This window comes from Silene latifolia, chromosome 2 (assembly GCF_048544455.1).
Source record: "Silene latifolia isolate original U9 population chromosome 2, ASM4854445v1, whole genome shotgun sequence".
Taxonomy (NCBI): domain Eukaryota; kingdom Viridiplantae; phylum Streptophyta; class Magnoliopsida; order Caryophyllales; family Caryophyllaceae; genus Silene; species Silene latifolia.
Window position 1 is genome coordinate 170,765,221 of NC_133527.1, and position 72,089 is coordinate 170,837,309.

Here is a 72,089-nt window from a genome sequence, read left to right on the forward strand (position 1 = left end):
TAACATGATTACTTGTAAGGTCCTGAAATACACAGTCATTAGAAGAGAAAACAACAGTCATGTGATGAGAATCAAGAAGCTTGCTAACTGAGAGTAAATTCTGCTTAAAATCGGGGATATAAAACACATGTATCAAATTGATTTTATCAGTTAATTTAACACTACCCATCTTATGAACATACTTTATGCTACAATCAGGGAGACCTACCCTAACAGGTTTAGTAAAAACATGTACATCAGTCAGAAGCTTTATATCATGTGTCATATGATCAGATGCCCCAGTGTCAACAATCCAATCAGACAAAAAACCAGAACTATTAGCAGTCAAAGCAGATGATAAAGGATACATCTTACTTGCGAAGTTGGCAGAAGATAAAGTAGCTGGTTGTTGCTCAGAAATTCTCTTAAGGACCTGATCAATGACAGAAGTAACTAGACTATCCAACATCTCAGAAGAAAGACCACTGACAGCACCAGAATTATTATTGACTGCAGCATTGCCAGTGTGCTCAACAGCATTAGAAAATGACTCTTCTAAAGGAGAATCAGGAAGAACATCTGCTGTGTTGGCCTCTCTTTTTGGTGCAGTTGGTTTGTTGTAAGAAACCTTCTCCTTGCCCTTATTTTTGTCACCAGGAAAACCTCTAATGAGAAAATAATTTGCGGGATTATGCCCTGTCTTATTGCAGTGGGGACATTTAGTTAACCCAAAACAGTGGCCCTTGTATGCCCATTTTTATTACAATAATGGTCACAATGCTTGACAGTGGATGGACCTACATCATTAGACCTCTTTGGATCAAACTGCTGGTAAGATGCATAAGCATTAGCATCAGTGAGAACAGACACAGTATCTGTGATTTGCTTCTGTCTCTCTATTTTCTGAAGCAATGCTAACACCTTATTAATAGAAGGCAGTGGATCAAGAGAAAGAATTTGGGTTCTAATCCCATCATAACTGTTATTTAAATTCTCAGAAACTGAATTATCTTGGCAGTATTGTCTCTATCAATCATCTTCTTGATGAGCGTGCAAGAACAAAGTGAAATCTTGCCACAGGTACAGGAAGGTAACGGATCAAGGGAATCAAGTGTCTCCCATAGATTTTTCATCTTGCTATAGTACTCAACAAGAGAAAGATTTTCCTGAGAGACTGCTCCGAAATCTTTAGTGAGTTGATACACCTCCAGTGCATTAGACTGCCCAAATCTCTTGGTCAATTCATCCCATGATTCCTTAGATGATGTAACAAACTTGAAATTTTCTTTGAGATTTTTATCTAAGGAATTAGAAATCCAGCGCATAACCATAAAATCACATCTCTTCCATTGTCTATGTCTTTTATCAGTAGATGGAGGACATGAACATGAACCATCAATCATGCCATCTTTGTTTTTAGCAACTAATGCCATAAGAACCTCCCGTTTCCACCCCAAAAAGTCATGTCCCTCAAAAAGAAAAGATGACAAAGTGGCTGATGGTTGATCAGAAGTGGAAAGATAAAGAGGGTCATCATAATAATCGAAAGGAGATGGAGTCTCAGAATTATCATGATCAGGCATGTTGATAACAGGAAGAAAGAAGAACAGAATCAAGAAATTTAGAACGAACGAAGAAAAAATGCGGAAGTGATTTCAATTATACCTCTCTCTCTTGTAAAAAGTAGGCAAGAAACAGAAGTAAATAACCCCAGAATAATGAACCTATAATACTGATACCATGAAGAAATCAAGCTAGAGGATGAAGATATACAAGTGAAGATGAAGAATTGAAGATCAAACATGAATGTTAATCGTATGATCAAGAAGTAACAATGTATATGAATGTAATATTATAGAAGAGAATTTGTAACTGTATTTTTGTATATTATTCAAGTTGTTTACAATGATCTGGTACATTGGTATTTATAGCAATTGAGCCAACTGATCTAACAACTTTTTAACCATGATTAGCATCAATTGACTATGATTAGTTGTTAGTTATCTTAACTAACTTTATATAACCAATAAACATAGTATTTAAAGACTAGAGAGTGTTATCTCATTTATCCACTACTCCACTAGGTGTTACTTTTCCTGTCTTAGTCAATAGTTTACCGTTACTTTATTTCTCCCTCATAGATAAAGTAAATGTATATTCATCCTAATAAATGCTTTTATTTTCTGAGCAGAGAGCTACTCAAAGGTGACACATTGGAATTGGTAAAACTTCCCGCTGATAATGCTCTTCTCGGGGATCATGCATTCCGTAAATATGTTCAACTCTATGCAAAGGTAAAGTAACTCGGCTATGAAATGTGTGTAAAACAATCGAAATTTTCTTAAGTTCATTATAAAAAAAAAAAAAACATCAACTATTGTTTTACTAGGTTAGGGTATACGATAACCTGATAAAACTCGGACATACTAAAGAACTTTCCAGTACAACACAAATCGAAAAAACAAAATGATCTTATTTTGGAATAGTAGTCTAGTGAGTTATGAATTGTTATTGACAATCATAAAAAACATAAATGGCAGGACAAAAAGAAATTAATCGAAGATTACGCAAAAGCGCATGAGAAGATGTCAGAGCTTGGGGTTAACGGACCCATGACGTTTGATCAAAATGGATCAAATTGGGGGGTCATTCTTACGGTGTGCTCCGTCTCCCTGATGGGCTGCTCTTAGGAGTGTTTTTTGTTGGTGTTGACTAGGAGTATCTCCTACCGACAGTTGGGACAATCTCTTTCGGGATACCCCTCTCAAGTTGGTTTTTTCATTCTGCTATTACGTTTGTTGTGAACGACTGGAAATTGTTGCAACGGTTGTTATTTATCCTTCTGCATCTCCTTACTCTTGTGTAATTATGCATCCTTTCATTTTCTTAAAAATAATGCCGAATTTTCGTGTGCATTTGATATTTCAATTTTGTAATAATTTGTATATTGTGAGTACGATAAGTTGTACAAATGTTGTTCGTAAAACGGGTCAAAACGTTTAATTATTATTGTGTCGTACAATTTGTCCTTGATTAAGGATTTTTCTAACTCGTTGCAGTTGCATATAATTTCGATTAAATGAAATTAGGTAGTGTTTGGATACCCGGAATCGATTTCATTTTCATGATTTCAATTGTAGAATTCAAAATGTTTGAATTCAATTTCAAATCCAATTCCAAAAATTCGTTTGGAGATCACCTGGAATTCGATTCCGGATTTCAATTTCTCATTGGCATTTGGGAACTCATGGAATTGGAATTGGGCGGGTCACGTATGGGTCGAAGTCACCAAATTTTTTTTTTTTTGAGTTTTTTATTAGAAAAAAATAATTCTTGTGACGGAAAGTATTTGCGATTAAAAAAAATCATAAATAAAAAAAATTGCGATGAAACTTGCATCACAAAAAAAAAAAGTAATCAATTGAAATGACTATTATGTGGTAGGAATTTGAGAGTGCCAAATTTTAACTAAGGTGGAATTGATAGGGAATTGAGTCCAATTCCAATTCCACATTTTAGAGGCTCCCAAACGCTTAAATTGTCTCAATTTCGGAATTCAAATTCAATTTTAGGTTCTCAAACACACCATTAAGTCAATTCAGCAGGTATTTAAAGAGGCTCATTATACTACTTATATTTAGCTTTAACCTTCATCTATCTCTATTCATTATGATCTCCCTTGTTTTAAATCACAAATTCTTACTTATGATCGTCACAAACTTAAGTTTGTGACAACTCACTCGATTTAAATAATGTCAAAAAGAAAAGGCGATTGTGAGACGTCTCAAGCAATACTTGCTGTTTTTAGATGAACATCAGCACACATTAAAGAAAATAAAAATAAAAAATATTAACAAACTTTATTCATTTATCATATGTATAAGCGTCTTAAGATGGATATACCTTAGTTGGTAAAGCTATTGAAAAACAGGTATTCATGATATATATTATTATTATATTATGGGTTAAAAAGCATTGACCTTTTTTTACTTTATTTATACGTGGGAAAGGGGGAGATCATAATGAATTGAGAGAAGGTTCAAACTAAAGATCGTTTCTAATTTAAGCAGCCAATGAGGCAAGAAACTGGTATAAATGTTTGAACGCAGATGAGGCGAAAACGAAAATGAATATTCACATATATGTTGAGTAGTTGAGGTAGCACATGTATCGAGCATTGTTTTTGCTTCCTACAATACCAACACATCACAATGGCAAGCAGTACAAGGAGTCCAACCTGATCGCAAATTCTGCATATGATGATTACATTTGTAACTCTCAGTCGATGTTCTGTGCTGCACGAAAGCTATCTGCCTTATCAAGTCTGGCTGTGCCTGAACTAGATGATTCTCCCATTGCATCTGGAGAAGCAGCAATGGGAACGGAGCCCCTCTTCAAAGTGGTAGGCATTCCAGAAATCTCCTGAACAGTTAACCAGAAATTACGAGTTTAGACAATCAAAAACAATGGCGGAACTGGAAGTTAGGATTCCCCTAATCCTCAATAGTTAACATATTCTAGTATCAGCAAGTTCTTTTGTATAGTCCTCATAAGAGTCATAACATGTACGTACGTTACTAATTATCTTGGCTATGTTTTTGATTTGCTTCTTATTTTGCTTCCATGCATCTCGGCTACAATCAAGCATAGGATTAGCTTAAGAATATTCTAATTGTAACTACTATATAGTACGAAGTAATAGTCTTGTACACACTGTCATCATTCAAGCCAATCAATATACAGAACTTCTTCCTTGTATGGTATCATCGAACACCCTGCTTTAATTGGCCATCAGTCTTTGTCTTCCGAACACCGACCCAGACCACCATGTCTACCTCTAGCCACAATATTCTCAACCCCCAACGATCCCACCAACCCTCTCATCATCGTCAGCTTCGCAAACTGCACAAAACTCACCACAAACTACTATCAATCTTTGTGTGGCCAATTGAAGCAAATTCTATTTGGTTACGATCTTCTCAAATTTGTTGATGTCCCTCACCCAAAATAGTTGAAATGGTTGAAACCCACTCCAAAAAATCTTCCCACCCGGACTATAATATTTGGCTATGCCAACCAACTAATCCATAGTGCCCTGATCGGCGGCACCTTGTCTCCCGCTATTGCTCCTCTCATATCCCAAAGCAGAACTTCACGTGATGCATGGACAACTCTTGCCAAAACATATGCCCATCCCTCTACGAGGCATCTCTTGCAAATTAAAGACCATCTCGAAACCATCACTAAGACAGACAAAACAATTACGAGGTATATGTAGTGTTGCCAGGTGTGATGGTCTACACATCTCGACACACATCTTAGACCCCTGGATTTACTTTATGCATATGTGTATTTTTACTTTCGTTCTTCGTGTCAAAAACTACTCCCAAGATTGATTACTTTCTTCCTGGCATATGATGTTTAGTTTAAGATACGTTTTTAGGCATTTAGAAAACGTATCGCTATTCTGCACTTTCAATATGTTTACTGCTACAAGTCTTGTATGATCAAATAAGCCTCTCTAGGAGGTGGTACTGTGCTAGTCAATCAATCCACATCATATCACAAGCTTTGTTAGTCCTTTTTGCTTGCATTTCAATTACTCTCATGTTTGTCCATTTGATAACTGATACTAGGATTCCAACAGATCGCTAATAAAGCACTAGTGGGCAATCCCCCACAAATGCTTGTTCCTTAAACTTGCATTCTTATCGCATGACTAGACAAGGGTGCGCTCCACGTTCCGGCTCAAAGCCTCAAAGTAGTACGACCTCAAAGTAGTATGACCGTGACACTAAGCAAGTCCATGGACCTAAAAGACATACCTTCCACAGTCTTATGTGGTCTTGATGAATCCTAAAAGCCTATCATCAATGTCGTTCGCGCTCGCGATAATCCTCTCTCATCTGAAGATCTTCAAAGGAAACTTATCAATCACAAACTCTTGCTCAAATAATCCCACTCGACACACATTTAGGCATTTACCCAGCCTCGTTTCACACTGTCACACGCCATTTCGACAGTAGTTCAAACAGGAAACCATCCCACCATTCTCACAACAATTTGTAGCCCCCCTCACTGCCCACTCCCTCCCATCCTATAATTCGTTTGCTGTCAAGGAACGGGAGACGAGGAGACAGGCAGAATTCTTCTTAAAGGCACAAAAAATCGGCACATCTGTTCCCTTTTCCCTTCAAGTTCATCTAGGAGTCAAGTCTGACTCATTGGCCTGGCATCATCGCCTAGGCCACCCTTGCACTAATATTGTGAAACTTCTTTAAAAAAAATTCATTAAGTTCTGCTATTGATTTCTTTATGCACTGTAACTCATGTTTAATTAATAAAAGCCACAGGTATCCATTCTCCGTCTTCCCCATGTCCTCATCAGCACCCCCGACTCCGATCTGTGGAGGGTGGAGTGCTCCTATTTTTCTCAAGACAACACATATATTACCTAACTTCCCTCGATCACTATACTAAGCAGTTATAGCTCTATCCACTTAGCTCCATCCATCCACAACTCACAAACTTGACCCACGTTCCACACCTTGCATTTTCATAATTTCATTAGCTACTCTGAACACAAAGTACTTATCATTGTCTCGATCCCGTCTCAAATGGCATCTACACTTCACGTCATGTTCGTTTTATTGGAAAAATCCTAGTCTAGTACCCATTCCAACTCAATCCTATCATACCGACATATGGTGCGACATTGAACTACTAATACTTGCCCACCACCCAACCAAAACATATCACTAATCCTACTGCCCAAAGTCACACCACCCAAAAATTCGGCCCTCACTGTCCAGACTCCACAAAACACCTCTGACCCCATTGACCAGACACCAATCGCCACCCCTATATCCCCTGTCCAGATCCCATCTGACATCCCTAGTACCACAGCCCAGAACCCATCCGCCATACCTGCAACCACAGCCTACACCTAATCTAACACCCCTGCCTCACAGCCCACTGCCACACGTTCGTCTTCCCCCCTCCTCCACAATGGACCATTGTTACGCAACTAATCAACAACATATTAACACCCAATCCAGAAGATGCTCATTTTGCCACCATAAACGATCCGCACACCCTCCTTCACATCACTTAAAAAAAATTGTCTATTCCCTAATGGAAGTCCACCATAATAGACGAATACTTTGCACTCACCAAAAACAAGGCATGGACCCTTGTACCTCACAAACAAAACCAAATTATTGTTGGGTGTCGATGGGTGGTTTGAGTCAAGTAGTGGACTACCGGCTACATTGTCTATGTTGGTCCTACTTAGGTTTCTTGGTCTTCTAAGAGGCAGTGGGACCTAGCACGGTCATCTAAGGACCCCGTGTTTAGAGCAGTAGCAGTTGCAGATACCAGGCTGAAGTAACTAGGGTGTGGTCCTAATCAACCGGTGCATAACTTTCCTTCTCCCCAGCTATTTATAGTGATAACCTAGCAAGCCATCAACAACACACCACTACTGAGTAGCACTATCATTTTACGATTTCTAGCAAGCAAGCAGCTCAATGTCCTCGCATCATACATAATACAGTAGAAAACAACAATTCACAACCCTACATACATGTTGCAAAGGATCTATCACACTGTCTGCGACATGGATAAGTTTGAGCACCAAATACTCTCAACCTATTCAAATTCTACCAATTTTTTTGTGAATCAAGTAAATTCAACAACAAATTTGACTAAATATCCTGAACTCGAAATAAAAGCGCATTTTTGCTCATTTTAATTAATCGCGCTTAGAGAAGCTAAGCTAATCGAGTAATAAACATTCAACAGTAAAAATCGATACTGTACATAATTAGCTATTTTATGAATAATGAAAAATTAGGGTTAATAGGAGAAAATATATGAAGCGATTACAGAAGGAATACCTTCATGAGATGAAGTCGTAAATCAGAAGGACGAACACGATTACCGATACAAGTAAGCGCAAATTTAGAGTAATTCGACATTACATCTGCTGCTGCTTGCTTCTTCTCTTCAACCTAATTATTATTCAATTAATCGAATTAATAATTCAACCAACAAATTTAATTGAAGAAAGAAAGAGTAGAAATTGTTCAAACCTCGTAATCTTCTTTCATGGCGTCTGTCGTTGATGTTGCAACTTGCAAGAGAATGTTGATTTCCCAGACTTGATTGATTAAACACAAACTAAACTAAGTACTCTTTATTTATTATTTAATTAATGAAGTGTATTTATTTAACAACCTGGCCTATTAGCTCAGTTGGTTAGAGCGTCGTGCTAATAACGCGAAGGTCGCAGGTTCGAGACCTGCATAGGCCAATTTTTTGTTTTTTGCTCGTAGTTTGATATATTGCTGCTACGAATGCCTGTCGCTCTGTATTTACAAGTTATAACTACGAAGAAACCTGATGTGAGTTACTGAGTCTTGTCAACTATACTGTGCACCTTGCAGCACTCTTGCAATCTTCTTCCAAAATACGGAGTTTGTTCGTTCTATCATGATCGATCGTCCTTCCTTTGGACTTGGGTTTGAGTTAGTATGTTGGATAAGCAGATGAACTAATAACACTAGCATCTTTTCTACTTCACCAGGCCTTCATTCATGTATAGTATAATGAAGAATTGAAGAGGACTCTCCAATTATTTTTAAATTTTGATTCATGTGTGTAATATTTTAATTCTCTCCTCTTTAGCCACAACTTGAGATCGGCAATAAATGTCGTAAAGACCCTCAAAGGTGAAGGTGATTGTGGTTATATATTTGCATGTAAAATAATATTAAAGATAATTTACATGTTAACTCAAAAAAAAAAAGGTGAGAAGTATACAATGCGAGCCGAGTAACCATGACTATACTAGCCAATGTTAGGCGTAAGGTAACAAAAACTATAAAGTATGTTATCCTAAGCTCACGTCATTTCCTCTGGTTAGTGAAAGAATGGTGGACACCATAAGTTTGTAGTCAATTGGCTTGGTTAGATATGCATCCATACCCACGTCTAAGCACTTGGCCTCATCAGATGACATAGCATGAGCTGTTAGCGCGACAATTGGAATGTGTACTCCTGTTCCAGCTTCTAGTCTCCTGATCTCTTTTGTAGCTTCATACCCATCCATATTTGGCATCTGCACAGCCCAACAACTGTCTATTTTAGAAGCCTTGTTCAATTAACGATAATTCTCATACAAGAACGTCTTAAACCTAAGGCTATAATCAGTTCACTTTTAAGTTTTAAGCTCAAAGGGTCTAATGTCTGCTTAGATTTTGAAACAAATGCACATTTAGATTAAAAAGCGACCCGTCATTATAGACCTAGCAAATGGCTCACTCGGTTTGGGTTCTGATCATTTTCGGTCCAAGTCAGAAGAGTGTTGTCAGGTCCGCCACTCTACCCATCAGTAGAGGTAACGTAAGACCGTTTTATATGCAAACTTTGTATAAGAAGTTAAGAACCGAAGGAAAACTAATGCGTTTAACAGAGTTGAGAAAGGAAGATACCTGACAATCCATTAAAATTAGGTCACATGGAGGGAAAGTAGGCCTTAATGTCTGAAATTGACCTGTATATCCCTCTTTAAAATGATGAGCACCACTAGAGCCTTCAGAACATAAGGTGGATTTAAGAGTGTTTACCGCCTGTAATCCATCTCCGACAGCCATGACTTTAGCCCCGACTTTTTCCAGCATAATAGTGGCTACCCTCTGTAAGACTGGTGTATCTTCTGCAAGAAGTATCTTGAGGCCTTCTAAGCATTTCTGTTCGTTCATGTTCTTCCCTACCTGCTCACTAGTCCTTTCTTCAGTACACCAGTTTCCCGAGTTTTCCCTTTTTCTCTGATTAAGGTCCGGAACGTCTTCATCATGTTCAAGAAGATAGTTGTTGTTTACTGCTGTCAATTGCGTAGATCCAGAGCTCGAGCATTGAAGATCCCCTTTATCAGAAGAATCTTCAGAACAAGATCCATCAAAATGAATGGGCTCAACCTCGAGGCAATCATGCACATCTCCTTTTGACGTACTTGCTGAAGACGAGGCACTTTTGTTTTCTCTGTTCAATCCAGGATTCCTTTCGTGTATGACAGCTTCCAATATTTGAGTCATTTTGGATTTATACAACGGTTTGTTAACCATTAACGAATGCCCTTTTTGTCTAAGCTCCATCTTGACCGATGTAGACGTGTCATGATTTAGTATCCATGCAAATTTAGCTTTATCAGCATATCTGGCAAGGTAATTGAGTTGATCCTTCCAAATGTCGGTACTCAAGTCGAGCAGGCCAATATCGACAACTATCACAAAACGTAAGCTCCCTATGTCTTTGAACCCGATATCATTGAAAAGTTCGACAGGGGGTTTCAAGTCTATGAAATTTCCATCGAGAGAACCTTTGTCTTCAAAAATTTTGCCAAGCAATTGTGTTAGTTCATTCCAGTCTGAGGCCTGCAAAGTACAAACACCCTTTCTGCCTAACCACTGAGACATGAGCATTCTTCCTTTACTGCCATTCAGTGCCATTAGTACCTGGATTAAACACTTTCTATGAATAACCTTAAATAAGTGTACGATTAGATTTGCCAAATGGGTCATTTGCAGGACAAGTCACGTCATTTCAGGTATAAGATGCAATTTAGGGTCAAATCGAGTCATTTTGGGTTCTATATTCGTCTGTCACCATCAGTCATTTCGAGTATGGGTCCAAGCAGGTTTGTCATATCAGATTGGGGTTATTTATGGAAAGATTCGTGTAAAACTGTAAGTTTTGCCAGGTGTAGGTGCCGTTGTGCCACCCTAACCACCTTACCAGCTACGCTAGTTAACATACTAGCACAAGGAACTACAATGTAAAACACGTACAAAGAGAAGGATTACTGACCAACAAGTTATGGCTAGCGAATTCTACTTCACATTGCTGTACTGTATTATCTGAGGAAGTACCAATACGCAAGCTTAGCCGCATTAGTGTCCCAGGACCATTTTTCTCAACTATCTTGATGTCTCCTCCCATCTTACGAACCTGCAAGAAGATTTCAGATTAGAGTCTTTAAAAGTATGCACCTGGGCTACCATAAGAAAATGTTAAGACCTAATTTACTCACCAAGGTCCGTACGATGCAAAGACCCAAACCAGTCCCTCCATGCCTGAAAGAAAACAGACAAGAAAAACATATTGGGCTTTGAAAAAGAATAGTTTAAGCGGTATGAACTGCAGATAATAAACTGTCAGAAATCAGTAGGAGAATCAAATCATCAATAGTTGAACCCCTCACATTCTTGTAGTTGAAGGGTCAGCTTGCTCAAAGCTTTCAAAAACCGAGTCCCATTTCCTTGGATCAATACCTAAGTTAAAGGTGGACTGTTGTCAGAGACATGAAATATGTGGAGAAGCAAGAACGGTATTAAAAGCGGATATTTGTTCTCACCACAGCCCGTATCCTCTACTTCAAACCAAAGTATCACTTTATTTTCAAATTTGGAAGCATTCTTCTTAAACAGTCCTTGTTGCTTTGACTTGTCCATAGAAACAAAGGTTGAATCCTGATTGAAAGGTAGCCTTCCTCTGTTGCTGCAAATATCAGGCCGTTCACACCATCCTCTTACCATTATATGACCAGCTGCAGGGCAAAAAAACTACACAGTTAGCCTGTTTTTTTTTTTTTCTCCGAGACTTGGCATGTCAAGTACTCCGTACATTTCTTTCCTTTTCCATCACAATATCAATGATAGTTTTCCTTTCTCTGTAGAAAACCAGCACCACTTACATGTTGTGAATTTGATAGAATTGCTAATGAGATTTGCAAATATCTGAATAACTCGAGCAGAATCTCCTCGCACCAAGCTAGGCATGTCATCTAATAATAAACCAGAGAAAGAATTTCATTAAGAAAACCAAAGAATTATGAGTCATGTAAAACGCAAATCATATAAACATTGCAGGTAAGTAGGTAACTATGATATTAAGAAAATGAGTTTTTAGAATTTGTACCCGGAAGATCTAAAAGAGTTTCTACATGACGATTAGCGCACTGAACTGAGAACATGTCAATGAGTCCCTCAAGCTCTCGACCCAAATTGAATTCCGTTTCTTCCAGCACTAATTTCCCAGCTTCAACCTGCAAATATTTGACAGCTTACTATATCAGAAACAATCTGTTTAGTAATAAAGAAAAATAAGATTAAGACAACCAGTTTGACAGTACATTAGTAACTGATTAGCAATTACTGAATAAACTGGAAATATTTATACCTTACTAAGGTCCAAAATGTTATTAAGAAGTCGGAGAAGGGCATTTGAGCATTTCCGAATCTGAGTTACAGTTGAATATTGTTCATTTGTCAGATAATCATCACAAATCAGAATATCCAGCAGCCCAATCACAGCAGCCATTGGTGTCCTTAGCTCATGACTGTTGACATATTTTCAAGATCAGTTTTTGAGAGGATACAAATGCAGCAAATCACATGCTCACTGTTTACCATACTTGCCTCATGTTTGCCAAAAACTGGCTTTTGTAATTGCTTGATGCCTCAGCACGTCTCCTCGCGTCAAGTTGGTCAATAAGTTCTGCTCTAAGTTTCATTTCCTTTGAAACTCCATTTGTCAGTATTAAAATGCAAACACATCCAATTATTAGGATACAGACCGAGGCAGATATAAGTATCACCAATGTTCTATAGGCTCTTCGATCAACTTTCCCCATTATATATTCTCTAGGGATAATGATCACACCAACCTGCACATCAAAGTTGTTTCGTAATTAGTAATTACACAGCATAGTTTACAACTATGTGAATATATATAATTAAATACCACGATCATTTAATTGCCAACAAATTTCATGAGAATTCAGTGTTCGCGGTTTGACATACAACTGTTTGGTTGATAAAGAAAAAAAAATCTTAGGAATTCCTACTTCCATGAAATGGAGGATTTCTCCTGTCAAACCGCACACACTTGAACAATTCTCAACAGTGAATCAGACAAACGCTGAGATCTTACCATTGGAAGTCGTTTCAGGTTCAAGAAAAACGAATCAATATAATATTTCTTGCCCCCGAGATTGGCATTCTCTACATGAACCCCAGAAATGGGAGGAAACTTGTCTGCATAAGTTTTCTGCAACCATTGAGCGCCCTGCTGAATGACATTGTCTTGAGAATCAACGGCCATAACAAGCTTTGGACCTGTTGTCGAATTTCTCAGAAGAGGGGCATCTGTAGAAGTAGCAAGAAGGTAGCCCTGTTGAGAGGTCAGGTATATATGGCCACTATGGAACTCCACAAGTTCTTTCATGAACTGTCCTACGCTGTACAGCGCTGTAGTAACCCCCACAACGGCCACTATACTCTCATTGGATGGGTCCCACACAGGCAAAGCGGCTGAAAGCAATGGCGAATTGGAGTGCTTGCTCACAGCTACATGCCATGAAGCTACACCATCAGGTACTTGTGATATGCCTGCAAATATTACGGATGGCAATTGAGTCCAATACTGAATCGACCGGAACGAAAAAAAATATAAAAAAAACTCCATTTAATAGACCCACACCCAAATTCTTCATTAAAGATTTCACTATTTCAGTCAAATCCATTACTGATCCATTACAAACCGAAACCTACCTAATCCGATAGATGGATAAACTATTTTGTATTTGTAAGCTTTGTTAGGCGGACCAAAAATAGAGGAAAAACAATTAGGTCAAATCCTGTTTTGGATTGAATTTGAAAATTTTGAATCCTATCCGAAACTGATCCATTACATACCTGCAATATTTATCAGTTCATCAGGAGGAATCCGGCTTTGCTTTCCCAACCTGAGCCCGGTTACAGGATCAATAGGCTCCCGGTACCAGATTGCTGATAGGTTACCATGTATTGTCTGATCATTCCATCGTTCATGAGACGAGAACTTACTCATTCCATATGAGTTACTGATTGAATAGTTTGCGATATCAGAGTATATGTATAATGTGTTATTGCTCCTATGATCTCTATGAAACGCCTGAACAAACCCATTTCTGTAGTTTATTGTCATTGAATTCAAAGCTTTATTGCTTGCGAATAATGCCCACATTACATCCTTCATCATTCCGTAAAGCTGCAAGTTATAAACAAAAGTTCTGTAAGACTATCTGATTTATTCTTATGACAGGGAAAAGATTAAAAAGAAGTTGGGAATCTACCTCAACTTGTTGTGCTTGAGTTACAGGTTGGGTGGTAAAACGCCGAATAACGATCTCAGAGAGCTTGACTTGGGCTGTTGTTACTTCAATGGTGGAGTTCAAAATATTCCACATTCGCAACAGGGGACGTTGCAGAAGCTCATAGCGAAGTCCATATGCTAGAGTATCCAAAGATTTCGTTGTGTAGACCCGAGTAAAATGCCATGTTAGTATAGTCAGCAAACCTATCAAAACTGCCAAAAGAACCTACAAAACACCACATAGACAACAAATGTCGGGTAAGACAGTCTTACGATGGTACCATGGCATTAAATATGGGTCGCGGCCTTGCATAATGATGACATTATTGTGATATTAAAGGTGCAATGACTGTATTTTGAGACTGTATTGATTGCATTTGCGGCTCAAATGATTTATTACGAGATCAAGCCCAAAACCGAGTTTTAATATCATAAATGGTGAGTTTCTAAAGCTTTGGGCGGTTTCAGCTTGAAACCTTAAACACCACACCTCAAAACCTTAAATCATATGACTGTCTTACCCGGTTTATATCGAGCAAGTTTTGGAATAATAGAGACTAGAGAGGTCGTCTCATACGTACCATTATAGCAAGACGAACTACAAAGACACTATAGTATGAAGATAAGCAATAAGAGCTTGGATACTGAAGTTCCTCATCAACATCACCATGAAGTTGCCTTCTAAATCTCAAAGTTGGGTTACTTCTGCAAGAACTACTGAAACAAAAGAACTTGTCTGACATAGTTTTTCGTCGTGGAGATTCTTGTGATGATGTTCTTGGTGATGAGGACTCAGATGAGACCCTTTTTGCATTCTCTGCCATTTTTATTCTTGTACCACACTACTACTAAGCTAACTAGAAGAAGATATTGCACAGAAAAAAGTTGAAAATTTTAGATGCTTAGAAAACTTGCTGTCATATTCTGCAGACTGTTTGTTGCTTCTCTTATTCCTCATCCACAAACACAACAACCTCCCTATAAAGTGTTTTGCTCCAATAAATAGTGTCTTAATTAAGTCTAAACTAAAAGGGTTTCTTTAATTTAACATTATAGGTGTGAAAAGTTCTTATCATATCATATAAAGATAAATATGTGGCTGCTAACTTTTTGTGGGTGGAGAGACCTAAACTCTACATAGTGACCATGATTGAGGAATCATTAAAAAGAGTTTGCAATTTTGCATATAACCCATAGGCTTGTTCTTTCTAACTTAATTTCAGCTAATTTCAGTTCAGTTGAGCTTAGCTCCTATTAGCCGACCAAAACAGGATAGAGCATCTACACTAGTCAAGATTAAATCATGAAGAATTTCATTAATTTACTGAAGTTAATAAATAAATAAATAAATAAAGGCATATTCATTATCGGCTGATAATTTAGTTACAGGGTAAGACTACGTACAACTCGACTCATAAATAGGCGGTTGACTAACTAACTTGATAGAATACCCACACTTTGTTGGAGACTTTAGGACTATTGCATGTGAAATTAAAGAGCTTAGAATTAGGTAGAATAACAAAGACAGTTTTTGAGAGTCCACTGAAGAGTGAAGACATCCCAAGAAACAACACAGGAGCAGGAAAGACGCTGACATAACATCCATGTCGTTACAATCAGGACAAGTGGGGCGGCTTCAAATATACAAATTATTTATATGGCCCAAACTTTACTTCATCCCAACATACTGTACATGAGTGTCACAACTATATGGTAACATTTTGTACAAGTTTTGATGGTTACCACGACCATTTTTAAACCTGTGATGGGTTTAATTAAGTCGGCAGTTGAACAATTTATCCACCGATTCCAAGATCAAAATTTGACAAAGGACGATAATTTGACAAACCAACGTAGGTCACGGTATATTGCTAAGACTGAGGATTTTCTTCATACCCGCCAATTCTCCCACTCAAATCCTTGAACACAGATAGCAACTGACTATGATTCAATGATGCTTAATCAGAGATGTGGAATTCGAATGTTAAAATCTAGAAGGTGAGCTTTGTTACCCTTGTAATTTTATTGAGCTTGAATCCGAAATTAAAAACCAAATTTTGCCACTAATAATATGGTTGTTGACGTCTAAAGCTTCCCAAATGGAATCCATCAGATCTCCACAATATTCTGAAAATCATATCCTGGTTATATTTTGCAGCATTAACAGTTGATGAGCCTTTTTCTAAGAAATCTGAGACTGGTTGAGAGCAAAAAGAATATTAATATAACTTGTAAAGCTATATGAAAATAATACATGGCTCTCCACTACGAATGGATCATGTTTTCTGTACAAAGTTTATGAAAAGTAAAAGGGGAGATAAATAGCGATCACATTTGCATGCATATTAAATTATAAACATACAAGATCAGTATAGGCATGCTATTAAATTTGGGTTGCAATAAGCATGCAACTACTTTATAAAGGTTGCCTAGTTCATACTACAATATTTGGAGGCGATATCAAGTTATATATCATTGATGATCGATTCTTCAAAGGTTCTTTGCTGATGAACGAAAATGAGAACTACGTCGAGACTTACATTGAATATTAAACACATTTCAATAAAAGAAGTGTGCACAATTTAAGGAGTATTTTCATTTTATCAGTTGAAAATTGAAATTACAGAAAAGGGTATTTCTTTGGTTTCATTAAAAACGGAAAAAATGTTACTATAGGATAATAATATTAGGATCACCGATTCTTGCTTAAGACCGTCTTAACTTAAGAGGGATCTCACACCTGATTAAAATAAAGGTGGAAAGAGGAAACAAAAGGAGGTTGCGAGAAAGTCTGAAATTAAGACCGTCTTAAACAGGACCAAATGTATTAGGATATGATAAGCTGTGTACGTAAGAAAAAACTAGGTGTCAATTTAAGAAGCAATACCTCAAAAGCGAAGCAGTGGTCAAGTGTCCACAAATGAGCAGGCATCAGAATTGTACACATCGCTTTCATCCTTGGAATTTTGCATCGTCCAATCAACTTAATAAACTATGCTTGGTATCCAAAAATGACGTTCTGCACCTTTATTTTCTTACCAATCAAATAAGCAATAGCTGCCCCATTATCTGCAAATGCCACCTTATCCAAAAGTACTCCTCTGTGTGTGTGTGTATAGTCATTCATCCACCACCAACCACTATACTGCCTCAAAACCCTGCACAAATTGGTAAATAACTAGTTATACATGTGGTAAATACAGTCATACAGATAACTATGATTAAAGTCGTAAAATGACCGGATAAAGTTAGATAATTACCTGATAACTCGTGTCGAAACTGCAGTATATCACTGCCACTTCTGGTTACTTGATTAGGTTGTTTTATGAGTTATGACTGTTTCCTTCATGTTGAAGGGTTTTGTTAAAGTTTGACTGTGAAAATATATACAGACAGCAGTACATTTCATACAAATCTGTTTCTGAAAGTCCCCAAACTGGGAATTCCAGAACATAGAACAGAAGAGAGTGTTTTGATTGCCACGGCATTGCGCTTGTAATAGGGGGAGAAGTATAGTTAGACAAAAATAGCACCAGTAATTGTTTCAAACATTCAAGATCGGTGATTTGTTTATATTACATACAAAGGATGGTACACAAGCAAATCAATTGAAAGATAATACAGAGAATCAAACTGAATACTAGATGTCAGATACAACATAGGTGATACTATGATACAATACAGCTCATACTCGGAGAAGAATGAGGGTTGTGGACTGAATAACAAGTCATTTCTTAGATTTCTGGGACTTGTATTCGGCAGCAGCTGCTTTCACAGCAGTCTTGGCGAAACTAGTAGGCTTGACGGCATTCTTAGGGTTCAACGCTTTCCTGATCTTAAAAACAGTCCAAGCTGTGCCGATGGCATGTCCTGCTGCACCTAGCCCTTCGTGGGTTGCCTGACCTGCCTCTTCTCCATATCTGCATCACATAAAAGGAAGCATACATCAATATCAACACAAAGGATGATCATAATCTAACAACACTGTGCTTTGCCGATTTAAGTTATGTACACCCTATTACACATTCTGGGAAAACAATACAAAAAGCCCAACATTAATCAGACAGTGAAATACATCTGCTAAAGATGTCATCCTGTTCAAGTTATGAACCTATCCTTCTGCACTTGAGATAGCCAGCCTAAGTCGAGGTAGGGGTATATAGACAGCCTTACACCTATAGTAAAACCCACAGACAGACTGTTTCCAAATGACTCCTAATGAAAATAATGTTGACTCGTCGAGTCTTGCATTGTTGTACTGCTGCACCTAGGTGCAATAAGCGCACTGCATGACCAGTTAATGGATCATTTTCCTTTACCCCATCATGTTCCAAAGCCAAAGAAGAGTGAGATTTGAACTCCATTGGAAACCAAGAAAAATTTTACGTAAATGTTGGAGAGCCTCATCAAACCAGGAATTGAGCATTTGACTTAAAAGAAGCAAGGAGATAATGTCGCTTATAATGAAAAACAAATAGAGTTACTTACTTGTGTGTCACTAATCTAGTTGTTACGGTGGAGGTTGTTGACATAACTTCTTTTCCGGCTATTTCAACAGCATCACAGATTCTATCTGTAACCAAAACAAGATTTTTGACACAATAAGTACACTAGTATAGGACTAATGTGATACTTGCAATTGCAAACTTACACAGCTAATGGTATTATATCTTACATCAGCTAACAGCCTAAAGAGATGCACAAAAATATCTTAAACCGAAAAGAGTTGAGAGGTGAAGGACATACTGAATCCATCGAAGGAAGCCAAGACCATTTCTCCAGGCAATAGACTGAAGAATTTCTTGCCCGCTTTAGAATTGGCAACTGAGCTCATGAAAAATCCCGACACTTTCACAACCCCAGTCAGCACTCCAGTCGCCACGCTTTTTGTCATTTTTGTCATGGCCTTCGCTCTGCATGAACAGTCAGCACAATAGTTAGCAGCTAACACTGGCACATGCTGAAGCAAGTGAACTTGTACTATCATAAAAGCAACTTATCACTCTTTGGCCACCATTGGCAAGTGAAGACACTTGGTATACCGTACTCCCAGTGTAGCATAGTCATCGAGATTAGTTAGCATGGTCATTGAGTCAAATGGAGTTTGCATATAATCAAACTAAATTGAGCTAACATGTTTATCAAATGTCTCCACAAAAGTTTTTGCATTTTTTTGTCAATTTGTTTGACAATATGTCAACTCATTCAACGTTTATATATTGACTCTTTGATGAATATGCTAAGAGTATTGTGATATATGCAGACTACCGTACTCTGAGTACAGCATAATTCCCAACTGAAGGCTAATGACACTCACATAAAATCTACTTGCATAGAACAATGCACAGCACATAGCAATAAACCCCGAACAAATGACACATTAAAACCTTAACCATAGACAACACAAAATCTTAAACATGATCACTGCCACACTATTTAACAAAGCAGGCTAAATGAAAAGAATTAAGTCACCAATCGACACAACATCAACATTGCACTAGTGCCTACAAAGAGGCGGTCCACCAAGGCAGTAAATAAAAGGGTTCAAACGAATGCAACATTAGAAAAAGCATGTTACCCAATCAGTAGACCATTAGTGTGTAAGCCAATCTACCAAATTCACATTCCCCCATTTACACAAGCACTCCCGCAAACAACAGAGTGAGGAAGGTCGGATGTACACAGCCATACCCAGGTACATGAATTAACATCAAAGAGAATATTTTTGAATTATTATCTTAAACACTTATGCCGAAACACAAATCTTTAACTCTTTTCAAGGTCTCCTTATAAACAAGACAATACCAAGTGCCTCAATGGCTCCAAGCAACGGAGTAGTAGGGGGTCGAACAGACACAACCTTATGCCTATGTTAACAGATGACCCATAATGAAAATTGCATCGAGAAATAGGCCTAATGACTGTTATTCACAAAACAAAACAAAAAACCGCAAACAGTTTAGTGAACCAAATACTCCAATCATAATCAAATAAGCCAAGGCACAAACCTTTTAAGCCTTTTCAAGGTGTTCTTATCAACCTCCCTCTTCTCGACGGGATCAATTCGCTTCCTCAACACCTCTTGCCCCCATTTCATCCGATCAGAGGTCACATCCCCACACCACAAAATCCCCTTAATCAACTGAGCTGACCCAGAAGCGATCAATTTCGCGGTAGAAGTACTATACTCTTCCACATTGGGCGCCAATGTAGTCCAATACGCGCCACAGTTACGCTCCATAGTCTCCCTCTTCACCTCATCAACTTTAATATCCTCCGGCGTCATCTGCCTCGCCACCGCCACTCCAACCACCTCATCCTTACTCTTCTTTGAAACACATTGCACCGTAAAATTCCCCAAACCCTCAAAAACCCTATCCAACTCCCTCAACAACCGTTCCTGCCCTTTCGAGGCGAAACTCAACCCGTAATTCAACGCATCATCCGGATCCACTTCCTTCCCCGCACAACTCGGGTCGGAAATCGAAAAGAAATAATGCGAATCATCGACCTTCACAATCGCTTCCTCCTTGACCAACGGCCACTGCAACTCATCCGAAACACGCGCCATAAACGCAACGATATTATCCCCATGACGAAGCTGAACAATCGAAAACTCCCCAATCGCAAGCTCAACACTGTACTTCTTATCAATCAAATGAACAACCGCACCGGGAATCGAAATTAGGGTTTCCTCAACGGGAGCAACATCCGGCGGTGCGGACGCCGTGTCTTTATAATTATCCGGAAATAGGTTATCGACAAGATCCGCCATGTTAATAGTAGGATACATGGATGAAGATTGGGGGTTAGGGTTAGGGTTTGAGATAAAAGGTGTTGAGGAATTAGGGTTAGAATTGTCGATATTAGGGTATAAAGAAGGGCGTTGTTTATCTTTGGAAGCCATTGATGTGGAATTGAAGGTGAAGAAATGGAGGAGATAGATTAATGGCGGAATTTATAGAGGTAAATTGATGAAGAAAACTTAATCGTGAAGATAGAATTGGGGGTAAATGTTGTACGCGGAGAGACCACGGAGAAGGAACAAAGGACGAGGAGCGATCAAGTGTGTGTGTGTATAACAGCTTTTCCTACTTTTTTTATTCCCGCGCTATTACCGGTCAAAAGTGTCCCTATGATTTTTTATTTTTTTTTGGATGACGAGGATATCGGCCGACTAAAACTCCGAATACGTGATATCCTACAAATTACGTATATTAGAGTAACAGGTAATCAAGGTGACAAATTTAAAATGTACATAAATTGTTATTTAGGCCGGACATATTCATGACCATCGAAAATAATAAAATAGACAAAATAGATGGATGAGTATTTGTCATTTTACAGTGAAGACGGATATAACTGTCTTAAAAAGAACCCAACTTTAAAATGTATGAAGTCCTCTTAGGTTACAAAAAAAACACAAAAAAATTACTTTTATAGAGCATAAATTTGAGAACTGTATGAATTTCACCTTCGCAAATTCCTTGTAATTTTCGTTTCTTATTTAAAATGCCATGATATCAATAAAAAATGAGGGTCAAATTTAGTCACAGTTTTTAAAATGACTCAAGTCAGTCCACTCGAAATTGTTGTGTGATTGAAGTTTTGATAATGGTTGTTACTTTTAGGAGTACTAAATTGATATTTTATCCGTCTAAGTTAATAGTTTAGATTGTTTTATTTTCTCTCACAAAATAAAATAAATGTAAATTAATTACTGAGACAAAATGAGTAGAACGAATCAACTTATAAGGGGGTGTTTGGTTGGAACTTTTGGAATGGATTGAAATGGATTCAATCCATTCTAGTGTTTGGTTGGAGGTTTTGGAATGAAGTTAGATATCAAATGGATTCTAACACCATTCCAACTCCTTGGACTGTCATAGTATCATACCTATGTACTCCATTCCATATTATTACTACATCTATATTCATTTCATGATCAAACCAAACACTCATGAGCAAGTATGTGATTCTAACTCCATACCACTATGATATCACAATCCATTCCATACCATTTCAATACTTCGAACCAAACGACCCTAAGAATAAGTGAGATTGAAACGTAAAATTAACTAATAAGACAACCACCGATCTTATTTTAGAATTTGCTTCAAGTAAAATTAGTAAATCTATTGATTGGTACTTGGTATGAATTTGATTCGAATATGGGACTCTAACTCTATAACACTATGATATCACAATTCATTTCATACCATTTTAGAATCACAAATTCTTATTTGTGACGGAAGGTATCCGTCACAAATAAGAGACGGATACCATATCCCCTCACAAATTACCCATTTGCCTTGAGTGGGGGAAGCACATGGGGGGACCCTCCTTTGTCCCCTCTACCCATTTCCTCTCACAAACTACCCGTCGCAACCCGCGACCCGTCGCAAGCAAGACTTACACTTTTAGAATTTGCTTCAAGTAAAATTACTAAATTTATTCACCGACATTGGTAAGCGGCATTTAGTGGGTAAGTAACTTGGTTGATATACTAAGAATCTGACAAACATGACAAGAAGCGCCCGTGGCCTAATGGATAAGGCGTTTGACTTCTAATCAAACGATTGTGGGTTCGAGTCCCACCGGGCGTGCTTTTTTTATTGCCTCCCCTCCCTTGTTTGAATGACGCTTTCGATCATATCGTTAACCAAATACGGAGTACTGTGTTCCTACGTGGAGATTTTTTTGCCATTAAATAGAAGATGGATTTTTCTAACCTATGCCCAGTAGGCATAGTAGACATAGGATAAGAAAATAAAAAAGGAAAGAAATAAATATATTTTTTGTAAAGAAAAGTAAAATTAATAAAATATTGTAAGTTACCATCCCCTATTTACTAAATGAATAGGCGAAACTCCAAATTTTCCCGCCTAAATATATTTCCTAAAATAAAGTTTAGTTATTTTTAGCATATTCTATAAGTATGGTGGGACATAATACGTATAATCTTTCAGATTTATATATTTATGTCATTTAGTATTTTACATTCTACACAAAATTATCTTCAATCTTTTTATGATATAAAAAGGAGTTTTTTTTGTTTAAAGAATCATACGAATTTTTTTTTTATAAAATAACACTATTAATCTCTCGGTAATAGGAAAAACTTTCATTGAAATACTCATTTCATGATTAATATGATATTGACTTTGATTTTTCAAATCAAAATATAACGATGAGAAATGTAAAAAAAAAAGATTAGTTAATTTACATTTCATAAATATAATACACTAAAAAAAAAAGTAAAACTTTATATATACCGTGCTTGCACGTGAGCTAAACTAGTAAAAACATCATTTAATTATTTCTTTTTTTGGTTTCTTGTCCTATGCCTAGTGCGCATAGGATAGAAAAACCGATAGAAAATTATCATCCTCTTTATTTTGAAATTTTTATGTATTAATATTTTTATTTCCGACATTTACATTATGGAGTAATTCGATTTTTACCTTACAATAACTTACTTCAACTATATATTTTGTGTCTAATTAATTGTTTGCATTAAAATACATCTCACAAAGAATGAAAAAGGTAAACAAATGATTCGAATGGAGTATTATTTATGCAATTGTATCTTGACTAATTGTTTACCTTTATTTTGTTCTTATAATGAAAATGACTTGCGAATTAGACAAAAATTTATAAAATATTGTTCGAAGCCAGTGAAACAACACAAGCCCATTTTACTACACTTTTTGTTCAACCACATTTCCCTGAACTTTTTATATTTTTAAACATTTTTGTTTAAAAAAGAGAGAGACAAAACAAATAATTATCTGCAAAAGGCAAGTGAAAATAGAGGCCGGAGCGAGGGAGAAATGTCAGATGGAAATGAACCCAAACTGTTGAATTGAGAATACATAGGAAGATAATGCAAATAAACATAGTCCAAATTCTTCCATCCTCTTACCCCATTAAGCTATTTGTCCAACAACACAAACCACAATGCAGTATAAATCATAAAAAGTCAATACAGCAAGACTAGCATGTAGTCTAGTTGGCATGAACTTCGGCAGAAAGACCTGTGATTTGAAAGACATACGCGTCACTTCTCCTCGCTTGGCTTATCATCATCTTTCTTCTGCACAACACCAAAGGCTGTTAGTACTAGTAGCAGAACACACTCCTTTTTCAATGAAGCCAAAAGACTTTGGAACACAAAGGAATAATACAGAATGACTCATTAAGCTGGTTGCGTTTCTGGTGCTATTGAGAAGCAACCGGGGGACAGAATGATAATTAAACATTGTTTTCGTGAAGCCAACAAGGTTGCTGACTTCATGGCTTCAGTTGGACATTCATGTCCAACTCTTTCGAGGTGGTTTGATAGCCGGTGGCTTCAACTTACCTCCCTCATTCGAAAGGATGAGATAGGTTGGTCCTACCCTAAAGGATCAACCTAGTTTTCTTACCTAATCAAACTCAAACCAGTACTTGGACTTGGAACTCTCTGTCTCAATAAATTGTTTGCTACAAAAACCATATAAAGGGACTAAAGTTCAATTCTATCCTTCACTCTTCCCAGTCTGCCTAAGACCCTCCACGGCTCAACCACTCATCTGACTGCAACACGCCCACTTGAGTAACCCTCTTCCTATTCAACCGAATGAAAAATAACCTCCTACCCTCATATCCCTCTCATACCGGCACCCACCTGTTCTTCATATGTAAGAGTAACAAAGTAATCCAGTTCAAACCTTTTTCGAAGTAGAAACACCGACAAATGACCAAGGAAGCTATAATAAAAATGGTAAAAAATAAAAAATTGACAGGACAAGAGGGAGAAATGGAGAATTATGGTGAGAAACACTTGCATGAAAAGTCAGCACGAAATATGGAAGTGAGTTCAAAGTTTTAGAGGCAGCTAATTTGATGTGCATGTAAGTGAAAGGTATACACCGGAAGAGCGCTGAAAGGTAAACTCTTAAAGTGTCACAATCCTTACCCAGATATCTACTTTAACTACATAGGGAGATTGGTAATTAAATGCAGGAAAATGGAAAATACATTAAGCAAGGCCAGAGAGGCAGATGCTTGGGGAAGGGAATCACACTACATAACGAGGATGGCTCACCTCAGACTGATTTTGCATAGAAGCCAGCAGATCTTTAACTGAGGGATCATTAGGGTCCACTCCTGGAAGCTGCCATACAGAACATGCAAGTTCATTTGTAAATCAACAATCATAATTTAAAGAGCCACATATAAGGGTAATGTTTCAAGGAGAAAAAATCCTCTGTAATAATAACTACACCGACTTGTAATGATACGAATTTTACTCGAGAGAATAAAACTCGTATGAGTGCAGCGGAAACAAAGAAAGAACAAACAAGATCCGAACGTACTAGGTACGACCCGATCTGATTTGTAAGGATATTTGTTTCGATTTATGTAAATAAATCGAACCAATGGGATATTTGCTATTGTTAGACCTATAACAATAACAATGGGGATAGACAATGTTAAACTACACCGATAGTCTAACAAAGAGATTAACGCTCTACACCGATAGAGTTAATCGGGTTTTTCACAAGACGACGCTTGAGATCAACCTTTCGAAATTGTAGACACAACTTCTATGTTTTACTTGAAAATACTCAAATAAAAACAATGGTTTTGTTTGAAATTCTTAACTTGTTTGATGATTAAATCCTTCGACAATACATGGCTTATATAGCCGTTTAGGATGCTAATACTAGCTTACATAGGATGCCAATTTAGCATTTAAAACTAGACTTAATAGCTAATTAAGACCATTAATCTTGGACAAATTAAGGCCCTCTTAAATGCAGAATTAAAACTACAAATGAATGGTAATAAACACCCAACTAAATGAGGCATTAATACCCTTTTATTGACTCAAAAGAAATTTGTATCTAGAAGGCCTTGGAATAACTACTCCTTTAGACGGATCCAATGCATGACAATAAGCAAACGAAACGAGCCTTCGACTTTAATCGCATCATCCCCTCCCCCTTGGAAAGGAATTGTCCTCAATTCATGTAATCGAACTTAATCGGGATCAAATATGAACACTTCATGCACACAAACAAAAAGAATACCAAACACCATTTTGTGCCTTCCACTCCTCCTCCCTCCATGCACAAGTCTTGATAGCTTACCATAGATCTCATCCTTGAACAAATGATGCAAACAAGAGGAATCCTTCATAGTTGCAGCATCCTTTTCTATTTCAAAATCAACGAAATAAGAATCGGATTGATCTTGAAATTTAATAGACTCAATTTTGCTCTTGTAGACCTTGGGATTTAGATCGAACTCATACCCACAACTAAACGAATCACACGGTGCTTTGAAACCAGAAATCACTCCTTCCCCATCACCATACTCGTCAAAGATAGGAGGTAATCTTGGATCAAACTTAACATTTTGTTCATAGATGCCTTCAAACGAGAATACACCTAACATTTTTTTTTTTTCGGATGAATAGTACCCCGTGAACAGTAATTTTTGTGGTTTTTTTTTTTTTTTTTTTTGTTCAATTCGTACCTTCAAGATCCAATCGATTAAACCTCAACTACCTCGCTGAGTTTAACCTTTGAATACCAATCGCGTTGGATATTCAACTACTAATTGATTGGGACCTCCTTAGGACCGTCTTGATTTTTCGGGGTGATCAAGAGCCGAAGCTCTGATACCACTAATGATACGAATTTTACTCGAGAGAATAAAACTCGTATGAGTGCAGCGGAAACAAAGAAAGAACAAACAAGATCCGAACGTACTAGGTACGACCCGATCTGATTTGTAAGGATATTTGTTTCGATTTATGTAAATAAATCGAACCAATGGGATATTTGCTATTGTTAGACCTATAACAATAACAATGGGGATAGACAAGGTTAAACTACACCGATAGTCTAACAAAGAGATTAACGCTCTACACCGATAGAGTTAATCGGGTTTTTCACAAGACGGCGCTTGAGATCAACCTTTCGAAATTGTAGACACAACTTCTATGTTTTACTTGAAAATACTCAAATAAAAACAATGGTTTTGTTTGAAATTCTTAACTTGTTTGATGATTAAATCCTTCGACAATACATGGCTTATATAGCCGTTTAGGATGCTAATACTAGCTTACATAGGATGCCAATTTAGCATTTAAAACTAGACTTAATAGCTAATTAAGACCATTAATCTTGGACAAATTAAGGCCCTCTTAAATGCAGAATTAAAACTACAAATGAATGGTAATAAACACCCAACTAAATGAGGCATTAATACCCTTTTATTGACTCAAAAGAAATTTGTATCTAGAAGGCCTTGGAATAACTACTCCTTTAGACGGATCCAATGCATGACAATAAGCAAACGAAACGAGCCTTCGACTTTAATCGCATCATGTAATGCCAGTATACCATTTTCTAAGTTATACTCAATTGCTTACAGGTTCTTTCTTCTCACTTGAAATAATTCAATTAGTTGTGAGCTCAGAGTAGCAGTGACATACCGACGCAAGAATTGATGACACAAAAGATTGGTCAGACAGCAATTTGTTCATATCTGTCTGACTTGACTGACTTGATGAGTCTTTCGCACTGTCCTCCACAGAGAGTTGAAGAGCTGCATGCAAAAACAAAAGTATAAAAATTCCACGAGATGAACTACTGTCAAAGCTAAAAGAACTTGATAAACGTTGAACGGTAAATCACCCAGCTGAAACTACCCTAAATATTTAGCAGGGAAAGCACTAGAAAACCTTCTCAGAAAGTAAACTGAGGAATTAAAGATTGTGCGTTATTAACGGCATATAATATGAGTTCTCAGATTAATCAGCGTTGTTCAATCACCTTTTACCTAGCCTGCAAAAGTATTGCTGAATAGTCTCAAGTCTTTCCTGACATTGCCAACTTGTTATGACCAGACTATAATCTTGGTCAAGTAACACACGTCTACTGCCAAAAGTCAAAAACATGAAGGAACCCTATACTGGATAAGTAGTGCCTTGTTACCTAAGACTGAAACTGTTCTGACTAAGAACTTGGTTGGTAAGCCAAGTAGAAACTGAATGCATGATACATCGACACTAAGGTGAACCGACCCCTTCTATTCTCCAACTTTTCCTAATGATTCAGGATTTAAGAGATACTAACCAAGCTGCAAGTCCTCGTCTACAGCTGCATCTGACATATCTATATCTCTCACAGTCGTTGTGGAGGCAGGTTCATCCATTGACATTGCTAATGCCTGCTGCAGTAGAGCATTCTCATCGTCCTGACAAGTTAAAAACAAAAATGCACCAATCAGGAAAATACAAATTCTCATCTGAGACGATCTCATAATAGGATTATCAGATACCCACTCATATAATGGGGTGGTCATTACTTTTATCTGACATTTTTTTATTCGGTGGGCAAATGGGTAGCTTTTTTTAGTTAAATGCGCTAAGTTCACCCTAAAACAGCACAAGCCGGTCTCTCAAGAGACTTAATGTTAGGAAAATAGTTGGAACGAAGGTTTGTTAAGTAGATACTTCCTTAGTCGAAATTTAACTGCAGTTCACAGCTATTACAGAAATAAGTATGATGACTTCAAAAATCTGTAATAAAAGACAAAGCGAGTAAAAGTAAATCCCAATAAAAGCAAACTCTTATAGAAATAATAATAGTAAGTACCATTATATCAATTTTCTTATCCGCTTCATCTTTTGAACCGCTACCTTCTCCCATAATCGCATCTTGAGAGCTCGATTCTCCTTTTTGCTGTCCAGAAGCTTCTTCTGCAGCCTTTTTTGCAGCTGCCTCCTGCCTTGCCCTCTCTTCCTCCATTGAAACTCTAAGAGCAAGTGCCAGCTCGGGATCGAGGTTTGGATCAACACCAAAATCAAATCCAGTCACCCCACCAGCAGCGGCAGCTGCTGCAGCTGCAGCGAAACCACTTCCTCCTTCCCCATCACCAGTAAATATTGGAGTACTGTCAACAAAGATTTGTTGATGAGATATATATGGTTGCATATCTGGAGTTGGTCAAAATTTATAAAGACAACCATGTCTCAACAAGTACCTTATAAGTACATCGGACAAAGCATTGGAACCTGGGGGCACATGGACATAGTGACTGGTTTCATTGTTGTTCACTGCAGCCACTAAGGCCTCGAGTTTCTCTGATTTGCCTTCTTCATCTTCACCAAAATCAACAACATCAAGAGCGACACTGTTCTTCTTTAACTTACGGCCAATCATCTCTAACGTCTTTTTCTCATATTCAACAGGACTACCAGAAGATAATACGATTCAGAAATGCAATAAACAAACTAACTATAGGAAAACAGAAAAAAAAATGCAGGTGAGAAAAAAGAATGCAGTAGTTTCACCTTCCAGCAAATACGATAATTCTCTGCTGTTGTTTTTTGTTTTGACGATGTTTTAGAGCCAATTGGGCCACTTGAATTCCAGCTGCTAAGTCCATTTCGCCACCAATTTCAAGGCCTTAATCCAAAAGATAATAGTCAGTAAAGAGTACTCTTGACTCTTGAGTCTTGTCAACCTTTTGTTTACCGGGAAGGGGGGGTTAAGTTGACTTTGGACAGCAAGTTGAGCTGGATGTAAATGGACTTATGGAGGGGAAGGAAGTAGAGGGTAGGAAAGATTTGAAAGAAAAAAAATATCATGCTCCTTTCTCCTGTTCTCCCACCCTTCCACTTTATACAAACAAACCCCAAGTCTCCGAATGACAATTTTGAGCATATAAAAGAACGATGAAATCCCATCTTTAGGAAATAACACCTCTTTTCCAGATCCAGCTATGATAATATGCTATGCAAATCAATCAACTTAAATAATACTACGTCCATCCAAAATTCATCATCCCCTTTAACATCGTTGGTTTACTGATGTTAACTTTAGCCATTAATTTCTCCAAACTCATGTAAATAATACAAACTCCATCTCAAGTTTGTTGTCCCTATCTGATTTTAGTGGCTTATTGATATTAACTTCAACCATTAATTTGTTCAAATATATGTAGAGATATGATGTAAAATTTGATGTGGTCGATTTACAAAAACTACCATTTTTATATAATTATTATTAACAATTGTTTTTTGTTTTCTGTGAGACAATCTCAGTCAAAGACAGCATAATTTGACCATCAACGTCAAACTGGGATAATAAAAAGGGGGAGGGGGGGGGGGGAGTGTATGACAGGTATGGAACTACGGAGTGGACAGATATTGTGCATCTTGCCTTGAAGCATTGCAGAAAGAAGAAAGTTAAAACAGGACCCCAAAGCGTAGACAACAATAAACAATATTACTCCTCTCATACGTTGTTATTAATAATTTTCACACAAGATACAAGAATTCACTTCTATGACAGTGATCATTCAATTTCTTCAATGACTACTCATCACCACCAGTGACATTGATAAGATACTCCAAGGTAGATCAGAATCCTTCGGGCCTTCCGCATGATCATGCAAACTGTCACCCTTAACCTTAAGTAGGTTGCCATTCACTGCTTTACTAACCATCCTACCACAAAACCCTAATCAGCTCATCCAATAGCCCCAACACTCTTTCAGGAAAGATGTAAGCTCCATTCGGAAAAAATTAGTCCACACATCAGTCACCAGACTAAGTTCTGCACTAAGTTGCCCCAGCCCGGCCCCCCAACAAAAAAAAGAACCCGACTTTACTAGATGACCACTATCCCCTAGAACCTCACCTAACATTCTAGCTACTTAAGAGATTCTGGTAATAACCAATCAGTTAGCTCGACCCATCAGCTATGATCATAAGATAAGACGGAAAATTTATCTTTTTAACTATATTCCGAATAAATAGTGACAACACAGCACACACAGCACAAGCAAACAAACAAACAATTGACAAAGCAAGCCAAGTAATTTGAGATCAGTGAACATGAACCATCACAAAAAGCCAGGATTAGAATTCGGCTTCGAAAAACTAACCGTGCATACAAGCCAAGATTTTGCCAAGGTCACTGGTGGGAGTAACCAAGACACGAACACCTTTACCAGCCATTGTCAATAATCCAACTGTATTTTCTGGATTAGACTGCCCAAAACATAGCAATTACACAATCAAATCAACAGAAACCCTAATTAAGTAACTATTCAAAATTAGGGTTTGCGAGAAATCGGAAGTACCTGAGTTTTGGCGCCGCAGATTAGATTAACGGCATCGGAAAGAGATTGAAATCTGTTGGGAGAGTAATCGCCGTTGCGCATCCACTCCGAATTGTCGATGCAGATCATCGTCGCCTGGAATTACAATTAATTGCAAGAAAAATTAGGAATTGATACAGAAAGAAGGATAACCAGAAACCCTAAATCGGAAAAAAGTTGAGATTGAGAACATACCTCGAGCACCATGGTTGTAAGTAGAGGAATAAGTAGATTGTTAGAAAAGTTTAGGGAATTGGGGAAGAAGAAGTAGAGAAAGCTGAAGAAGGAGCAAATGAACGATGCGATTTGATTAACACTTCCTGATTTTATAAGTTTGCTTGAACAAGAGGAAACGATAAGTATACAACGGACGGAGTATTCAACCCAAATTATATAACCCGGTTAAGATTTGGGAATAGAATAGACTCGTACTAGTTTGCGTGCCCGTCCCTCCCGGACTACCTAAACTTATTTTTTAAATTTTATTTTATAAAATAAAATAAAATTACGGTAACTTATTTTATACACTAACTAGTTTTGTGGCCCGTGAAATTCACGGGATGTTTTGTTTTGAGTGTGATGTTTCTAGTGTTTTTAGTAATTGAAATTTTATAAAATATCAAAACATATAGTAAACTCATCTTATGAATAAATCATTGATTGCGTACTAAGATTATGGGCATTTACATGTTAACATAAAGATCAAAGGCGATAAATTAAATAAGCCAAAGTAGGTGAATATTGCTATTTTTTCGAGGGTAAAATGATGGAAAAAAACAAACAAATACCAAAATAAAATATACATTTGAAAAAAAAAAACTATTAGTCATTCACGTTGATGTCGTCAATCTTGTAGTTAGTCTCCGATATATAGTTATTTAAGCTATCCTAGTATTTTACTTCTCCATATAGTCTTCTTTTTCCAACGAATCAACCCTATAATAAAAAAAATAACTCAGTAATTAGTCTGAATTAACCAACAAAATAGTGAAATTTGTTTTATGCAATATTATCGTTGTTAACTTAAGTTTCCTCTTAAATAGTGAAAGAAAAAGGGAATGGGAATGAAGTCGTAGAGATGTAAGTATATTACCTTTGAATAGCTCAACACCACAAATCTTGATAGCCCCTAAATGAGAACAAAACAAACACAAACGATGAAATTGAAAATGTGATGAAAATTTCATAACCCAATGGAACTTACATAAAAAGTAAATAAATTAGTTAATAATTTTAAAACCTTAATACACTTGGCTTGATGTTAATAGAATGATAGGAAGTTTAGTGATACAATTAGTTCTACTGACGATAGAGATAAGAAAAATTTTGGCTTATAAATGTTGTCTTCCATCAAAAATATATAAAGAATTGAGGATGCATTTTATGACTTTTGAGCATCCATTTTTCATTATTATCAAAATTAATATAGGTATAAATATGAATCAAGGTTCACGACTTTTGAGCATCATTTTTCATTATTATGAAATTTAATATAAACATTAATAAGGAATAAAGAGAAATGGAATGTATAAGTTTTCTTGATTATTATTATTATAATTTATTTTTTTACAAGATCCATTTTACAGGAGATTGATTTAAGATGTTGTCTTATTATGTAATTAAAATATGACATGTAAATGATAATAGTTAGTTTTGCTTGCCTTTTAATTAGATTTATATATTTTATATTTAGATTATTGAGTTATAAATTTTTCTCATTATTATGAAATTTAATATAGACATAAATATGGAGCAAAGTAGCAATGGAATGTAAAATATTTGCTTTATTATTATTCTTAATTTTTTTTTTTTACAAAATCCACTTTGCATAAGAGTGGTTTAGAAATTATCTGATGAAATTTAAAATATGACATTCAGTTAATGGTAGATAGTTTGACTTACTTTTTAATTATAGATTATAGTTTTATAAATTCAATTATTATTCCATGCATGTCATATTGTCAATATAATTAAATAATCAATAAAAATGAATAAGAATTAATGGGGTGTGAAAATGTCATGTGAAATGGAATTGAATGTTCTAAGCTATCCTTTTAGTTAGACAATATAGATTTCATGCAATGTTATTGATAATTGAGTATGTCATCTTCCTGCAATTTCAATACTAACACAAAAACAATAACTAAATAATATTCTTACTATTAATAAATTTAAAACATAATAAGGATAAAAAGCGAAAGAATTCATTTAATTATCTATGTATGTATACTTTACCGACCAACTTTTTGAATATAAATGAAAATTAGGATTGTTATAATAGTTATATAGGAAACTTTTTGTTATTAATTATTGATTAATTTCAACAATTTATACGAGGGAAGAGGAACGATTTTGTGAATTAAAAGGGAGATAAAAAAAATTATGATAACTACAAATTATAATAATGGTGAGAGAAAACCAAAAAACCATCCTATTAAATAAAAGAAATTAAAGGTTAAATAAATAAGTAGATTAATACCAAATTTATGAGAGGAAAGTAAAGAGTTTGTATTAATTTATTTTTTCTATTTGCAATTAATATTTTTTTTAATTTTTATGCACTTATAAGCATGTGACAGTTTTAAAGATAATTTTTTAATACATAATCTAGACTTTTATAATATTGTATAAATAAATAATCAATTAATCAATATAGATGAATTAGTATTTATCAATAAAAAATCGACATGTGGATTAAAATTAAATGTTTTAAGCAGCCTTTTAACTATATTGTATAGATACAATTTTTTTTGTTTTCAACTTTATTTATTCTTCTTCGTTCTTAATTTCATGTATTCGATTTTTTATTTCGAATACATATAATACTACTCCATATGAAAAAACTTGAAATTATTAACTTATAGTTAATGCGTAGTTTTTTATTGTAGCTTTTTTGAGTTAATTAAGTTTAAAGCTAATGGAATATGGATGGATTTTTAAAAGAAATAAGTGAATTAAATTAATATAATATAATAATAAATTGATAATTCATGTCATATTAATTTGCCAAGTCACATTGTTATTGCGTACGTGGCTTTTTTTCATCCCATGTGGCATTGTCTACGTGGCTTTTTTAGGCTAGCCTTTTAATAATATTTTATAGATTGTTGTATCACAAATTGTTGTATAGGGCGATCTCATAGCATAAGACCAGCCCAATATCTAAAAGGCCAAAAAAAAACAGTTTTTGTAAAATAAAAAAAAATCGTTAATTCAAAACCATCTACTATTCAATATGACCTAATAACTTGAGGTAACTCCCATCAACCCTAAAAGGGAGCAACGACTAACGAGTCACCCTACCCATTGAACTGCCCATCTCCCAAATATTAAAATCGTCTTCTACTCATCCATAATAAGTTATCAATTTCATAGCATTTTTTTGGGTTTCATGTCTGCAACTTCATTGTCTCTTTATCTATCACAACAATATCGACAAAGGAGAAATTCATCAATCAAGATTTGTTTTATATACATTTTTTCTTCTATTTTCAATATGCATGAGATTTATTTAGATCATCAGCAAGATTTATTTGCTTGTTATATGCTATGTTTGTATCTATAACCAATTAATGTATCAGTTTTGATATTCCACAATAATTGATTTCTTTTTGTACAAACAAACGAAATTATTGACATAAGTTTCCTTGTAACATGCGTTTTTTAACGGAGTATAAGTTTTTATTGTATATAGAGTTAGCCTTTTAAATATGTTTAACACATATATGGTGATCATCAAATCTTTGTCCAGGCTAGAAGTCTTGAGATGTTAAGGTTTTAGTTTGAAAACTCTTTATTTTAACTTCAAAACATCATGTATAACTTAATTAATCTTAATCTAAATAATAGGATCCGATTGTTAAACATGGATTGTAGCTTAAAAAATCTTGTTTTTAAATTAAAACTTGTTTTTTAAAAAATAAAAATTGAAAGGTTGAGAATTTGAGCTTATATTTTACCAAAAGCTAATTAGCTCAGATGGGAGAGCATGCGCAATGCACAAAGTATGGGTTCAAGTCCCATATTAACTAATAAAAATATATCTTGTATTCTTGTTCTAAATTGAAAAATGGAATAATTCGAAAGTGTGAAATAAACGTGATCATTGTGATATCGTCAATAGTTAACAAAATTTAATTAAATTACAAGATATGTTAAGTAAAACATTTAGTTTTTAAAATTTAGCTGGAATGTTGTAAACTAGAACTATTCAATTTTTAAGTTATCGCTTTTAACATGGTAATTTTTTGTAGATTTTAATTTGAACTTAATAAACTTAGGGGGCGCTTGTACAGGAGAGGGAAAAGGAATAGAATCAGGAAAGAGTTGTAGATACCTCATTTCTGCACCTCCCGCAAACCACCCGGTGATGATTGGGCCGCATGTTTGGTACGCGGAACGATTTGTGACAATTCGTAAGTTTATCGTCAAGTGATCGCTCAAACACTTATGTCTACCTCTTAATTGTCATCTACGCGCCGATACGGTCGTTTTGACAGTAATTAGAGTACATTTGGAGTCCGGGTCATAAAACCGTCTTCATTTTCTAAAACCGAGTCAGAATGTTCTGGAATGTTCCGGATATTTCTATTCCATATTTCACAATCTTTTAATCTTTGGCAAATAATTTCCCGTAATATTCACACAAAATATTAAGGAAAACAAGATAAATCTGTTATTCCATAATCAAAACACGGAAATCTTTCTTCCGCGGGAGGAAACCACTTGGGAAAGGACGCTGCAGGTGCTGCGCCTCTTCCAAGAGACGTAGTTCCTGCTGCGCCTCTTCCCAAGTCCTTTTCTGCGTATTTTTCGTATCTTTTCATATCTTTTCGAGATTCACTTCCAAAGTTTCTCCGAAAACCCTAATTTCCTCCGTGTGATTAGTATAAATAGAGACCTTCGGTCTCACATATTTCCCACGCGAGTGTCCGCCCTTCTCTTCTCCCTTTGCATTCTAGACCACGTTCTTACTTTTTGGCGTCTACGTGCTTGAACTTTCGACCACGTAAGCTCGGATCTTTCTGAGTACCAGCCTCGTTTGCATGACCGACCAATTTGACCAACTCCACCATAATCAACTTTAATCAATCTGTTTTAATTCCTCTTACGAGGGCACTTTCGTCTACATTCGAGTCGAGCATCACTAAACGTATACTTAGTTCATCTCGTTTCGTCAAATATGTAAGTCTGAGGGTGTATAATCCCTATTTTATTATTGTTCTTTATTTTTTTTGTAATCATAATGTAAGGTTTATGTCGAAAGTATTTCTAAAACCGATTTCTAAAACTATGCTTTAAACCCTTTTTACGGACTATCAGGAGTCAGACGTCGAGAAAGGATGCAGCAACTGCTGCGCCTCTTCGAAGGGACGCAGCACCTGCTGCGCCTCTTCGTGAGGCTGCTGCAGTTCCTGCTTCCTTTCTTCTTCCTCCGTCTTTCGTTAATTCGTTTGTTTTACTTTTGTTTTCAATCGTTTGTTGTTTCTTTGATATAACAATTCGAACATAATAATTCTAACAGGTAATATATTATTCATAATCCATTGTTAATTAATTCGACTTAAATCCCTTATAACCAATATTTGCGGGTTTTCGTCATTAAATCAAATTCGGGTTTTAGAGGTTCGATTTATCCATGTTGAATTTCTGGAATTCGTCATTGATATATTTTTTCACCTTTTATTCATCATATCCATAGTTAGTTCATCATTAATAATTTATTTAACCTAATTAATTTGTATTTGTAATTACCCTTTTAATCTCGTATTAATTAGTCCTAATCGGTTTCATCCATGTTTATTTCTTTTATGACCATTAATCGCATGTAAATAACCTGTTAATCACTTTCATCCGAGTCAAATAATATTAGTCGATCATTAAAATCACCAACGAATGTTAACGGCTTTTAATTCCGACTTCACAGCCAGAACTGAGCCAAGGAACAGACGCAGCAACTGCTGCGCCTCTTCCAAGGGACGCAGCTCTGTTGCGCCTGTTCTTGGTTGATTTCTGTCTCTGAATTCCGTTGTTGCTTTGACCTAGTTTATTAATTACGTATTTTATTAACTATTATTCGTATTATCACCCTAATTCCTGTTCGTTAATTTATTTGTTTATTCTTTCTCAAATTATCTGTTTTAAAGGTATTTTCGGCATAAATCATTAAATCCATTGTAATTATTGTAATCTTCATTATTGTATTTATTATTGTATTTCTTTTATGGTATTGCTTGTATGCATTCACATGTAATTAATTTAAATCCCAATTCGACCCAATTGTATGATTAAATTACGTGTTAACCGACTTAGTCTAAATTCTCACATGTAGGATTAAAACGTTGGATGTTGCATTGCATGCATATAAATCGACAATATATCGAGTATAGACAATTTCCCTAATCATTAGTAGAGGCCGCTATCGAGGCGGGCGGGATTAGATGTTCGATCAAAAGAGCTTCCTAATACGTACCCCCACCCCTTATTCCAGATCTCTGTGAACATCCGTGTTCATTGGCATCCACGAGAGTCATTCTAGACATAGAATGCTAAGGGTGACGAGTTGTTGGTGTTCATGTCACTACTTTGTGTCTTGACATGACACGAGGTATTCGAACGGTTTCCAATTTTCCACAATAAATTGGTGGCGACTCCACAAATGCAAACGCTTGTTTCCCAAGCGCCCCCGTGGCCCATTGTCCACAGTTTGGCGACTCCGCTGAGGACTAATACACTTACGTGTAGCCAAAAGGGTGAAACTTGAACAAGGTTAGGGAATAGTTTGTACAAGACAATTGTCGGTTTTCATAACTCGGTCTTCCTAGATCGTTTCATTCGGCCTTCCTAGGCCCAACCCAACCCATTCGACCAATCGTCCCGTCTAAACGGTCCTAATTCTTATTTGGGCCTAAGGATGGATAGCGATTGACGTCATCCATACCATGGTACTTACTCTTGTTTGTATCAAGGACTTTCACTACTTGAGGAAATGGACTAGGAATCGGCCTTACTCCTGTTTGGTACGAGCCTCTCCACAGACTTCGGTTTTGATTGTTCGGTATGGCAACCCACCCTTTAAACCAAAACCCATTTAAATACACTCAACATCCCGTTATAATGCTTGTATATTGTTTGCACCATACGTGATCACCATTTCTAAACAAAACCATGACGGTTTTTGTAAAATCAAAATCCTTCTTTAATCTGTAAAAATTTCGAAAATATGGGCCTAATATTAGCACAAAACAAGACGAAACTCTGTCGAGTCAAAATTCGGGCCTTAAAACCCATTTCAAAACCTCACTTCGAGTCCACTCCTACAACTACACTAAAGTTGACTAGGACCAATATTTTCAAACTTTGTCATTTCCTTAAAATTCACTTGACACAAGTGACACACTCCCACTTTAAGAGTCAAAACATTTCTTTTCAAGTAAGTGTGTTAGAATGGTCAATCGTGTTTTGATTCGTCATCGATCTCTTATCCAGTTTCCAAGATGCCTGAAACAAGCGACGCGAACTTCAACCAACTCCAAAATGATAATGATCAAATCCTAACCGCGCTAGCTCGTCTCCAAGTTACTCAAGACCAAGTGTATGATCGCCTTGACACCATTGAGGGCCGAATATATGCCGTGGAAACGAGGATGCCTCCTCGAGAAAGTGAAGTGGCTGATGGATTTGTGAACAACTTTGAGGATGAAAACCCTCCCATAGGTATGACTGCAGCTGAGAAACGACTCCAATACTTGGAGGAGCAATTAATGTATCTCAAAGGAGATGACATTTATAGGGAGAACAATCGCAAATATGAGGCCGTGAGTTCCAAGTTGCCAACCAACTTCAACATGACGGATATCCCTAAATTCAAGGGGCATGAAAACCCTTTGAACCATATCCGTGCTTTCAAGGATTACATGTCTATCAAAGGCATTAAACCCGAGATGTTCTTAAGGATCTTTCCTTCATATCTTGACACCATCCCAAAGCAATGATTCTATTCGTTAGAGCACAAGAAAATCGCTACTTGAGATGATGCCGCAATCGAGTTTGCTAAACAATATGCGGATAATGCTGAAATCCAAGTCAACATGCGCACTTTAGAGGTTCTTACCCAAAATGACAAAGAAGATTTCACCGATTTTCTAAGTCGGTGGAGGAAGACTAGTACTCAACTTGTTGAACGTCCGGATGAAGCCACCCTCTTGGAGAAATTCGTGGACAACCTAAAACCCATCTATGCAAATCATTTGAGGTATCAAAATATCAATACCTTCAAAGCTTTGACCGCACTAGGGACAAGGATCGAAGATGACATTCATAAAGGGCTCTTGTCCAAAACAATAGGTCATGGATATCAAGGCTCAACAAGTCGTTCTTACGGCTCTAATAGCAAGACTGATGAAGTTAACCTCCTCGAGCCATCTAAGAAGAGTACCCCTCTAAGGAAATTCACAAATCTAGGGGACACATATTCCAACGCTCTAAAAAGGTTGATGAAACAGGGTAAACTTCAACCCATAGGCCCTACACCCGGACCAGAAAAGAAGTCCAAATTCTGGGATGAGAATTCGTACTGCGAATACCATAGAGGTAAGGGACATGATACAGAAAAATGCTACAAACTGAAAAATGTACTTCAAGATATGATTGAAGACGGTCGCCTACCAATACCACCTGGAGGTAAGCCTAACAACACTCAGAATCCTCTTGGAATTCTAGTGATTACAAGTGAAGAATCTACCATAGATTGTTCACACCTCATTTCTCCCATTGAAAATGAAGTTCATGCAATAGAAAATGAAGGGAACTACTCTACCATTTCTCCAACCATAACTGATTTCATCGCGTGGGCAAGGAGTGTGAATAGGCAAGTCATGGAACTAGAGAGTGCAGTGGCAACCCTACGTGATCCCAACGCCACACCTAAAGAACGTGCACCACTAGTTTTCTCTCAAAACACCAAAATGCAAAAAGTAGTACCCATGGTTGATGAACTAGTCGACCAAATTATCCAATTAGAGGCAGAAATCATGAGAATTTTGGGAACTTGTTACTTGTAACACTACGGTTTTTCCTTGGAGTCTACTCGACCGAGTAGAGCCTACTCGGCCGAGTAGTGCTCTGAGTGCGTGTTATCTTGGTTCTGCCGAGGAATACTCGGCCGAGTATAGTGAATACTCGGCCGAGTGTGCACTTACTCGACCGAGTGTCCGGTTTGGCGGAGTGTTATTTCGACGGTTTGATTAAGGAATGATTAGGGTATTTTATATTTTGGCGTCAGTTTCTAATATCATTTTCACAGCGTTATCATTTCTACGTTACCCTAATCATACCCAAATCATTCCCTAATCCTCCCATTGAGCGTTCGTAGCATTTTGTGTGGATAATTGCGGTGATTCTTGCGTATAAGTTCTTGTTGCACTGTTGGTAAGTTCTATCTTTGTAATTATTGCATCTTTTTGGGTTACTGTGCATTTATATGGGAAGGGGATGTTGGGAATTGTACAAAGTGTAATTGTGTTGTATGATCATTGTATAGAAGGAGACTTCGTAGAGGAGCCTTTTTGATTGTCCGTGTTGCATACTGCTGTGATTGCTAAGGTAGGGTTTCCCTACTCAGTTTACTGTGCTTTACATGACATGTTGTTGTAATTATCGTTGTCTGTTGATCATCGTAGTATGGAGATTGTTGTGACAGTGTTGGTATGAGGGGAGTGAGATGACAGTGATGTCATGTGATGGTGATTGTGGTGGAGTCACTTGCGGGAGTGGCTTCACACCCTAGTTCGCCCTCCGTGGAACCCGCCACGGGAGGGGATGTGCACATTAAGGGACAGGGATCGTTGTCGCTCGTTGAGGAGCTGGACTAGGTGGGATCGGCTGCGGTCACCCACTGGCGGCGAGGATTACCTGTTGCGATGGGTAATCTGGCAGGGCTACACACTTTAGTGTGTAGTCGGTTACTGTGTGAGCTTGGGTGATCGGGAGTTGGTGATGAACAGACGAGTATTGTATTTTGTTTGTCTTGTTGTTGCATATTACTAACCCCGTTGTTGTTGTGGAATCTGCGGTGATCCATTCGGGGATGGTGAGCAGGCTTGACAGGTTTTGCTAGTGAGAGCTGGGGATTATCTTGGGAGATTTGCCACCACGAGTCATAGCATCACTGTCTGAGTCTTAACGAGTTTTATTTCATTATTATTAAGACTTTGAAGTTGTATTTCATTAGACAGTATTTGGTTTTGGATATTGTAAACTTTGCATTTTTACATTACTTTAATAATGATGCTCAATTCAGACGCTTTGGTATATACTAACCTCGGGAAACCGAGATGGTAACACACTTTCATGGTAGGGTGGTCCTGGTAAGGCACCTTGGTATGAGGGGGTGTTACAAAGTGGTATCAGAGCCGAAGATTCCGGCACCTAAACAAAAGAATTTAATGAACCTAGGGAGTCTAAATAAAATGAACCCGGGGAGAGTTGTTTGGAGCTACCGCAAAGACTCGGGAGACGTCCCGGAGTCGCACATTGGCCCTTACTAACTCGAGCCGGTAACATGGGGGAAAGTGTGATGAGGACTAGGCTTTGTATGTGCACTTATGTGAAGATACATGTTGATAAAAGTCGATAGTTGCATATAGGTGTGATGAAGTTCTTAACTGTTGTGATGGGAGAAGTAGTAGATGAAACGGGTTGTGATTTTAACATTGGATTTAACGTATGTGCAAATTGGATGTTGATATGGTTACAATATGGTGTTAAAGTTTTAATATATGCATTATATGCTGACGTGGTTATAACGGTTTTAAATCCGTAAGTATTTGCTGCGGGAATAGTGAGCATGATAGGGGAATCGTAATCTGTATATATATATATATATATATATTTTTTTTTATATAGTGTAACTCGGCCGAGCAGGGTAGGCACTCGACCGAGTGTGGAGTACTCGGCCGAGTAGCCAAAACTCGACCGAGTGCTGTTTGATAAGAAGTAGCAATTGCTACTGTTTGCGATAACTCGACCGAGTATGCGTGTATACTCGACCGAGTGTCGTCCACTCGGCCGAGTGTGGTTGCACTCGACCGAGTGTTCTTTTTGGCGTTTTGGCGTTTGTCTCTGGAGTCGATACTCGACCGAGTATCTGGGAAGGTACTCGACCGAGTCACCTTTACTCGACCGAGTATGATGTATACTCGGCCGAGTGTTCTTATGGCGGAAAGGGTGTTAAAATTTTGAGCATATGTTTACGTTTCTTTCTTTCTTATCAGCTCAAAATGCCGCCCAAAAGAACTCCCGCGCAGATCCAAGCTTCAAAGATGTCTATTGATGAGGTTGCTCGCATGATTGAGCAACAAGAGGCTCTCCTTGAAGCTCTCAAAAATGTGGGAAAAGAAAACGAGAAGAAGATGGATGCAACCCAGCTTAGCATCAACATTGCTCGTTTTCACCCTCCCACATATGACGGGGTAGGTGAACCAAAGCTGCTCGAGAAGTGGCACCGTGAGATTGAGGCTCTCATGGAAATGGTTAAGTGCCCCGAGGACATGATTTTTGAGCAGGTAGTGTACTACCTAAGGGGAGAAGCTGCAGTTTGGTGGCAGAACGTCAAGGAAGATGCTAGAGCTTACTACCAGGAGGAAGGGGCTATTCCGTGGTCAGGGTTGAAGAGTGCTATGAGAGAGCAGTTTGTGCCAGAGCATATCCGACACAAGATGAGATCCGACTTTGAATCTTTCACCATGTCTGAGGAGATGACAGTCACTGATTACTATCATCGGTTTATGGAGCTATCTCGTTATGTGGAAGATTTGCAGCTCGGACAGAGAGGTTTGGCTCTCCGATTTGAGAGGGGTTTGTCTGCTAAGATCGTGAGTCGTATGCCGGCTGGGGTTGCTACTGACCTCAAGGAAGTGTATCTGAGAGCGGGTCAAGCTGAGAGAATGGTGGATCTCTCAAGGGAGATCGAAGAGAGGACTGCTACAGAAAAGAGGAAGGCTGATAGCGGGAACAACAATCAGCCAACCAACAAGAAAGGGAATTTCAATCATGCCAAGGCTTTCTCTAGTGGAGCTGGTTTCTCTGGGGGTTCTCGTGGCTGGGGAAAGAATGGAGGTCGGGCTGTAAGTGACAACACGAACCTTACGTGTTTCAACTGTGGTGGGATAGGCCACAAAAGGCGGGAATGCACGAGCTACAAGCCCGGAAATGGTTCGGGAGCTCGATCAGGAAATTTCTCTCAGGGGCCGACTCAGAGTTTTGCTAGTAACCGACCGGGAGGTTCATGGGGCAACAGAGGTGGACAGGGTAACCAGGGCGGTTACAACCGCGGTGGTAGTGGATCTTATCAGCGCCAGAATAACAATGTCACCCAGGATTCGGCAGCTAAGCCAAGTACCTCCAATGCTTCAGTTCAGGGTGGAGGACAGAAGAATAGTGGAAAGCTCTTCATGATGGATAAGCAGGAAGCACAAGATGATGCTCATGTAGTTACCGGTACCTTTCTTGTTAATAATGTACCGTCCTTTGTTTTGTTTGATTCCGGGGCTACACATTCTTTTGTGTCTAAAAGTCATGCTATGTCTATGGGTTTGGGACAGTTTGAGGTTGTAAAAGATGATGTGTTCATACCTTCGGGGGAGTCTGTGTCGTGTCTCAAGTTATATAAGGGTATATCTATGGTGATTGGAGGGGTAGATTTACCGAAGAAACCCTTTGTTAGAGTTTCCTAAGGATGGGTTTGAGGTGATTGTCGGGATGGATTGGCTAGGTAGGTATGACCTTGGGATAGATTGTAGACAAAAGAGAGTGTCTTTAAAGGGTCCCAAGGGTGTTAAGGTGTCCTATAGAGGGTTTGTGGTAAAGCCTAAGTGTAGGTTTATAGCGGTTATGACTTTAAAGTCATGTTTAAGGAAGAAGTGTCCCTTAATTCTTTGTCATGTGAGAGATCACCGAGTAGAGCCGCCGACAACTTCTGAGATTTATGTGGTGAAAGAATTTGAAGATGTATTTCCTGAGGAAATATCGAGTTTGCCTCCCAAGAGGGATGTCGATTTCAGCGTGGAGCTTAAGCCGGGAATGGGTCCTATATCCAAAGCACCTTATCGTATGGCACCTAAAGAGTTGGCTGAGCTGAAGAAGCAGATACATGAGTTGTTAGACAAGGGTTATATCAGGCCTAGCGTGTCACCGTGGGGAGCTCCAGTTCTTTTTGTAAAGAAGAAAGATGGGAGTATGAGACTGTGCATTGATTACAGAGAGCTCAATCGGGTCACAGTGAAGAATAAGTATCCGTTGCCAAGGATTGACGATTTGTTTGATCAGCTAAGTGGAGTTGGTGTGTTCTCTAAGATTGATCTGAGGTCGGGGTATCATCAACTGAGGATAGCGGATGAGGACATTCCTAAAACAGCGTTCCGATCTCGTTATGGTCACTACGAGTACGTAGTGATGCCTTTTGGGTTGACCAATGCGCCAGCAGCTTTTATGGATTTGATGAACCGGATATTCACACCGTTTTTGGATAGGTTTATGGTTGTTTTCATCGACGATATCCTAGTTTATTCCAAGACTAAGGAAGAGCACGAAGAGCATTTGAGGATAGTTTTGCAGACCTTGAGAGAAAATCAACTCTATGCCAAGTTATCCAAGTGTGAGTTCTGGTTAGAGGAAGTGGCTTTTCTAGGCCATGTAATATCCAAGAAGGGAGTATCTGTGGATCCTAGTAAGATTGAGGCCGTTACCAAGTGGGAATCGCCGAAGAATGTTGCTGAGATTCGGAGTTTCTTAGGCCTTGCCGGCTACTACCGGAGGTTTGTGAAAGATTTCTCTACCATAGCACGGCCTATGACATCCTTGATGAGGAAGGAAGTCGATTTTATGCTGGGATGAGAGTTGTGAAACGGCGTTTCAGACCTTAAAAGAACGCTTGACCACAGCTCCTATCCTAGCCTTGCCAGAGGGTTGTGAGAACTTTGAGGTCTATACCGATGCTTCAAAGAACGGTTTAGGTTGTTGTGGACAAGGCCCTCGGGAACTGCGTCCGAGGGATCCACACCCGGCATAATCGACTCGAGGTTCTTTCGAATCGAATTAAGACATATTAGAGTCGCCACCAAGTTTTTTGGGAACTTGGAACCGTTCAAGTCAACTTTACACCTTTCATCGAAAAGCATAAAGCCAATCGACTACGAGTGATTAAAGATAAAGACTTGTACCCTATATCACTCGATTTGAATGACTCTCGTAATCCAATGGTATTTAGACGGATCCACAAACCATAGATCTTGAGTAAGGGGTGAGGGTACGTGTTGGGAAGCCCATAAGGACACCCAACCCCGCCCGTCGATAACGGCCTCTACTAAGTCAAGTGTCGGATTTCAAACAAGGTCATAGCTCTTTGCGATGTATGATATGCAAACGTTGTTTTAACCCTATCATGTGACAACAATTTCTATGTCGTTTTAGATGCAACTAAACTAACTTTGTCAAAGTTGTAATTTAGCATGTGGGTTGATTGATCTAAACAACATACAAACAAACAAACAAGGCTTAAAGGGGAATGGGGGAGCCGTTGGGATCTACCTATTACAAACCAGGCATTTCATGCCGACACAACAATAAATAAAAGATACAACTCGATCTAATTACAATTGCTACAAACGAAACAATACACGACGCAAAGCACACGGCCAATTGGCCTTGAAAACCGTGCACATGAGGGTGGCCCACGGCTCACATGACCCACGGTCCTTGGGTCACTCCTCGTAATGCGTGCTCGCGCTTAATCTCATCGAATTAGACATATGGCTACGCACCAAAGCATGCATTAGCATAAACCGGGCCATGTTGCTTTAAACAACGTGCGGTTTACTACGCTCCTACAAGCATTGGGGAACAACCGTCTAACCAAACAAGACTAAGGTTTTTAGAAATCATTTGACTCGATAAAAGAAAACAAACTTGAAATATTACAACTCGATAAACCAACAATAAATTACAAACAATGAAACAACGAGAAAACAAACGGCATAAAACAAAACGAGAAAGGTACAGAAAACGGCCACCACACGGCCCTAACCAACGGCCAAGATAAGGTTAACCTAGTTCCTAAGTTAGATTCATTGATTAGATCGAACGATTGCGAAAAGGGATCGAAAACAAGTTAGAAAACGAGTTAAAAACGATGTTGATTGATTGTCGCATGAGGGTGCATTCTACACGGCCCAAAGGGTCTAATTGGATCAAATTCGCTAATTAATTTAACTCATCGAGTGTCAATAAGAAGGTGCTAATCACGCACTCTTATACTAGCGAGAATTTAAGTGAAAGAAGGAGATGCATTCAATTATTTACAGAATTGTTAGTTGATTTTACAACCTACGTCGAAGCCACCTATCATGTCTAATTAGGTTATTAAATTAAATTAAAGTCATCTAAATACGTCATAGGTTAACAATCAGAGGTTAAACTAACATGCAACGGGTCCTAGGGTCCATCGATTTGGCCGAAACAAAAGGGGATCGAAAACGAAGAACAAAGTTAGATAATTGCTTTATTTATGCCCTACTTTGAACACGAGGATATGTAAATGAGACGGGGGTGTACGACCGACAGAAGGAGCGGTTTCTTTTCCCATCTCAAGTCAACGCGGGTGTTCATAGTGGTACTTTAACTCATACTCGGGCTAACTAGTTTCATCGTTAATTTAAAACAATCGATAAACAAACGAAAAAACAAACAAAACAAGACGATAAAAAAAGCATAAAAAAACGAAATAAAAAGAGAGGAGAGAAGGGGATTTGATGCACCCTCAACCTACATGTATCGTTGACACCGTCTTGGGTCGTAATCGATGGTAGATTTTATCTCGAGAGGCCGTCGTCGACGAAGAACAAAGCAAACACGGGTTTTGGAAAGTTTCTGGACAGCGATTTTAAAACAGTGATATCTCCCTCGTTTCACGACGAAAATTCGATTCGAAAGATGTTTTGGAAACTAGAAAGAGAGGAGAACAGGGATCTTAAAGCAACCCCTGCTCGTTTTGGGTTATTGGGCACGAAAAACGAGCACAAACAGAACTGGACAGACAAGAAGAAACCGCGAAAACAGAGTGTTATTTCACTCTGTTTTTCGAGGAATTTCGTGTACTCTCAAGGGCAATTTGGCTCGTAATTCTTTATCTAATGTGTAGATGGATGTTATGTGGTTAATTAGGAACAAGAAACTCGAATTTTTATGGTGATTTGATGGAGGAACGAAAGGGTTTTCGAAGGAGACACACAAACAGTTTCAGTTTGTGTGTCGGTTTGGTTTAGGGTTTTTGGAGGATGTTTAGGGTTTGTTTCTGAGGTTTAAAGCTTCTATGTGATGTGATGGTTGGATGTATGGAGAACTTAGAGGCATGAATGTATGGTGAAGGGGTGGTATTTATAAGGAGTTAAAAATAGGTTAAAAGGGGGTAAGGAGCAATCGGGCTAGCTGGAAAATAGCTGCTGTCCAGCAGCTTTGGGAGGGGTTTCTAGGGTTCGTTTTGGAGGATTTCTTGGTGATTAAGCTAGGATAATATGGGTAGGATACTAGGGTATGGGTTAGGGTTAATGGGTACGGGTCTTGGTAGTGTTTGGAGCGGGTTTGGGCTCGCATGGCGAGCCGCAAAACGGGGGCGGGGTTCGGTTTTATGCGGGCTGCTTGTGGCCTGTTTGGGACGAGGATTTGGGCTGCTAGTGAGGGGGTTCGAACATGGGTTGATGGGTATTGGTATAGGTGGGTTAGTGTACTCGAGATTCGTGCCAATTCGTAAAAGAAACGGGCTCAAAAAACGAGCTAAAATCGAGCTCAAAACACACGGTTAAAAACGAGTTCTTCGCTTTTAAAATCGATTTTTCAAATCAATAACCTATTAAAATAAATGACTTTTCAAATCAAATATACTCATAAAATGATTTTTCAAATCAAATACTTATTTTATTTTCAATAAAATAAACTTAAGAAAATAAATTCAAAATAAAATAAATTGAATTTACCTAAAAAACCATATTTTAAATATCATTTAAAATAACAAAATGAACTCACTAAAAAACATTAATTTAAATATCATTTAAAATAATAAAATACTTCATCGACGACGCCCATTCTACCTCGTAAAACGAGCTCCAAATAATGACAATGACAACTAAAGAATACATGTGTCCTATCATCATCGGGTGTTTGTCGGGTTCTCTATAAATTCCAATATCGACGGATACGGGTATCTCTGAGCCCCCACTTTGACCGAGGCTTGGACAAGGCGAAAGTCAAAGTATACCCCAGGTCCCTCTCGACCGGAGGATTCTTCGGGTCGTTTATAGTCCATTAGACTTGCGTATATAAGCTCGCTTGACCATAAGAAGAGATCATACCTGAAACTTCGTTGGGGATTGACTCTTGCTTCTGTTGTGTCAAATTATCGTCATTGGTCGTCGACCCATAAATTGCATATATGGTGGGTTGAGCCTTATCCTTAGGCGCCTACGTATCCGTTTCTGACGGAATCAAACCCGTGTCGTAGTTCGGCCGCTGCTGACACATGCCCAAAGTTTATCATCCGCTGGCGTATGTCCAAAATTCATCATCTGCTGACATTGGCCCAAAATTTATCATCTGCTGGCGCTTGTCCGAATGGGACGGGACTTTCCGAGGAGGTTGCCGCCGCTTTCATCATTTGCTTTCAGCTACGGAATTCTTTCATTTCATACTCTTGTATCGAATTGAATTCTTGGTGGATGTCATCCTTTACATCTTGATAATGGTCTCTGAAGCCAACGGCTTCAGAGCCCCCAGTTTGCAATGGCTCTAAAGTCGAAGACTTTAGAGCCCCCAGTTGAAGCATATCCTGCTACATTTGAAACACAAAACGCACTTGCAATAATCATTACATAAGCATATTTGGATCATTGATCTTGAAATTGGATCATTTGAAATACTGGGTCATCGACCCGAAAATTGAATTTGATAATTTTGAATAATTGGGCCATCGACCCGAAAATCGGATTCGAAAATTTTGAATGATTGGGTCATCGACCCGAAAATTGAATTTGGAAGACTGGGTCATCCACCCAAATTTTGAATTTGAAATGAATCACTTGGATGCTGGGTCGTTGACCCAGAACGTTTTTGAAATTTTGGAATTTTGGGATTTTGAATTTTGGAATTTTGAATTTTTTGGAATTTTGAATTTTGGAATTTTGAATTTTGAAATTGAACCTTGATGGGTGAGCATAATAATGCGACTCAGACATTCTATACGACCGATAAACAACGTGGGCGTAGCCCGCTACCGCAAAACAAAAAAGGAAAATAAAACCGTAAGTGTGCACGGGCTTTAATTCAAATATGGACTCGTCGAGGGTAAAAATGTAAATTGGCCGTTCCGGCGCTCCTCAAAATGCGATAGATGTGCGAAAACCCGAAGCATCATGTCAAAGACTGGTGTGAGCTGGGGCGGGCCTAAGAGGCGCGCGACCCAAGGCCCACACGGCTCAAAAAACGGTTCCCTAGGGGTGTCCTCCTAGGTGTTTCCTTCCCTTATACCTTCTATATATAAGGAAGAGTCAGATCTTTGCCAAATTTATTCTCGCCTTTTTCCCCCAAACTGGTGCAAATAACATAAATCATTATGGATAATCTAGTTAGTGCTATGCGAGCATGGGAGACCGACTTTTCTAGCGCAGAGAGACAAGAATTAAAGACCGTTCACTTGGCGCAATTACTTCCCTTACGCCAGATCCCCCTTCAACTGCTTATTTGTTGGAGCACCGCCTTAGCTATTGGGATCCTCGAACCATGTCTTTGCTTTTCCCGAGGGGGAGATCCGCCCTCTACCCGAAGAGTTTTCTGCCCTTGGAGGATGGGATGCTGAGGCCGTACCGGCTATACCTAAATTTTATTCAGGGTGGCGTGGAACCTATCTAGACTGCCTTGGCCTTTCCAGGACGGAGTCTGAGGGAGTAGTGACTGGTGACGAAGTCAACCTTTTTGCTATTTATAGGAGATTTTGTATCTTGCGGAGCAGTACTTCACTGCCAGCATACTGCCGCAGGGCCTTTGGATTGATCATGTTACACCTTTATGTCTTCGAAGGTAGGATGAACAAGACAACTTGTGTAGGACAAGCGAAGCTTTTGTCCATTGTGTCTCAGATGGAGACGGGACATAACCCTTCTGGATTATTCTCATTTGAAACCCTTCGAGGATTAGATGCTAAGAAAATGAACCCTGGTGCCGATTGGTCGGGATGCTCCCGTCTATTGCAGGTGATAAGATCTATTCTCCTGATTTCGCATCCTTAATTGATTTTCTTTTTACCACAATTCTTGTGTTATTGCCGCGATTTTGTTACGATTTTGCTGCATTCTACCACGATTTTGCTGTATTCTGCCACGATTTTGCTGTATTCTGCCACGATTCCTGTCACAAATCCGTTTTTTCTTCTTTTTTTTTTTTTTTTTTTTTTTTTTTTTTTTTTTTCGTTTTTTTTTTTTTTTTTTTTTTTTTTTTTTTTTTTTTTTTTTTTTTTTTTTTTTTTTTTTTTTTTCAGGTGTGGCTTTGCGAGAGATTTTGGCTCTTCGCCCCGCCGCGTGCGCCCAACTCGTATCTCGCTCGTATGCTGACTATGCGTGCCAAGCGGTATGAAGACGGGCATCAAAATGACCTTGCTTATTGGCGAAACAAGCGCGACGGAAGGGGAAGGTCGCCCTCTTTTTTGGTTCATGCCTTGGCTTCGCCTCAAATCCTTTACTATCCTTAGGAAGATGACAAGACCAGACGTTTGCGCTCATCGGGTTTAGAGAGGTCTATCCACATTTACCACGACCACGTCTGCGTCGGATGGGCGCAGACAAATGATTCCCAAGTGTGAGGCACATTGCGGGACGAGCAAGAGAACTGAATTCCTCTATATGTGACGATTGGCTCAAGAGGTGGCACCAAAGGCGTCTTTGGTACGTATCTGCGCACCCTCAGACTATCTGGGTATCCCCGTCTTATTCCAAATGGCTTAAAGAGGAGACCGAATCAGGTAAGGACTTGTGTCGGAAGGATGAGCTTGTCGACATCAAATACTATGACAAAAGCAAAAACAGCCGCGACTTCTTTGTTAATGATTTTTCGTCTGCATCTGGACCCGAGACTAAGACTAAGAAGACTCCTAAGACTGACTCACAGGCGACAGGTGTGTGGAAACGGTTGGGTTCAAAGGCACACTCGGGCTCAGCCTTAGAAGGGAGGCTTGGTCCTCGCTTGAGTGTAAAAGATAGGCTGGGCCCTCGGGAGGAGATGACGATTCCTCCTAAGAAGCGCGCCAGACAGAACGCAACTGCCCCTCCTCTGCAGGAGCCTCGGTCACGTGACCCAAAAGGCAAAGGGAAAAAGAAGATGTAGGAGCCTTCGACTCCAATTTATTATTTGAATACTACTACTTATTATTTGTTGTTTGCTGCTTTTTTTGAATGTTGTAATGGGCATCGCCCGATTTTAATAAGACTTACTATTTATTAAAATCCCAGTTTCTGCGTAAAATTTCATTTTATTTAAAAGAAGGGTCGGTTGTACTCTTTTAAAGAGCTGCCTACGTATCTGTTATCAACAGAATCAAACCGAGCTCGTAGTTCCACAAAAACGATTGCGTTACAATCATCGATTTATAACGCAATAAAAAGCAGCGAAGCAAAAGTGCCGCGGCCTAGACTCGCTCACGAGCACTGCAATTCAAAATTTTATTTTACGACATTGAGAGTGAGTTCTACGGATAGTATTTCTTCAGTTGATCCAAATTCGTCGGATTCGCAAAGTCATTTCCATCTAGATCTGTCAATCTGACTGCGCCTCCCGATAATATCTTCTTTACCAGGTAAGGACCGGCCCAGTTCGGCTTGAATTTTCCCCTCGGGTCAATTGGTAGTAAAGCGCGAACGGACTTTAGGACTAAATCCCCATCTTTTATTCCTCGAGGTTTCACCTTCTTGTTAAACGCCCTTTGTATCCTTTTCTGATAGAGTTGAACATGGTGTAGTGCATTTAACCGTCGCTCGTCGAGCATGACCAAGGAATCGTACCTGGCTTGTAGCCAGTCAGCTTCAGGGACCTGACTTTCTAACAGGATCCTTAAAGAAGGTACTTCTAATTCGACAGGCTGAACCGCTTCCATCCCATATGTCAAATAGAACGGGGTTGCTCCAGTGGCTGTGCGAATAGACGTTCTGTATCCCCACAGTGCGAACGGTATCTTTTCTGGCCATTCGCGATAATTGTCGGTCATCTTCCTGAGAATCACAGTGATTGTCTTGTTGGCGGCTTCCACCGCCCCGTTTGTTTGAGGTCGATATGGTGACGACTTGTGGTGTTTGATTTTATACTTTTCAAGTATTACTAGCGGTTTCGACTGGAAGTGAGTGCCATGGTCGCTAATGAGCTCATGTGGCACCCCATATCTGCAAATGATTTCATTCTGAATGAACTTTGCTACTTGCTTTGCTTGTAGAACTTTGTATGATTTCACTTCTACCCACTTCGTGAAGTAATCGATGGCGACTAGCATGAAACAATGCCCCAATTGTTCCGGACGGGTTGACCTTTCCGATAATGTCGATTCCCCATGTTGAGAAAGGCCATGGTGATGTCAGAGTATATAACAGTGACGGTGGCACATGTTGTATGTTTGCGAAGATCTGGCAATTATGGCAATGTTTGACATATTGGCGACAATCTGTCTCCATCGTTATCCAATAATACCCTAATCTCATGATCTTACGAACCAGCATATGCGCATTCATGTGTGGGCCACATTCCCCGTCATGGACTTCTTCCATGACTCTTTTCGCAGTTGGTGAGTCTATGCATCGCAGAAGGATATTCTGCGCAGTCTTCTTGTACAATTGTCCGTCATTGGTTCTAACGAACTGAGCGGCTAGCATTCGAATAGCGCGCTTTCCGCGGTTATCCATGTCGGGTGGATACTCTCCTGATTCTTTAAATTTCAGAATAGCATGGTACCAAGGTTCGGCCTCGGTTTCTTCCGTGTCTCCGATTATATTAACATAAGCGGGTGATGATCTTCGTTCGACACATATCGGCATAGTATCCATATGGTCAGGTATGTTGATTAGAGCAGCTAGCTTTGATAGTGCATCAGCAAACTGGTTTTCATCTCTGGGGAGGTGCACGTACTTGACATCGACGAACAACTTTTCTAGTTCTTCGATTTTTGCTTGGTACGGAGCCAAGCTATCACTTCGGGTTTTCCACGTCCCGGCCACTTGATTGATCACTAACGACGAGTCCCCATGTACTACAAGCTTTTTGATGCCTAACTCGAGAGCACTGTGCAAACCGAGTAGGCATGCTTCATATTCAGCCGCGTTATTAGTAACGTTAAAGTCCAACTTGATCGAAATAGGAACATGTTCACCTTCCGGTGAAAGGAGTAGAACTCCTATCCCGTATCCCCTATAGTTCGATGCTCCATCGAAATAGAGGTCCCACGTATCATTGTCTATGTGAACGATATCTTCGTCGGGAAACGACCATGTATCCACAACCTCGGCTTCTTCTATCGGATTATCCGCCAGGAAGTCTGCAACCGCCCTTCCCTTTATCACTTTCAGCGGTACATATTTTAGGTCGAACTCGGACAGCATTAAAGTCCATCTTGACACCCTGCCGTTCAGAACTGGTTTTTCAAACAAGTATCTGATTGGGTCCATCTTCGAGTGGATGCGAGACACTATGGTGAGCATGTAGTGCCGTAACTTCTTTGTCGCCCATACTAAAGCCAAACATGTCTTTTCGAGTTGAGCATACTTGATTTCATACTCCAAGAACTTTTTACTAATGTAGTAAATCGCTCTCTCCTCTTTATCGACCGTCTGTGCCAGCATTGCCCCCATTGCAGTATCCGTAACTGTAAGATACAGCAAAAGTGGTAACCCAGCCGTTGGTGGGCTAAGCACGGGAGGGGAAGATAGTATTTCTTTGATCTTATCGAACGCCGCTTGACAGTGATCATCCCATACGACCTGTTCCCCGACCTTCAATTTCTTGAAAATTGGCTCGCATATCATCGTTAGCCTTGCCACGAACCGACTTATATATTGGATTCTTCCCAGGAAACCTCGAATTTCTTTCTCGGTTCTTGGGTGAGGCATTTCCATTATGGCCTTTATTTTTGATGGGTCCACCTCGATGCCACGGTGGCTAACGATGTGACCCAACAGTTTGCCGGATGTGACTCCGAATGCGCATTTTTGTGGATTCAACCTCATGTTATACTTGCGCAGTCGCTCGAAGAATTTGCGTAATGTACCAAGGTGGCCATCACGCTCCTTTGACTTGACAATCATGTCGTCGACATAAACCTCGACTTCCTTGTGCATCAAATCATGTAACAATGTTGTCGCGGTCCTCTGGTATGTAGCCCTTGCGTTTATCAACCCAAAAGGCATTCTTTGTGTAGCAATAGGTTCCCCATTGCGTTCGAACGCTTGATCTTATGCATATCTTCTTTCGCCATCTTGATCGATTATAACCGGCGTACCCATCCATAAAGGATAAGTAACGCGTGCTTTGCCGTGTTGTCAACCAGGATGTCGATGTGAGGTAATGGGAAATCGTCCTTCGGACTTGCCTTGTTTAAATCCTGGAAGTCCACACAAACCCGAACTTTACCATCTTTCTTAGGCACTGGAACGACGTTAGCCACCCGGTCGAGTATTCGACACCTTGATGAACCCGACTTTGAGTTGCTTGTCGATTTCTTCCTTGACTTTCAAAGACCAATCTGTATGCATTTTGCGTAGCTTCGCTTGATCGGCTTATACCCGGCTTGATTGGGATCCTGTGCTCCGCGATTTCCCTATCAATGCCTGGCATGTCTTTGTAGGACCATGCGAAAACATCTTTGAACTCATGAAACAAATCAATGAACCCCTGTCTTTCGGTAGGACTTAAAGTAGTTCCTATTTTAAGCTCCTGTGGTTCTAAGGTTGTACCTACATTGATGGTTTCGGTGTCTTCGATGATCGAAGTTTTCTGTTCGTACTCTTCCAACCCTTTTATCAACTGTAGAGGTGGTTCCACTTCTTCTTCTTCTTCTTCTTCGACCAACTGTTCATCCTCGACCTCAGTCTCAATGTCATTATTAAAACAATCATTTTCAAAAATTGAATTGCAATGCAAGTAAGACAAGTCGTAAGCAAACTGGTTCATATTATTATTGATTTGAAATTGCGCGAAATGCGCTAACATTTGGGCCAACTGATCAGAGCTCAGTGGCGTGATAGGGGTATTCGGGACAGGCCCCGGAATACCACCATTAGGAAAAGGTGCATAGGAAGGGAAAGCTAGGGGAGGGGCATTTTCAACACCTGACTCCTTAGACTCAATCTTAGGACCTAACTCAGACTCAGACTCAGACTCCGACTCAGACTCAGAATCGGTAACATCACTTGGCTTGAACATCTCTCCTTCTCCCGTTGTCAACTTGAAAAGAAGTCCCTTGTTGTCAGTCCACTTGATTGTTTTCCGCCATCCCGTGTTGGTCCTAAGAGGATCCACATCGGTGATGAGGGTAGATGGGTCAAACCGCTCGCTCCTCAGGATCATGCTTACCAAATCTTCGTTTGGTATTGGTGATTTCTTCTCTTCACCGAAAAGGAGACCCATGGCATTCTCGTCATTTATTGGATCCGGTTTGGTTTCTATGGGCATCACGGTTAGAATGTCTTCAGGGATGTAGTAGCAATCTTGGAATACTTCGATTCCTGGGACCATGATGTTCTTCTTTGGGTCGAGGATAGGTTCGGGGAAGTCCATGCAAGGGAGCTCTTCCCCAGCTTTCACGAAGTGACCGTTTAGAGTTAGGTGATACGGTCCCATTTTAATATCTCGATCTTCGATCGTTCTTCCCCTCTTTTCTCGTAGATCTTTCTCAGTGGGCTCATATCCAAGCCCGAACGTTACTCCCTTGGCTACGGGTGGTTTCAACTTGAAAGCCTCCTCCCTTCTAGGATATGAAGAGAAACCGAAGTACTTCCCAGTTTTGAGAATCACCTCGCAGACATGACTTCCCGTATATAGATCCATATTTTCGGAGTTCAGCTCGATCATGTTGACAATCTCAAAACCACATGCGTCATTGGCAGTTTCGACCCTTACTTCAGAAGTAATGTCTCCTCCTACCACGATGGTGGCGTGGCGTCAATGGTGACGGTTTTGCCATTGAGTGGGACCTTGATTTTTCGATGCAGCGTTGATGTTACGGCCCTTGCAAAGCATGGATCCGGGGCCTTCCCAACGATAAGTTGAAGGATGAGCATATGTCAATTACTTGGCAATTTATTTTCTTTTCCACTTGCCCAGTCTGTACTACCAGATCGACAAGTCCACTCACTCGACGCACAGTGCCATCGAATGCCCGAACTGTCTGCGTAGTGGGGATGAAGTCGTTCTTCTCCAAGCCCAGAATATGCGCCGTTTTCAGAGGGAGTACGTTGACAGCCGATCCGTCGTCAACCAAGGTCATAGGGATATGCTTGTTGAGGCACACAGTAGCAATATAGAGGGCCAGGTTATGTCGAGGCCCGAACGGTGGCAGATCTTCGTCGGAGAATGTCACACCGTTGGTAATCTGAGGCCGATTCTGGGCGATGTGAGTGACCATGTCCGCAGGAGTAGTAGTTGACGACACGGTCATGTTCATCAAAGCTTGTAACAGAGCTTGACGATGCTCGAAAGAGCTCAGGATAAGTTGCCAGATAGATACGTCGGCTTTAGTCTTTTGGAGTTGCTTGATGAGGGAAGCCTCGGAGGTCAACCCTTCACCAAGAACCTCGACCACTGCCGGCTCTTTTTGAGGTGCCTTACTCGGGATATCTTTAGCTTTCTCCACACGATATGGGCGTCCGGATCTAGTCAAATGGTTTGACTCTAGGGCATCTTGCCTCACCTTTAAGATTTCTTCTTGGGTGTGAGGAATTGTCGTACCTTTGACGAGGTAAACATCATCCTCATCATCAGCCCAAACGCCATTGATTTCATTGCCACTTCGGAGTATGTAGGGAGTACAGTCGACAACAAAATCCCCGAATGTAATCTCGTTTCTCGAGCTTGGTAGGAATTTGGAGCAATCTACGAATATTCTTCCGACGAAAACCCCTTTTAGTCGACATGGGCGAATCAGGTGAGAGTAATCGACACTATCTTCGGTAGAGACAAAGTTAGTGTGGTCGCCAAATGGATTGGTGACGTTGTTGGGCTTTATGGCCGGGATTGGGAGCGTTCCGCTCTCAATCATATCTTGAATTTCGTGCTTTAGTCTAAAGCACCTTTCAGTATCGTGTCCCTTCCCTTGATGAAAGGCACAGTAGGCATTTGGTTTGTACCATTTGCCTTGTTGTTCAGCAGGTGGATCCGGAGTTGGACCAATGGGCTTCAACTTTCCTTGGGCCATGAGCCTTTGGAGAGCATAGGCGTAAGTGCACCCGATATCGGTGAATACCCTCGGAGCTTGGCGCGGAGGCCTTTTTGACTGTCCATCTAAGAGATTGACAGTTTCAACAAAGTGGGCCGTTGCGGGCGCTTTTGCTTTAGATGACGAAGCCCCTTGGTATCCCTTTGGCTTCTCGGCCAAACAATTCGGACATCGTCCTCTACCTTTATCCCGATCCTTATCAATTCTTTGAAAGAACCAAAGTTCTGGTATTTCAGAGCATTACGGTAAACAGGTCGTAGATTCTTTACGAACTTATCCACCATTTCAACTTCGTCGGGCTTCTTAGCTAATTTCACGCTTTCAGCGCGCCATCTTGCGAGGAATTCAGTAAAGCCCTCTTTCTCCTTTTGCGTCATAACCTCCAAAGTTCTTATGTTGGTTTGGATCTCGACATTGTCAAGCATAGTGCTTCTGAGAACTCCACCGTAATATCTTCGAAAGTGGGGAAGTTCTTGAGGTCAAGATTGTAGAACCAAGCCTTTGGGTGTTCACCCAGAGATTGGGCGAAGATTTCAGAGAGCATATCAACAGGTACTCCCTTTAGTGCTAAGTACCCTTTATAGGCCTTAACATGGTGGACTGGATCTTCAGTGCCCTTGAACTTGGGGATGTCAGTGAGTACCATGTTCGTGGGCAATTTGTCCTGAACTGGGGCATAGGCCCTAGCATTCTCATAGTGAATATTCTTCCCCTGGGAGAGCTTCAAACGGTCCTCGATGAACTTGAACCGTTTCTCCAAATCAGTCAGAGGTGGGGTAGATGAAGAGGAATCTTCAACCAACTTAGACTCGATCACATCCATTCGGGTCATCATGAGGTTCACGGCCTCCGTGAGCTTGTTGATAGCATCTTCCATTGCTTGACGTCGGGTTTTGGGCGGCCTTTCTACAAGAAAACCCCGTACCGAGTCAATATTTAAAGTAAGAGCCCCTGCACACTTAAGGACACGACCCCAACTTGATTCAAACAAAGACTCGACTTGAGACTGACTAACCAAAGGTTCAACTCACGGTTTGATTTAGACATCGGTTCATTTTAGACTCGTCAAAACGACATGACTCAAACTGTCATAACTCGATTCTAAACTGGACTTGGTGTGACTAAACCCGTGATTGGGCTAACACAGCCCAGGGGTTTGAGTGAAACGTCCATAAGGCCTAGCTTGGACGTTTTTTGTGGACTATTCTAGACCAAAAGGTCGACCAACATGACTCAAAGCCCAAGAGGTGAGTTTGGGTGACCCAACAAGGTCGTGTTCTAGACTCTTAGAACGAAACAAACCCGGCCTAACATGGCCATGACCCGGACACGACTCGACGCATTTCATGCTTGGTTGAGGTTCGAGAAACATTTGGGATTGATTTTGGAAAACGAATGATTGATTTGAAAAAAGAGATTTGAAATGGGCGCATCTGCGGCTATAAAAGCTTGTTTTGGGCCGAAATTCTAGTCCTATTTGGGCAGCATTCCGCGTTTTGAAAATCATGCTAGGTTTGAAAGTGAGTTGTTCAAAAGTTCGGTTTTGAAAAGGACTTGGAATTTTCGAAAATAGGACTCGGGAAAACATATTGCACATTGTCATTCTCATGTTATAAGGATGTATGCTCTTAGACATCTCTAAGTCTCGGCAAGTCTTCTACAAGAAGGTCTATGCCCTCCATCCTTTTGCGGTCTTATAAAGCGAGGTGTCTTAAGGTAAAGTACCTAGAAGATCGTCCCCATTCCCAAGAACCACGCGAGGCGAAGTGGAAGCGAGCAATGTGCAGCTTCCTGGCATAGTGGGACGTCGCCCCCCACGCATCACGAAGAAACGCTGGGACGGCCCGGGCAAGTCCTTAAGGGTTTATGCATGAATCGTAGCACTATGAGTAATGTTTTATTTTCCAACACTTTCTTTTCAAGTTTCACCTCGGAGGAAAAGACCCTATAAACACAGTGTAACTAGTCCTCTTTTCCCCAGTGAGTCGCCAAAGCGTGGACAAGGCCCTCGGGAAGGCTGCGTCGAGGGATCCACACCCGCATAATCGACTCGAGGTTCTTTCGAATCGAATTAAGACATATTAGAGTCGCCACCAAGTTTTTGGGAACTTGGAACCGTTCAAGTCAACTTTACACCTTTCATCGAAAAGCATAAAGCCAATCGACTACGAGTGATTAAAGATAAAGACTTGTACCCTATATCACTCGATTTGAATGACTCTCATAATCCAATGGTATTTAGACGGATCCACAAACCATAGATCTTGAGTAAGGGGTGAGGGTACGTGTTGGGAAGCCCATAAGGACACCCAACCCCGCCCGTCGATAACGGCCTCTACTAAGTCAAGTGTCGGATTTCAAACAAGGTCATAGCTACTGCGATGTATGATATGCAAACGTTGTTTTAACCCTATCATGTGACAACAATTTCTATGTCGTTTTAGATGCAACTAAACTAACTTTGTCAAAGTTGTAATTTAGCATGTGGGTTGATTGATCTAAACAACATACAAACAAACAAACAAGGCTTAAAGGGGAATGGGGGAGCCGTTGGGATCTACCTATTACAAACCAGGCATTTCATGCCGACACAACAATAAATAAAAGATACAACTCGATCTAATTACAATTGCTACAAACGAAACAATACACGACGCAAAGCACACGGCCAATTGGCCTTGAAAACCGTGCACATGAGGGTGGCCCACGGCTCACATGACCCACGGTCCTTGGGTCACTCCTCGTAATGCGTGCTCGCGCTTAATCTCATCGAATTAGACATATGGCTACGCACCAAAGCATGCATTAGCATAAACCGGGCCATGTTGCTTTAAACAACGTGCGGTTTACTACGCTCCTACAAGCATTGGGGAACAACCGTCTAACCAAACAAGACTAAGGTTTTTAGAAATCATTTGACTCGATAAAAGAAAACAAACTTGAAATATTACAACTCGATAAACCAACAATAAATTACAAACAATGAAACAACGAGAAAACAAACGGCATAAAACAAAACGAGAAAGGTACAGAAAACGGCCACCACACGGCCCTAACCAACGGCCAAGATAAGGTTAACCTAGTTCCTAAGTTAGATTCATTGATTAGATCGAACGATTGCGAAAAGGGATCGAAAACAAGTTAGAAAACGAGTTAAAAACGATGTTGATTGATTGTCGCATGAGGGTGCATTCTACACGGCCCAAAGGGTCTAATTGGATCAAATTCGCTAATTAATTTAACTCATCGAGTGTCAATAAGAAGGTGCTAATCACGCACTCTTATACTAGCGAGAATTTAAGTGAAAGAAGGAGATGCATTCAATTATTTACAGAATTGTTAGTTGATTTTACAACCTACGTCGAAGCCACCTATCATGTCTAATTAGGTTATTAAATTAAATTAAAGTCATCTAAATACGTCATAGGTTAACAATCAGAGGTTAAACTAACATGCAACGGGTCCTAGGGTCCATCGATTTGGCCGAAACAAAAGGGGATCGAAAACGAAGAACAAAGTTAGATAATTGCTTTATTTATGCCCTACTTTGAACACGAGGATATGTAAATGAGACGGGGGTGTACGACCGACAGAAGGAGCGGTTTCTTTTCCCATCTCAAGTCAACGCGGGTGTTCATAGTGGTACTTTAACTCATACTCGGGCTAACTAGTTTCATCGTTAATTTAAAACAATCGATAAACAAACGAAAAAACAAACAAAACAAGACGATAAAAAAAGCATAAAAAAACGAAATAAAAAGAGAGGAGAGAAGGGGATTTGATGCACCCTCAACCTACATGTATCGTTGACACCGTCTTGGGTCGTAATCGATGGTAGATTTTATCTCGAGAGGCCGTCGTCGACGAAGAACAAAGCAAACACGGGTTTTGGAAAGTTTCTGGACAGCGATTTTAAAACAGTGATATCTCCCTCGTTTCACGACGAAAATTCGATTCGAAAGATGTTTTGGAAACTAGAAAGAGAGGAGAACAGGGATCTTAAAGCAACCCCTGCTCGTTTTTGGTTATTGGGCACGAAAAACGAGCACAAACAGAACTGGACAGACAAGAAGAAACCGCGAAAACAGAGTGTTATTTCACTCTGTTTTTCGAGGAATTTCGTGTACTCTCAAGGGCAATTTGGCTCGTAATTCTTTATCTAATGTGTAGATGGATGTTATGTGGTTAATTAGGAACAAGAAACTCGAATTTTTATGGTGATTTGATGGAGGAACGAAGGGTTTTGAAGGAGACACACAAACAGTTTCGTTTGTGTGTCGGTTTGGTTTAGGGTTTTGGAGGATGTTTAGGGTTTGTTTCTGAGGTTTAAAGCTTCTATGTGATGTGATGGTTGGATGTATGGAGAACTTAGAGGCATGAATGTATGGTGAAGGGGTGGTATTTATAAGGAGTTAAAAATAGGTTAAAAGGGGGTAAGGAGCAATCGGGCTAGCTGGAAAATAGCTGCTGTCCAGCAGCTTTGGGAGGGGTTTCTAGGGTTTGTTTTGGAGGATTTCTTGGTGATTAAGCTAGGATAATATGGGTAGGATACTAGGGTATGGGTTAGGGTTAATGGGTACGGGTCTTGGTAGTGTTTGGAGCGGGTTTGGGCTCATGAACCGAGCCGCAAAACAGGCGGGGGTTCGGTTTTATGCGGGCTGCTTGTGGCCTGTTTGGGACGAGGATTTGGGCTGCTAGTGAGGGGGTTCGAACATGGGTTGATGGGTATTGGTATAGGTGGGTTAGTGTACTCGAGATTCGTGCCAATTCGTAAAAGAAACGGGCTCAAAAAACGAGCTAAAATCGAGCTCAAAACACACGGTTAAAAACGAGTTCTTCGCTTTTAAAATCGATTTTTCAAATCAATAACCTATTAAAATAAATGACTTTTCAAATCAAATATACTCATAAAATGATTTTTCAAATCAAATACTTATTTTATTTTCAATAAAATAAACTTAAGAAAATAAATTCAAAATAAAATAAATTGAATTTACCTAAAAAACCATATTTTAAATATCATTTAAAATAACAAAATGAACTCACTAAAAAACATTAATTTAAATATCATTTAAAATAATAAAATACTTCATCGACGACGCCCATTCTACCTCGTAAAACGAGCTCCAAATAATGACAATGACAACTAAAGAATACATGTGTCCTATCATCATCGGGTGTTTGTCGGGTTCTCTATAAATTCCAATATCGACGGATACGGGTATCTACAGTTGTGTTTTGATGCAGGGAGGGAAAGTTATAGCTTATGCTTCGAGGCAGTTGAAGCAATATGAGGAGAGCTACCCTACTCATGATTTGGAGCTGGGTGCAGTTGTGTTCGCTATTAAGATTTGGAGGCACTATCTTTACGGCGCAACTTTTAAGGTGTTCTCTGATCATAAGAGTCTAAAGTATATCTACACTCAGAAGGAGCTTAACATGCGACAGAGGCGGTGGATGGAGCTGATTGGAGATTATGATATGGAGATCATCTATCACGAGGGTAAAGCTAATGTTGTCGCAGATGCCTTGAGTAGGAAAAGCGTTCATTCGCTATGTACATCTATGTCCTTGCTGAAGTTGAGAGATGAGGTGTCCAGATTGGGGATCTTTATGATTCGAGAGGGGAATACCATCGGGGATTTGACGATCGAGCCAGAGTTGTATGAAAACATCAAAAGTAAGCAAGATCTTGATCCTAAGATCCAGGAGTGGAAGTCAAAGGTAGAGAGTGGAGCAGCTTCCAGGTTCTCTATACATCCAGATGGGAGTGTTCGTTTTGATGGGAGATGGTGTGTTCCTGATGATGCAGAGTTAAGGAGAGTGATCTTGTCTGAGGCTCATTGCACTCCTTATTCGGTCCACCCGGGAGGTGACAAGCTTTACAGAGACCTTAAGAAGACTTTTTGGTGGCCGAACATAAAGAGAGATGTAGCTGAGTTTATGGCTAGATGTTTGACCTGTCAAAGGGTCAAAGGTGAACAAAGGAGACCTCAAGGTAAGATTCAGTCTCTGACAGTGCCCGAGTGGAAGTGGGAGTCGATCTCCATGGACTTTATTGTGGGGTTACCTAGGTCACAGCAAGGTAACAACATGATTTGGGTGATTGTGGACCGGTTAACCAAATCAGCCCATTTCGTCCCCATGAAGGATACTTGGTCTAAGATGCGGTGGCATTGGGTTCTGAGAAAGCATGTGGTTCGGTTACATGGTATTCCGAAAGATATTGTTTCGATCGTATGCGAGGTTCATATCAAAGTTTTGGCAAGAACTGCAAGAGTTGATGGGTACAACGCGAAGATGAGTACTGACTTTTCATCCGGCAACCGATGGTCAGACAGAACGGACCATCAAGACCTTAGAAGACATGCTAAGGGCATGTGTTATGGACTTTGGAGGCAGTTGGGAAGACAGACTTGATTTGATTGAGTTTTCATATAAAAATAGTTATCATACAAGCATTGGGATGACACCTTTTGAAGCTTTGTATGGCCGGAAATGCCGAAGTCCAGTTTGTTGGGATGATAGTTCTGAGACAGTGGTTTTAGGGCCACAATTGGTTCAAGATATGGTTGAGCAAATCCAGTTGATTCGCCAAAAGATGAGAGCAGCTCAAGATCGTCAGAAGAGCTACGCCGACTTGCACCGCAGGGACATTGAGTTCGCGGTAGGTGACAAGGTGCTTTTGAAAGTGTCACCTATGCGAGGTGTTATGAGGTTTGGGAAAAAGGGTAAGCTAAGCCAAAAGTTTATAGGTCCTTATGAAATTCTGGACCGTGTTGGCGAGGTAGCCTACAGGTTAGCTTTACCGCTAGCTTTGGATAGAGTGCACAATGTTTTTCATGTATCTCAACTTCGGAAATATGTGAGTGATCCGTCGCACATCCTCGAGATGGAGAACATTGAACTCGATGAATCCTTGTCCTATGCTGAGATTCCTAAGAAGATTCTTGATCGCAAGGTTCGTAAGACCCGGAATGGTGAGACGGTCTTACTCAAGGTCCTTTGGTCTAATCATAATGTGGAGGAAGCCACATGGGAACCCGAGGAAGCTATGCGAGACCGTTTTCCTAACCTTTTTGATCAGGTATGTTTGGTTACGGGGACGTAACCGTTGTCTTTTAGGGGGGTAGGAGATGGTCGCGATGGTGTTTTGTTGTTTCTTTTGCTTTGTTTGGTTCGAGTCGGGAGATGCGTTTGGGGTAACTTGTTGTGATGCTTGTATAGTTCCTTTGAGTTGTCTCATATGATTGTTAGAGTCTTGTGTCGTGGGGGTTGTGCTTTCTTGTAGTAGAGTGTGAACTTCGGGACGAAGTTCTTTTTAGGGGGAAAGATTGTAACACTACGGTTTTTCCTTGGAGCCTACTCGACCGAGTAGAGCCTACTCGGCCGAGTAGTGCTCTGAGTGCGTGTTATTTTGGTTCTGCCGAGGAATACTCGGCCGAGTATAGTGAATACTCGACCGAGTATTGGACACTCGGCCGAGTGTGCACTTACTCGACCGAGTGTCCGGTTTGGCGGAGTGTTATTTCGACGGTTTGATTAAGGAATGATTAGGGTATTTTATATTTTGGCGTCAGTTTCTAATATCATTTTCACAACGTTATCATTTCTACGTTACCCTAATCATACCCAAATCATTCCCTAATCCTCCCATTGAGCGTTCGTAGCATTTTGTGTGGATAATTGCGGTGATTCTTGCGTATAAGTTCTTGTTGCACTGTTGGTAAGTTCTATCTTTGTAATTATTGCATCTTTTTGGGTTACTGTGCATTTATATGGGAAGGGGATGTTGGGAATTGTACAAAGTGTAATTGTGTTGTATGATCATTGTATAGGAGGAGACTTCGTAGAGGAGCCTTTTTGATTGTCCGTGTTGCATACTGCTGTGATTGCTAAGGTAGGGTTTCCCTACTCAGTTTACTGTGCTTTACATGACATGTTGTTGTAATTATCGTTGTCTGTTGATCATCGTAGTATGGAGATTGTTGTGATGTGTTGGTATGAGGGGAGTGAGATGACGGTGATGTCATGTGATGGTGATTGTGGTGGAGTCACTTGCGGGAGTGGCTTCACACCCTAGTTCGCCCTCCGTGGAACCCGCCACGGGAGGGGATGTGCACATTAAGGGACAGGGATCGTTGTCGCTCGTTGAGGAGCTGGACTAGGTGGGATCGGCTGCGGTCACCCACTGGCGGCGAGGATTACCTGTTGCGATGGGTAATCTGGCAGGGCTACACACTTTAGTGTGTAGTCGGTTACTGTGTGAGCTTGGGTGATCGGGAGTTGGTGATGAACATACGAGTATTGTATTTTGTTTGTCTTGTTGTTGCATATTACTGACCCCGTTGTTGTTGTGGAATCTGCGGTGATCCATTCGGGGATGGTGAGCAGGCTTGACAGGTTTTGCTAGTGAGAGCTGGGGATTATCTTGGGAGATTTGCCACCACGAGTCATAGCATCACTGTCTGAGTCTTAGCGAGTTTTCTTTCATTATTATTAAGACTTTGAAGTTGTATTTCATTAGACAGTATTTGGTTTTGGATATTGTAAACTTTGCATTTTTACATTACTTTAATAATGATGCTCAATTCAGACGCTTTGGTATATACTAACCTCGGGAAACCGAGATGGTAACGCACTTTCATGGTAGGGTGGTCCTGGTAAGGCACCTTGGTATGAGGGGGTGTTACATTACTGTCAATGGAATATGGGCCGATGATGATGAAGACGAGTATCTCGCTGAACACTACCTAGTCAAAGTCGGTGAGGAAATAGTCCAGAATTGTAAAAATCAAGATGTAGACCACCTCACTCGTTCGGGGCGCCCATACCAAAACACTTCTCAAAATGGTCCCATAGCGAACGGTCCAACCAATGTGGTCATACCAAATGATAATGAAGAAGGCTCTACCGACCATTTGCTAAAGCAACTACAGAAGACAAAGGCTGATCTTTCAGTCTGGCAACTAGTGGCAAGCTCATTCCCACATCGCCAAGCTTTTCTGCAAGCCTTGGCCAGACTAAATGTGGCACATAACTCTACACCTGACGACGTGGTCAACTTGGTCTTCCAAGAATCACCAAAGCTAAGTAATCCAATTACTTTCTCAGATGAAGACTTGCCACCCTTTGGTGCTAGTCACAACTTGGCTCTTTATATCTCTGTCATTTGCTTAAAGAAGAATGTGCCAATGACTTTGGTAGATGATGGCTCCGCAGTCAATGTCATACCCTTGAAAACGGCATACAAATTAGGCATGAAAGAGCCAGATTGGACCCCTACCAACCAAGGTGTTCGCGCATATGATGGCACACGGCGAAAGGTAGTAGGACTTGTTAACCTAACCATAGCCACAGGACCAATTGAGCGAAAGGTCAACTTCCAAATAGTGGACATTGAGGCATCCTTTAACATACTTCTGGGAAGACCCTGGATTCACGCTTCCAAAGCGGTAACATCCACACTCCACCAGAAAATCAAAATCCCACTAAATGGTAAAGTGGTGACGATCACTTCGTCGCCCATCAAGGCAGTAATCGAAAAGAAGTCAAGCAATCAAGTCCTTGCAGATCCAGTACATGAACTTGGGGGCTTCCATATCATAAATGTCATAGAAAGCAAGTTGGCACCCTTATACTTCAATCCCTACTCCAACTTAGCGGTCAACCACATACTCAAAACCCAGGGATACTTCCCGGGAATGCCTTTGAATCCTATTCGAAGAAATACCTTTGCACCCTACAAAGAGGGTAACTAAAAAAGAATACCCCTTGGACTAGGGTACAAACCCACTAAAGAGGAAGTTCTCGAGATGCTTGCTCAAGTTCAAAATCGCAAGAACGTAGGAATCCAAATGCGACCCTACCTCCCTACCCTAAATGGATACTTCGTTAGGGAAGGAGGCTAAGATATCTTCAATGGATTTCCTTAGCCTTGACACTATCTCGAAAGGAAGCTAGCCGGAATCGAGATTTTTCTGGATTGCTACTTCATTCCTCTAGAAACGGTTCCTACCGACAAGACTCGTCAAGCACCTTGCTTAGACGAACAAGCTGTGAGTCTACTATTTGGAGAAGATCGATTTGTTAGAGCCGCGCAGGATGAGATCATTACCATGATACTTCAAGACGATCATTTCAACCCTACCGCGTTAATCACATAAACTAACTCCAATCAGCAGAAAGGATGGAGAAAATCGATCAAGTAGACAAACAATCAAGGAAGACTCTTCAAGCTCACTACTGGAGAAGGAGAGATGTTCAAAGGAGAACCAGAAGACAATAAATTCGAATCAGAATCAGAGTCGGAGTCTAGAGAAGTTCCTAGAGAGTCTCCTCCTGTCGTCATTCCCACTCCCCTCGTTTCTCTTAGCTTAGTGTCAAATAGCAACAGTAGTTCGGGAAATGTCCCAACCGCTGTCCTTTTACTGCCACTGACTACAAATCAGATGTCTTCTTTGTTTCAACTTCTCAAATCTTAATATGAATAAATCAGGTTCTGCTTACTCTTCGTGTTATCTTGAATGCAATTCTGTTTACGATGATGATGAGGATGACCCAGACCCAGACTCAATCGAAATACCTCCCTACATAGCTAAAGAAATATTACAAGAGGGGGAAAGGGGACCAGTGATAGAGAATACTGAACCCATCAACGTAGGAACTGAACTAGAACCCCAAGAACTTAGGATAGGGACAACCTTGAGCCCCGCCGAAAGGGCCAATTTCATAGACCTCCTACACGAGTTCAAAGACGTTTTTGCTTGGTCCTACAAAGACATGCCAGGGATCGACAGGGACATCACAGAGCATAGAATCCCAATCAAACCAGGTTTCAAACCCGTGAAACAGAAGCTTCGTCGAATGAGGACAGAATGGGCCCTCAAGATAAAAGAAGAAGTCGATAAACAATTCAAAGCCGGGTTCATCAAAGTTTCCGAGTACTCAGACTGGGTAGCCAACATAGTACCCGTACCAAAAAAGGATGGGAGAATCCGTGTTTGTGTTGACTTTAGAGACTTAAACAAAGCAAGTCCTAAGGACGACTTTCCTCTACCACATATCGACATATTGGTGGATAATACCGCAGATCACGCGCTACTATCCTTCATGGATGGGTACGCGGGATATAACCAGATCAAGATGGCCTTAGAGGACATGCATAAGACTGATTTTGTCACTCAGTGGGGAACCTATTGCTATACGGTTATGCCATTTGGGTTAACCAACGCCGGAGCTACATACCAATGCACCGCAACTACGCTCTTACATGACATGATGCATAAAGAAGCTGAGGTATACGTAGATGACATGATTGTCAAATCCAAGGAAAGAGAGGGACACATTGCGATCCTTCGCAAATTCTTCTCAAGGCTACAGAAGTACAAGATGAGGCTCAATCCTCAGAAATGCGCATTCGGAGTGACATCTGGCAAAATCCTGGGATACGTAGTTAGTCAACGAGGTATAGAAATAGACCCTGCAAAGATCAAAGCTCTAATCGAAATGCCGCAACCTCAAACAGAGAAAGAAGTTAGGGGATTCCTGAGCAAGGTACAATACATAAGTCGATTCATATCGAAACTCACCATGATCTGCGAACCCATATTCAAGAAGTTAAAGAAAACAGAGATCACAAAGCATGTGGGATGATGGTAATCGAAGGCTTTCGATCGAATCAAGGAAATACTAGCCAAACCACCAGTGCTCATGCCACCTCAACGAGATCAACTTCTTGGTTTATATCTCACAGTAACTGAAACGGCCATGGGCGCCATGCAAGCTCAAATCGTAGGAAAAGAAGAAAGAGCTATCTACTACCTTAGTAATAAGTTCTTAGAATACGAGTGCAAATACACACCACTCGATGTAACACCCCGGCCCAAACCGGGTCGGGAGCGGTTACTTATGATAGCTCACCAGGCTGTGTACATGACCCACAGATCAACACGGGTCCTTTATAGCGCATTTTGTCCTCACTCATGCGCATCCCGGAAACCTTCCCAGGAGGTCACCCATCCTAAGACTACTCCCAGCCAAGCACGCTTAACTTTGGAGTTCTTTCACATGGATGACCATAAAAGAAAGTGCACTTTGTTGATATGAGTAGTACTTCCAATCCCTTTAAGCACTAGTCATTTAAGCCTATCACTGGATCTCTTCAATTACCGTGGGGTGTTACAGTCACCCCCACTTGAAGAACGCAACGTCCTCGTTGCGCCTGGGAGCATAACCGTTAACCCAGAATCCTCCCCCGCTAGGTGTGTGATCACAACGGAGCGTATAACCACTGCCTCCAGGAGCGTATAACAACTGCCTCCTATCACCACACGGTCGCAGGGTTGCTCTGATACCACTTGTAACACCCCGGCCCAAACCGGGTCGGGAGCGGTTACTTATGATAGCTCACCAGCCGTGTACATGGCCCCTGAGATCAACACGGGTCCTTTATAGCGCATTTTGTCCTCACTCATGCGCATCCCGGAAACCTTCCCAGGAGGTCACCCATCCTAAGACTACTCCCAGCCAAGCACGCTTAACTTTGGAGTTCTTTCACATGGATGACCATAAAAGAAAGTGCACTTTGTTGATATGAGTAGTACTTCCAATCCCTTTAAGCACTTGTCATTTAAGCCTATCACTGGATCTCTTCAATTACCGTGGGGTGTTACACTCGAGAAGACATGCCTCGCTCTTGTGTGGGCAACAAAGAAGCTACGCCATTACATGCTTAGCTACTCCATCAAAATATTCTCCAAAATGGATCCTGTCAAATACCTCTTCGAGAAACGCGTCCTCAATTGACGTTTAGCAAGATAGACTTTGATGCTCTCAGAGTTCAATCTCAAGTATGTGCCCTCGAAAGTTATAAAGGGGCGTGCCGTTGCCGAATTTTTCGCAGAAAATCCCATCAATGATACACAAACGATAGACACTTGGTCGTTTAGGATGAGGATATACTCCAAACAGATGTAGATTCTGGGACCTCTATTTTTTGGAGCATCAAATTTAAGAAGATTTGGAATATGAGTATTGCTCATTTCTCCTGAAGGCGAGCATACACCAATCTCTGTCAAACTCGACTTCGAGGTGACAAATAACGCTGCAAAATACGAAGCCTGTCTCATTGGATTGCAAGCAGCAGTAAGTTTAGGCATCAAGAATCTTCGAGTACATGGGGATTCCTCTTTGATCATCAACCAAATTACGGGATCTTGGAAAATCCGAAGCGAAAGCTTGGCACCTTATCAACCCAGAATAGACCAAGTAGCCTAATTCTTCGATCAAGTGACCTACCTACATCTCCCTCGAGAAGAAAATCAATTTGCAGATGCTCTTGTAAAACTCGCATCTTTGATTAATATGCCGGATAGCATGGTAGAAATGCCTTTATGCATCGAACGATGATCTGAGCCAGCTTATGTGCACCAAATCACCGATGAAGAGTAAATTGCGGAGGAACCTTGGTTCCAAGCAATCCTAAACATCAAACTCAATGGCACCTATCCACCAGAAATGGACAAAAGGGGACAACACGCTATCCGCTTTCTAGCTTCCCAATACGTCCTCATGCAAGTAGAGCTATACAAAAGAACACCTCTTGGTGTAATCTTACGTTGTCTTGATCATTCACAGGCACGGAAAGTGATAGAGGAAGTCCATGAGGAGAATGTGGCCCTCATATGAGTGGACCCATGATGGCAAAGAAAATCACACGCTTAGGGTATTATTGGACCACGATGGAATCTGATTGCATCAAATATGTAAGACATTGCCATAATTGCCAAATCTTTGGGAATGTGCAACATGTTCCTCCTTCATTGCTTTACACCATGACATCTCCCTGGCCATTTTCTGCTTGGGGAATTGACATCATCGACAAGATCACTCCAGCCGGAACAGGAGGTCACTGTTTCATCCTGGTAGCAATCGATTATTTCACCAAATAGGTAGAAGCGGCTTCCTACACCAGTCTTACGGCCAAGAACGTGGCAAATTTCATACAAACCAACATTATATGTCGATATGGTTGTTGTGGACAATGGGCCACGGGGGCGCTTGGTGAACAAGCGTTTGCATTTTTGTATGGAGTCGCCACCAATTTTTATGGGAAATTGGAACCGTTCGAATACCTCGTGTCATGTCAAGACACAAAGTAGAGACATGAACACTAAGCAATCGTTACCCTTAGCATTCTATGTCTAGAATGACTCTCATGGATGCCAATGAACACGGGTGT

General features: G+C 39.9%; 4 protein-coding genes and 2 non-coding genes across 7 annotated transcripts; 2 read left to right on the top strand and 4 right to left on the bottom strand.

Moving 5' to 3' along the window:
* Window positions 1-4,096: 4,096 nt before the first annotated feature.
* Window positions 4,097-8,321, bottom strand: LOC141643345 (uncharacterized). Its single transcript, XM_074452475.1, has 3 exons — window positions 8,073-8,321; window positions 7,878-7,991; window positions 4,097-4,401 (listed from the first exon to the last, which is right to left on the bottom strand). Exons 1-3 carry the CDS (start codon window positions 8,088-8,090, stop codon window positions 4,258-4,260), a joined length of 276 nt encoding a protein of 91 aa, XP_074308576.1. The 5' UTR covers window positions 8,091-8,321; the 3' UTR covers window positions 4,097-4,257.
* TRNAI-AAU (transfer RNA isoleucine (anticodon AAU)) lies at window positions 8,220-8,293 on the top strand. Its single transcript has one exon. It is a non-coding gene; the product is annotated as a tRNA-Ile (tRNA).
* A 372-nt stretch (window positions 8,322-8,693) lies between the features above and the next one.
* On the bottom strand, window positions 8,694-17,322 carry LOC141643346 (histidine kinase 1). Of its 2 annotated transcripts, none has more exons than XM_074452478.1 (14): window positions 17,063-17,322; window positions 14,156-14,401; window positions 13,737-14,070; window positions 12,973-13,430; window positions 12,459-12,706; window positions 12,220-12,379; window positions 11,959-12,085; window positions 11,735-11,824; window positions 11,396-11,587; window positions 11,243-11,312; window positions 11,072-11,114; window positions 10,849-10,989; window positions 9,474-10,496; window positions 8,694-9,100 (listed from the first exon to the last, which is right to left on the bottom strand). In XM_074452478.1, the coding sequence occupies exons 1-14, from the start codon at window positions 17,129-17,131 to the stop codon at window positions 8,873-8,875; spliced, it is 3,429 nt and encodes a 1,142-aa protein (XP_074308579.1). In that variant the 5' UTR covers window positions 17,132-17,322; the 3' UTR covers window positions 8,694-8,872. The 2 variants fall into 2 exon arrangements, with proteins under 2 accessions (XP_074308579.1, XP_074308578.1); XM_074452477.1 differs by lacking the exon at window positions 17,063-17,322 and adding an exon at window positions 14,757-15,351.
* Window positions 17,323-17,702: 380 nt separating this feature from the next.
* Window positions 17,703-21,310, bottom strand: LOC141643347 (protein EARLY-RESPONSIVE TO DEHYDRATION 7, chloroplastic-like). Its single transcript, XM_074452479.1, has 4 exons — window positions 20,184-21,310; window positions 18,922-19,088; window positions 18,664-18,748; window positions 17,703-18,095 (listed from the first exon to the last, which is right to left on the bottom strand). The coding sequence occupies exons 1-4, from the start codon at window positions 21,080-21,082 to the stop codon at window positions 17,903-17,905; spliced, it is 1,344 nt and encodes a 447-aa protein (XP_074308580.1). The 5' UTR covers window positions 21,083-21,310; the 3' UTR covers window positions 17,703-17,902.
* Window positions 21,311-22,708: 1,398 nt separating this feature from the next.
* On the top strand, window positions 22,709-22,781 carry TRNAR-UCU (transfer RNA arginine (anticodon UCU)). Its single transcript has one exon. It is a non-coding gene; the product is annotated as a tRNA-Arg (tRNA).
* Window positions 22,782-24,000: 1,219 nt separating this feature from the next.
* Window positions 24,001-31,727, bottom strand: LOC141643348 (26S proteasome non-ATPase regulatory subunit 4 homolog). The gene is made up of 10 exons (XM_074452480.1): window positions 31,537-31,727; window positions 31,324-31,437; window positions 31,126-31,231; window positions 29,528-29,642; window positions 29,218-29,427; window positions 28,830-29,127; window positions 28,308-28,428; window positions 27,665-27,777; window positions 25,265-25,333; window positions 24,001-24,271 (listed from the first exon to the last, which is right to left on the bottom strand). Exons 1-10 carry the CDS (start codon window positions 31,546-31,548, stop codon window positions 24,236-24,238), a joined length of 1,194 nt encoding a protein of 397 aa, XP_074308581.1. The 5' UTR covers window positions 31,549-31,727; the 3' UTR covers window positions 24,001-24,235.
* Between the last annotated feature and the right edge of the window lie 40,362 nt (window positions 31,728-72,089).

Excerpts from the sequence above, each read along its gene's own strand:
- LOC141643348 (XM_074452480.1), bottom strand. Across the intron at positions 29,428-29,527 it reads ATTATCGTATTTGCTGGAAG|TCCTGTTGAATATGAGAAAA; the intron begins GTGAAACTACTG and ends ATCTTCTGGTAG. Across the intron at positions 28,429-28,829 it reads ATAAGAAAATTGATATAATG|GACGATGAGAATGCTCTACT; the intron begins GTACTTACTATT and ends TTAACTTGTCAG.
- LOC141643345 (XM_074452475.1), bottom strand. Across the intron at positions 4,402-7,877 it reads TACGACTTCATCTCATGAAG|GAGATTTCTGGAATGCCTAC; the intron begins GTATTCCTTCTG and ends TTAACTGTTCAG.
- LOC141643347 (XM_074452479.1), bottom strand. The coding sequence starts at position 21,082 with ATGGCTTCCAAAGATAAACAACGCCCTTCTTTATACCCTAATATCGAC. Across the intron at positions 18,749-18,921 it reads GGCTTCCTTCGATGGATTCA|ATAGAATCTGTGATGCTGTT; the intron begins GTATGTCCTTCA and ends TTTTGGTTACAG. Across the intron at positions 18,096-18,663 it reads ACTAGATTAGTGACACACAA|ATATGGAGAAGAGGCAGGTC; the intron begins GTAAGTAACTCT and ends TATGTGATGCAG.
- LOC141643346 (XM_074452477.1), bottom strand. The coding sequence starts at position 14,999 with ATGGCAGAGAATGCAAAAAGGGTCTCATCTGAGTCCTCATCACCAAGA. Across the intron at positions 12,380-12,458 it reads CAGTTTTTGGCAAACATGAG|TCATGAGCTAAGGACACCAA; the intron begins GCAAGTATGGTA and ends ATATGTCAACAG. Across the intron at positions 11,588-11,734 it reads TTCTATCAAATTCACAACAT|CTGGTCATATAATGGTAAGA; the intron begins GTAAGTGGTGCT and ends TTTGCCCTGCAG.